At 50.9% G+C, this 51,502-nt stretch overlaps 15 non-coding genes across 15 annotated transcripts; 3 read left to right on the top strand and 12 right to left on the bottom strand.

The window, feature by feature from the left end:
- Window positions 1-2,006: 2,006 nt before the first annotated feature.
- On the bottom strand, window positions 2,007-2,079 carry trnat-ugu (transfer RNA threonine (anticodon UGU)). The gene has a single exon. It is a non-coding gene; the product is annotated as a tRNA-Thr (tRNA).
- A 529-nt stretch (window positions 2,080-2,608) lies between these two features.
- On the bottom strand, window positions 2,609-2,681 carry trnat-agu (transfer RNA threonine (anticodon AGU)). The gene has a single exon. It is a non-coding gene; the product is annotated as a tRNA-Thr (tRNA).
- A 7,840-nt stretch (window positions 2,682-10,521) lies between these two features.
- On the bottom strand, window positions 10,522-10,594 carry trnat-agu (transfer RNA threonine (anticodon AGU)). The gene has a single exon. It is a non-coding gene; the product is annotated as a tRNA-Thr (tRNA).
- A 330-nt stretch (window positions 10,595-10,924) lies between these two features.
- On the bottom strand, window positions 10,925-10,997 carry trnat-agu (transfer RNA threonine (anticodon AGU)). Its single transcript has one exon. It is a non-coding gene; the product is annotated as a tRNA-Thr (tRNA).
- Window positions 10,998-12,481: 1,484 nt separating this feature from the next.
- trnat-ugu (transfer RNA threonine (anticodon UGU)) lies at window positions 12,482-12,554 on the top strand. Its single transcript has one exon. It is a non-coding gene; the product is annotated as a tRNA-Thr (tRNA).
- Window positions 12,555-20,043: 7,489 nt separating this feature from the next.
- On the bottom strand, window positions 20,044-20,116 carry trnat-ugu (transfer RNA threonine (anticodon UGU)). Its single transcript has one exon. It is a non-coding gene; the product is annotated as a tRNA-Thr (tRNA).
- Window positions 20,117-27,700: 7,584 nt separating this feature from the next.
- trnat-ugu (transfer RNA threonine (anticodon UGU)) lies at window positions 27,701-27,773 on the bottom strand. Its single transcript has one exon. It is a non-coding gene; the product is annotated as a tRNA-Thr (tRNA).
- A 520-nt stretch (window positions 27,774-28,293) lies between these two features.
- On the bottom strand, window positions 28,294-28,366 carry trnat-agu (transfer RNA threonine (anticodon AGU)). Its single transcript has one exon. It is a non-coding gene; the product is annotated as a tRNA-Thr (tRNA).
- Window positions 28,367-31,397: 3,031 nt separating this feature from the next.
- trnat-agu (transfer RNA threonine (anticodon AGU)) lies at window positions 31,398-31,470 on the bottom strand. The gene has a single exon. It is a non-coding gene; the product is annotated as a tRNA-Thr (tRNA).
- Window positions 31,471-31,801: 331 nt separating this feature from the next.
- Window positions 31,802-31,874, bottom strand: trnat-agu (transfer RNA threonine (anticodon AGU)). Its single transcript has one exon. It is a non-coding gene; the product is annotated as a tRNA-Thr (tRNA).
- A 1,484-nt stretch (window positions 31,875-33,358) lies between these two features.
- trnat-ugu (transfer RNA threonine (anticodon UGU)) lies at window positions 33,359-33,431 on the top strand. Its single transcript has one exon. It is a non-coding gene; the product is annotated as a tRNA-Thr (tRNA).
- Window positions 33,432-40,972: 7,541 nt separating this feature from the next.
- On the bottom strand, window positions 40,973-41,046 carry trnat-ugu (transfer RNA threonine (anticodon UGU)). Its single transcript has one exon. It is a non-coding gene; the product is annotated as a tRNA-Thr (tRNA).
- Window positions 41,047-45,709: 4,663 nt separating this feature from the next.
- On the top strand, window positions 45,710-45,782 carry trnat-cgu (transfer RNA threonine (anticodon CGU)). Its single transcript has one exon. It is a non-coding gene; the product is annotated as a tRNA-Thr (tRNA).
- A 2,449-nt stretch (window positions 45,783-48,231) lies between these two features.
- trnat-ugu (transfer RNA threonine (anticodon UGU)) lies at window positions 48,232-48,304 on the bottom strand. The gene has a single exon. It is a non-coding gene; the product is annotated as a tRNA-Thr (tRNA).
- A 531-nt stretch (window positions 48,305-48,835) lies between these two features.
- Window positions 48,836-48,908, bottom strand: trnat-agu (transfer RNA threonine (anticodon AGU)). Its single transcript has one exon. It is a non-coding gene; the product is annotated as a tRNA-Thr (tRNA).
- Window positions 48,909-51,502: the final 2,594 nt, after the last annotated feature.

Genomic DNA, 51,502 nt, shown 5'->3' with positions numbered 1-51,502 from the left:
TATGAAGAAGACGTGTAATACTTCCTTACTACACAGTATAAATGCACACGAGGCCCATACTTGAGAGTAGGTCACTCTGTGACCAGTTACCTTTATTACCAACACCTCAAGTGATGGAAGTGGGTGGAGCTTCCCCTTTTATACCTGAAAGTCCAGGTTAGGAGTGACTCCCACAAGTTCACCACCTAGTGGTCATTGTTCTCACGGTGTACAACTTAGATCAGATTATACTTGGGTTACAATGCTGGTTGAATACATGACATCACCTCCCCCCCCCCCCCCCAAAGTCTTATTGGGATCACAGGTTGAGTCTCTCTGGTGGTTTACACTCCCTTGCAGAGCGCCTGAGTTGGGGCTCCGGTTGTTGGGCGCTGGCCTGAGTGTCTGCTGTTTGCGGTGCCTCAGGCCTGTCCGGACTGCCCACAGTGACTGGGCTCTCCTCCCTTTGGTTCCGGTGTTCGGTCACCTGTGGAGGAGTGAACCCTATATCGTGTTCTTCCTCTGCTTCTTCTATGGGGTTGCTGAACCTCCTTTTAGTTTGATCCACGTGTTTGCGGCAGATTTGTCCATTGGTAAGTTTAACGACCAAAACCCTCTTCCCTTCTTTGGCAATCACAGTGCCTGCAAGCCATTTGGGCCCTGCAGCGTAATTAAGGACAAAAACAGGGTCATTGACATCAACACATCGCACCCTCGCATTCCTGTCATGGTAGTTATATTGTGACTGGCGCCTGCTCTCAACAATTTCCTTCATAGTGGGGTGTATAAGGGATAACCGGGTTTTGAGCGTCCTTTTCATTAGCAGCTCTGCGGGTGAAATCCCTGTGAGCGAGTGTGGTCGGGATCTATTGGCCAACAGGAGGCGTGATAAGCGGCTTTGTAGGGAACCCCCTTGGATTCTGAGCATCCCCTGTTTGATTATCTGCACTGCTCGTTCCGCCTGGCCATTTGAGGCCGGCTTGAACGGGTTCGACTGCATGCTGGGACATGTCCAATCGCCCTTGTCTGCCAAGAGAACTGTGTGCCGCGTTAACAATGTTGACTCCCTGGTCGTTTGCCGCATTTGAGCCAAGATTTTTGTCAAACATCATTCTGGTCTCTTCCTCCCCTGAGATAAATGTCTGGGCTATCAGAGCCGCCGCTTCCAAGGTCAAGCCTTTGGTCTCAGTCAGTTTCCTGAAAACCCCAGCGTGCCCGATGCCCTCAGTAAAAAAAAGTCTCGCAGCATCTCCGCTCTGCATGCATCTGGGAACTGACATCGGCTCACCAGTCGCCGGAGATCTGCCACGAAGTCAGGAACGCTTTGCCCTTCTCACCGCCGGTGCGTGTAAAACCGGTGTCTCGCCATGTTCATGCTGCTCGCCGGTTCAAGGTGTTCCCCAATCAACTTACTGAGCTCTTCGAACGTCTTGTCCGCCGGCTTCTCTGGCGGTAAAAGGTCCTTCATCAGGGAGTACGTTCTGGATCCACAAACCGTCAGGAGATGAACCCTGCGTTTGTCGGCCGAATCCTGTCCCAACCATTCCTTAGTGACAAAACTTTGCTGTAGTCTCTCAATAAAGTCGTCCCAATCATCACCAACACAGTACCTCTCGTCTGTGCTGCTAGTGGCCATGCTCGCGAGGTTTAAATCCCAGTTTCTCGTCGCCAATGATATGTCCTTACTCTACAGTACAAATGCACACAAGGCCCCGACTTGAGAGAAGGTCACTCTGTGACCAGTTACCTTCATTACCAAGACCTCAAGTGATGAAGCTTCCCCTTTTATACCTGCAAGTCCAGGTTAGGAGTGTCTCCCACAAGCTCACCCCCTTGTGGTCAATGTTCTCAAGGTGTACACCTTAGAGCAGCTTGCATTGATAGTCGAACACATGACAATGTGGTTACAGACTGGTCATGGAAAGTGAAAGTGCTGTACTTAAACTGTGAAGTGAGTCGGTTCCTGTTGATGGTGTCGGCCTGTCGCTGATTGACGGCAAATTTAGAAACAGAAGCCAAAATTGAGTAGGCCCCAGTGAGATTTGAACTCACGACCGCTGGTTTACAAGACCAGTGCTCGAACCCCTGAGCTATGGAGCCACCTGTAACACCAGCTCATGTTTGCTTCTTACTATTGTTAACAAGGAGGCCATTCAGCCCATCGTGTCTGTGCTGATCGGAAGAACAGTTACCCAGCCTAATCCTCGGTCCGTAGCCCTGTAGCGGGAAGGGTAGAGAGTGAGAGAGGAGGGAGGGGAGAGAGAGGGGAAGAAAGGCAGAGGGAGAGATTGAAAAGGGTAAAGGGAAAGTGAGAGCAACAGGGAAATGGAGAGAGAGAGGGAAAAGGAGAGAGAGAGAGTGGAAGGGGAGCGAGAGATAGGAAGGGGAGAGAGAAAGGGAGAGTCAGAAGGGAAAAGGGAGAGAGTGAGGGGGAAGGTGAGAGAGAAGGAGAGGGGGATGGTGAGAGATAGAGGGGGAAAGGGGGGAAGGGAGAGAGAAAAATGATAGAGAGAGGAGGAAGGGAAGAGAGGAATTGAGAGCCTGTAGTTCCAGGGTCAATCTCAGAGTTTTTTAATATTTATTATTAAAGCTCCTGATAATAACTTTAAATACTGAACTAATGTTGAGTAGGCCCCAGTGAGATTTGAACCCACGACCCCTGGTTTACTAGACCAGTGCTCTAACCCCTGAGCTATGGAACCACCTGCTCTGGGCTGGGGGTCATTCCCCAGTTAGTGCTGTGTGTTTGAAGAATGAGGAGGGGTCAGTGAAACGCTCAGATTGTGTCTCATCCCCCAGACTCCTGCCTCCGTCTCTTCAATATTCACTTCTCAACATCGATATATCGGGTCTTTCACGTAGTAAAACATCCCAAGGCAACTCAGTCACACTCTGGCTCAATCTCTCTGTCTCTCTGTCTCTCTCTGTCTCTCTATCTTTCTCTCCCAGTCTGTCTGTCTCTCCATCTCTCTGTCTCTCACATTCTCTGTCTGATTCATTGTCTCTCTCTCTCTCTCTGTGTCTCTCTCACCTGTAAGTGTACACCTTTTTTCTTGGAATAAGGCACAGGAAGAGACCACAAACAAACTGTTTTAAAGTAAAAACGTTTGGACTACCTGGGAGGGGGAAGGCAAGTGGTAACACATGACCCATTAAAAGCAACGGCTGATGTCAAAGACTGAACTTGGTTATACATACAGACAAAGATGTTGCTACTATGGAGCCACCTGCTCTGTGCTGGCTCTCTGTGTCTCTCGCTCTCTCTCTCTCTCTTTCTCTCTGTTGTTCACTTTCTCGCTGTCTCTTGAGGGGGAAGGGAGGAGAGAGGGAAAAGGAGAGAGAGAGAAGGGGATTGAGGGAGAGAGGAAGGCGAGAGATAGAGGGGGAAGGCGAGAGTGAATGATACGGTGAGAGAGTGGGGGAAAGGGAGAGGGAAGGGAAGAGAGGGGAAGGGGAGATAGACAGAGAGGGAAGTGGAGAGTGAGAAGGGAGAGGGGAAGGGGAGAGTGAGAGGGGGTTGTGAGAGGGGAAGGAGTGAGAGAGAGAGACGGGAAAAGGGAGCGAGGGGGAAGAGAGAGTGAAGGGGAAGGGAGGGAGATAAAATAGCCTAAGGCAACTCAGTCACACTCTAGCTCAATCTCTCTCTGTCCCTCTCTCTCTCTCTGTGTCACTCTCGCTCTGTATCTTTTTTACTTTCTCTCTGTCTCGTGAGTGGGAAAGGTAGAGAGAGAGAGGCGGAGGGGAGAGAGGGGAGAAAGGCAGAGGGAGAGAGTGAAAAGTGTAAAGGGAAAGTGAGAGCGAGTAGGGAAAGGGGAGAGAGAGAGAGGGGAAGGGGAGCAAGAGAGAGGGGAAGGGAAGAGAGAGAGAGAGGGGAAGGGGAGAGAGAGGGGAAGGGGAGAGAGAGGGGAAGGGAGAGAGAGAGAGGGGAAGGGGAGAGAGAGAGAGAGGGGAAGGGGAGAGAGAGGGGAAGGGGAGAGAGATGGGAAGGGAGAGAGAGAGAGAGGGGAAGGGGAGCGAGAGATGGGAAGGGAGAGAGAGAGGGGAAGGGAGAGAGAGAGAGGGGAAGGGGAGAGAGAGAGAGAGGGGAAGGGGAGAGAGAGGGGAAGGGGAGAGAGAGGGGAAGGGAGAGAGAGAGAGAGGGGAAGGGGAGCGAGAGATGGGAAGGGAGAGAGAGAGGGGGAAGGGGAGCGAGAGATGGGAAGGGAGAGAGAGAGAGGGGAAGGGGAACGAGAGATGGGAAGGGAGAGAGAGAGGGGGAAGGGGAGCGAGAGATGGGAAGGGAGAGAGAGAGAGGGGAAGGGGAGCGAGAGATGGGAACGGAGAGAGAGAGAGAGGGGAAGGGGAGAGAGAGAGAGGGGGGAAGGGGAGCTAGAGATGGGAGGGGAGAGAGAGGGGAGAGAGAGAGAGGGGAAGAGGAGAGAGAGAGAGGGGAAGGGGAGCAAGAGATGGGAAGGGGAGTGAGAGATGGGAAGGGAAGAGAGAGATGGGAAGGGGAGAGAGAGAGAGGGGAAGGGGAGCAAGAGATGGGAAGGGGAGTGAGAGATGGGAAGGGGAGTGAGAGATGGGAAGGGAGAGAGAGAGAGGGGAAGGGGAGCGAGAGATGGGAAGGGGAGCGAGAGACGGGAGGGGAGAGAGAGAGAGCAGAAGGGGAGCGAGAGATGGGAAGGGGAGTGAGAGATGGGAAGGGGAGTGAGAGAGAGGGGAAGGGGAGCAAGAGATGGGAAGGGGAGTGAGAGATGGGACAGGAAGAGAGAGATGGGAAGGGGAGTGAGAGAGAGGGGAAGGGGAGCAAGAGATGGGAAGGGGAGTGAGAGATGGGAAGGGAGAGAGAGAGGGGAAGGGAGAGATAGAGAGAGGGGAAGGGGAGCGAGAGATGGGAAGGGAGAGAGAGAGGGGGAAGGGGAGTGAGAGATGGGAAGGGAGAGAGAGAGGGGGAAGGGGAGCGAGAGATGGGAAGGGAGAGAGAGAGAGGGGAAGGGAGAGAGAGAGGGGAAGGGGAGTGAGAGATGGGAAGGAGAGTGAGAGAGGGGAAGGAGAGCGAGAGATGGGAAGGGGAGCGAGAGATGGGAAGGGAGAGAGACAGAGGGGAAGGGGAGCTAGAGATGGGAAGGGAAGAGAGAGATGGGAAGGGGAGCGAGAGATGGGAAGGGAGAGAGATAGAGGGGAAAGGGAGCTACAGATGGGAAGGGAAGAGAGAGATGGGAGGAGAGAGAGGGGAAGGGGAGAGAGAGAGGGGGAAGGGGAGCTAGAGATGGGAGGGGAGAGAGAGAAAGCGGAAGGGGAGCGAGAGAGAGGGGAAGGGGAGAGAGAGATGGGAAGGGAGAGAGAGGGGAAGGGGAGCTAGAGATGGGAAGGGGAGAGAGAGATGGGAGGGGAGAGAGAGAGAGGGGAAGGGGAGAGAGAGAGAGGGGAAGGGGAGCTAGAGATGGGAGGGGAGAGAGAGAGAGGGGAAGTGGAGCGAGAGATGGGAGGGGAGAGAGAGAGAGGGGAAGAGGAGAGAGAGAGGGAAAGGGGAGAGAGAGAGGGGAAGGGAGAGAGAGAGAGGGGGGAAGGGGAGAGAGAGAGAGGGGAAGGGGAGCGAGAGATGGGAGGGGTGAGAGAGAGAGGGGAAGTGGAGCGAGAGATGGGAGGGGAGAGAGAGAGCGGGGAAGAGCATAGAGAGAGAGGGGAAGGGGAGAGAGAGAGTGGAAGGGAGAGAGAGAGAGGGGAAGGGGAACTAGAGATGGGAGGGGTGAGAGAGAGAGGGGAAGTGGAGCGAGAGATGGGAGGGGAGAGAGAGAGGGGAAGTGGAGCTAGAGATTGGAAGGGAAGAGAGAGATGGGAGGGGAGAGAGAGAGAGGGGAAGGGGAGAGAGAGAGGGGAAGGGGAACTAGAGATGGGAGGGGTGAGAGAGAGAGGGGAAGTGGAGCGAGAGATGGGAGGGGAGAGAGAGAGCGGGGAAGAGCAGAGAGAGAGAGGGGAAGGGGAGAGAGAGAGTGGAAGGGAGAGAGAGAGAGGGGAAGGGGAGAGAGAGAGAGGGGAAGGGGAGAGAGAGAGAGGGGAAGGGGAGAGAGAGGGGAAGGGAGAGAGAGAGAGGGGAAGGGGAGAGAGAGAGGGGAAGGGGAGCGAGAGAGAGGGGAAGGGGAGCGAGAGATGGGAGGGGAGAGAGAGAGAGGGGAAGGGGAGCAAGAGATGGGAAGGGAGAGAGAGAGGGGAAGAGGAGCGAGAGATGGGAAGGGAGAGAGAGAGAGGGGAAGAGCAGAGAGAGAGAGGGGAAGGGGAGCTAGAGATGGGAAGGGAAGAGAGAGAGAGGGGAAGAGCAGAGAGAGAGAGGGGAAGGGGAGAGAGAGAGTGGGGAAGGGGAACTAGAGATGGGACGGGAGAGAGAGAGGGGAAGTGGAGCGAGAGATGGGAGGGGAGAGAGAGCGGGGGGAAGAGCAGAGAGAGAGAGGGGAAGGGGAGAGAGAGAGTGGAAGGGAGAGAGAGAGGGGGGAAGGGGAGAGAGAGAGAGGGGAAGGGGAGAGAGAGAGAGAGGGGAAGGGGAGAGAGAGAGAGGGGAAGGGGAGAGAGAGAGGGGAAGGGAGAGAGAGAGAGAGGGGAAGGGGAGAGAGAGAGAGGGGGGAAGGGGAGCTAGAGATGGGAGGGGAGAGAGAGAGAGGGGAAGAGGAGAGAGAGAGAGGGGAAGGGGAGCAAGAGATGGGAAGGGGAGTGAGAGATGGGAAGGGAAGAGAGAGATGGGAAGGGGAGTGAGAGAGAGGGGAAGGGGAGCAAGAGATGGGAAGGGGAGTGAGAGATGGGAAGGGGAGTGAGAGATGGGAAAGGAGAGAGAGAGAGGGGAAGGGGAGCGAGAGATGGGAAGGGGAGCGAGAGACGGGAGGGGAGAGAGAGAGAGCAGAAGGGGAGCGAGAGATGGGAAGGGGAGTGAGAGATGGGAAGTGGATTGAGAGAGAGGGGAAGGGGAGCAAGAGATGGGAAGGGGAGTGAGAGATGGGACGGGAAGAGAGAGATGGGAAGGGGAGTGAGAGAGAGGGGAAGGGGAGCAAGAGATGGGAAGGAGAGTGAGAGATGGGAAGGGGAGTGAGAGATGGGAAGGGAGAGAGAGAGATGGGAAGGGGAGTGAGAGAGGGGGGAAAGGGAGCAAGAGATGGGAAGGGGAGTGAGAGATGGGAAGGGGAGTGAGAGATGGGAAGGGAGAGAGAGAGAGGGGAAGGGGAGCGAGAGATGGGAAGGGGAGCGAAAGATGGGAGGGGAGAGAGAGAGCGGAAGGGGAGCGAGAAATGGGAAGGGGAGCAAGAGATGGGAAGGGAGAGAGAGAGAGGAGAAGGGGAACGAGAGACGGGAGGGGAGAGAGAGAGAGGGGAAGGGGAGCGAGAGAGAGGGGAAGGGGAGAGAGAGATGGGAAGAGAGAGAGAGGGGAAGGGGAGCTAGAGATGGGAAGGGAAGAGAGAGAGAGGGGAAGAGCAGAGAGAGAGAGGGGAAGGGGAGAGAGAGAATGGGGAAGGGGAACTAAAGATGGGACGGGAGAGAGAGAGGGGAAGTGGAGCGAGAGATGGGAGGGGAGAGAGAGAGGGGGGAAGAGCAGAGAGAGAGAGGGGAAGGGGAGAGAGAGAGTGGAAGGGAGAGAGAGAGGGGGGAAGGGGAGAGAGAGAGGGGAAGAGCAGAGAGAGAGAGAGGGGAAGGGGAGAGAGAGAGAGGGGAAGGGGAGAGAGAGAGGGGAAGGGAGAGAGAGAGAGAGGGGAAGGGGAGAGAGAGAGAGGGGGGAAGGGGAGCTAGAGATGGGAGGGGAGAGAGAGAGAGGGGAAGAGGAGAGAGAGAGAGGGGAAGGGGAGCAAGAGATGGGAAGGGGAGTGAGAGATGGGAAGGGAAGAGAGAGATGGGAAGGGGAGTGAGAGAGAGGGGAAGGGGAGCAAGAGATGGGAAGGGGAGTGAGAGATGGGAAGGGAAGAGAGAGATGGGAAGGGGAGTGAGAGAGAGGGGAAGGGGAGCAAGAGATGGGAAGGGGAGTGAGAGATGGGAAGGGGAGTGAGAGATGGGAAGGGAGAGAGAGAGAGGGGAAGGGGAGCGAGAGATGGGAAGGGGAGCGAGAGACGGGAGGGGAGAGAGAGATGGGAAGGGGAGTGAGAGAGAGGGGAAGGGGAGTGAGAGATGGGAAGGGGAGTGAGAGATGGGAAGGGGAGTGAGAGATGGGAAGGGGAGTGAGAGAGAGGGGAAGGGGAGCAAGAGATGGGAAGGGGAGTGAGAGATGGGACGGGAAGAGAGAGATGGGAAGGGGAGTGAGAGAGAGGGGAAGGGGAGCAAGAGATGGGAAGGGGAGTGAGAGATGGGAAGGGGAGTGAGAGATGGGAAGGGAGAGAGAGAGAGGGGAAGGGGAGCGAGAGATGGGAAGGGGAGCGAAAGATGGGAGGGGAGAGAGAGAGCGGAAGGGGAGCGAGAAATGGGAAGGGGAGCAAGAGATGGGAAGGGAGAGAGAGAGAGGAGAAGGGGAACGAGAGACGGGAGGGGAGAGAGAGAGAGGGGAAGGGGAGAGAGAGAGAGGGGAAGGGGAGCTAGAGATGGGAAGGGGAGTGAGAGATGGGAAAGGGAGTGAGAGATAGGGGAAGGGGAGAGAGAGAGAGGGAAAGGGGAGCTAGAGATGGGAAGGGGAGTGAGAGATGGGAAGGGGAGTGAGAGATAGGAGGGGAGAGAGAGGGGAAGGGGAGCGAGAGAGAGGGGAAGGGGAGCTAGAGATGGGAAGGGGAGTGAGAGATGGGAAGGGGAGTGAGAGATGGGAGGGGAGAGAGAGGGGAAGGGGAGCGAGAGATGGGAAAGGAGAGAGAGAGAGGAAGGGGAGCAAGAGACGGGAGGGGAGAAAGATGGAGGGGAAGGGGAGCTAGTGATGGGAAGGGAGAGAGAGATGGGAAGGGAGAGAGAGAGAGGGGAAGGCGAGTGAGAGATGGGAAGGGAAGAGAGAAAGGGAGAGTCAGAAGGGAAAAGGGAGAGAGTGAGGGGGAAGGAAAGGGAGATGAAGGGGAGAGAGAGGAGGGAAGGGGAAGGGGAGAGAAAGGCAGAAGGAGAGTGAGTGGAGGGGAGAGAGAGGGCGGTACACAGGGGAGATAGAGGAGGAAAGAAATGGAGCGGGGGAAAGGGAGAGGACGGGTAGAGAGGGAAGGAAATAGAGAGGGGGAAGGGGAGAGAGAGGGAGTGCAGAGTCTCATCCCCCAGACTCCTGCCTCCGTCTCTTCAATATTCGCCTCTCAACATCGATATATCGGGTCTTTCACGTAGTAAAACATCCCAAGGCAACTCAGTCACACTCTGCCTCAATCTCTCTGTCTCTCTGTCTCTCGCTCTCTCTTTCTGTCTGTCTCTCCATCTCCCTGTCTCTCGCATTCTCTGTCTGTTTCATTGTCTGTTTCATTGTCTCTCACGAGAAAAATGTAGTAACAGGTTGCGTAGATGGGGAGGGCAGAGAAAGATTTGGAGCCTGTTGTTCCAGGGTCAGTTTCGGAGCTGTTTAATATTTATAATTAAACCCCTTGTTAATTTAAATACTGAGCAAATTTTAAGTAGGACCCAGTGAGATTTGAACCCACAACTCTTGAGTTAAGAAACCAGTGCTCTAACCCCTGGGCCATATCCCAGGAGTGAATCTAAATGAATCTAACACCTGTAACACCAGCTCATGTTTGCTTCTTACTATTGTTAACAAGGAGGTGGGGCCCGAATATAATCATTCTCGGTGATTCATCCCTGAGCAATCATTGGCACATAAGAAATAGGAGAAAGGAGAGAGTGACAGAGAGCCAGAGAGACAGAGAGATTGGGCAGAGAGTGACTGAGTTGCTTTGGGAATGACCGACAGCCCAGGGCAGGTGGCTCCATAGCTCAGGGGTTAGGGTCCAGTTAAACCAGGGGTTCAAATCTCACTGGGGCCTACTCAAAATTAGCTTAGTATTTAAATTTACTGTCAATTAACAAGGGCTTTATTTATAAATATTAAACAGCTCCCAGACTGACCCTGGAACAACAGGCTCCTTCTCGTCCATATTAAAAGATTACCACATTTAAAAAGTACTTGGATGTGCACTTAAAGTGCCGTAACCTACAGGGCTCCGGACCGAGAGCTGGGAAGTGGGATTAGGCTGGGTAGCTCTTGGTCGGCCGGCACGGATACACTGGGCCAAGTGGGATTATTTCCTTTCCCAACTCTCTCACTCTCTGTTTCTAACATCATCATCACAGGCAGCCCCTCGGAATCGAGGAAGACTTGCTTCCACTCTTAAAATGAGTTCCCCTTTGTCCACCCTGTTGGTTACATCCTCAAAGAATTCCAACAAATTAGTCAAACATGACTTCATAAATCCATGCTGACTCTGTCTGACCAAATTATGCTTTTCCTGAAGGAGTGTGAGTGAGAGGGGGAAGGGGAGAGAGAGAGAGGAGGAAGGAGAGACTGCGAGGAAGAAAGAGGGAAGGAGTGAGAAATTGAAAGGGGGGAGGGGGAGAGAGAGAATCTGAAAGGAAAGGGCAAAGGCAGAAAGAGTGGGCAAGAATGAGCATTTAAATACTAAACTAAGTTTGAGTAGGCCCCAGTGAGATTTGAACCCACGACCCCTGGTTTACTAGACCAGTGCTCTAACCCCTGAGCTATGGAGCCACCTGCTCGGGAAAGACAGTGGGAAGGAGCAGGAAGGAGAGAGAGAGAGAGGGGAAGGAGTGAGAGAGAGGGGAAAGAGGAGACAGGGAAGAGAGAGTGGAAGGGGGGAAGGGGAAGGGAAAGAGAGAGTGGAAGGGGTGAGACGTGTAAGGAGAGCGGTTGAGACGAGGGAGGGGGAAGGCGGGTGAGGGGAATGAGTGAGAGAGGGGGGAAAAGCGAGATAGTGGGAAAAAAGATGTAGAACGGGTCATGATGGGGAAGGGGAGAAGGAGTGAGAGAGAATCTCTTGTAAAGTGAAAAAGATATTTAAATACTGAGCTAATTTTGAGTAGGCCCCAGTGAGATTTGAACCCACAACCCCTGGTTTACTAGACCAGTGCTCTAACCCCTGAGCTATGGAGCCACCTGCCGTGGTATGTGGGTCATTCCCCAGTTAGTGCTGTGTGTTTGAAGAATGAGGAGGGGTCAGTGAAACACTCAGATTGTGTCTCATCCCCCAGACTCCTGCCTCCGTCTCTTCAATATTCACTTCTCAACATTGATATATCGGGTCTTTCACGTAGTAAAACATCCCAAGGCAACTCAGTCACACTCTGTCCCAATCTCTCTGTCTCTCTCTCTCTGGATTGAGAACTGGTTGTCACTCAGGAAGCAAAGAATCGGAGTAAATGGGTACTTTTCAGAATGGCAGGCAGTGACTAGTGGGGTACCGCAAGGTTCTGTGCTCGGGCCCCAGCTGTTTACACTGTACATTAATGATGTAGACGAGGGAATTAAATGTAGTATCTCCAAATTTGCGGATGACACTAAGTTGGGTGGCAGTGTGAGCTGCGAGGAGGATGCTATGAGGCTGCAGAGTGACTTGGATAGGTTAGGTGAGTGAGCAAATGCATGGCAGATGAAGTATAATGTGGATAAATGTGAGATTATCCACTTTGGTGGTAAAAACAGAGAGACAGACTATTATCTGAATGGTGACAGATTAGGAAAAGGGAAGGTGCAATGAGACCTGGGTGTCATGGTACATCAGTCATTGAAGGTTGGCATGCAGGTACAGCAGGCGGTTAAGAAAGCAAATGGCATGTTGGCCTTCATAGCGAGGGGATTTGAGTACAGGGGCAGGGAGGTGTTGCTACAGTTGTACAGGGCCTTGGTGAGGCCACACCTGGAGTATTGTGTACAGTTTTGGTCTCCTAACTTGAGGAAGGACATTCTTGCTATTGAGGGAGTGCAGCGAAGATTCACCAGACTGATTCCCGGGATGGTGGGATTGACATATCAAGAAAGACTGGATCAACTGGGCTTGTATTCACTGGAGTTCAGAAGAATGAGAGGGGACCTCATAGAAACGTTTAAAATTCAGACGGGTTTAGACAGGTTAGATGCAGGAAGAATGTTCCCAATGTTGGGGAAGTCCAGAACCAGGGGTCACAGTCTGAGGATAAGGGGTAAGCCATTTATGACCGAGATGAGGAGAAACTTCTTCACCCAGAGAGTGGTGAACCTGTGGAATTCTCTACCACAGAAAGTAGTTGAGGCCAATTCACTAAATATATTCAAAAGGGAGTTAGATGAGGTCCTTACTACTCGGGGGATCAAGGGTTATGGCGAGAAAGCAGGAATGGGGTACTGAAGTTTCATGTTCAGCCATGAACTCATTGAATGGTGGTGCAGGCTCGAAGGGCCGAATGGCCTACTCCTGCACCTATTTTCTATGTTTCTATGTTTCTCTCTCTCTCTGTCTCTCTCTCTCACTCTCTAACTTTCTCCCGCTCCTATTTATTATGTTGTTATGATTGTACAGGGATGAATCACCGAGAATGATTATTCAGGCCCCACCTCCTTGTTAACAATAGTAAGAAGCAAACAGGAGCTGGTGTTACACGTGTCTCCATAGCTCAGGGGTTAGAGCACTGGTCTTGTAAACCAGGGGTCATGGGTTCAAATCTCACTGGGGCCTACTCAATTTTGTCTTCTGTTCCTGAACTCGCTGTCAATCGGCGACAGGCCGACACCATCAACAGGAACCGACTTGCATCACAGGTTAAATACAGCCCAGAGCACTTTCACTTTCTGTGACCAGTCTGTGACCAAGTCTTCTTCATATCCAGTCTGAGAGCCACCGATATTTGTTTTAGATTCGTTGCGGGATATGGCCGTCGCTGGCCAGGCCGGCATTTATTGCCCATCCCTAATTGCCCCTGGAGAAGGTCGTGGTGAGCAGCCTTCTTGAACACAACTGAGGGTCTCACTTGACCGTTTCACAGGGGCAGTTAAGATTCAACCATATTGCCGTGGGTCTCAATATTCCTCGCTGCCGTGCTCCACCTCACAGTCAACAAGCTCCCCGCTGGAGTGGAACTAAACTACAGAACCAGTGGGAACCTGTTCAACCTTCGCTGTCTCCAGGCCAGGTCCAAGACCACCCCAACCTCTGTCGTCGAGCTACAGTACGCGGACGACGCCTGCGTCTGCTCACATTCAGAGGCTGATCTCCAAGTCATCGTCAACATCTTCACCGAGGCGGCCGAGAGCTCGGGCCTTACACTAAACATCCGTAAGACAAAGGTCCTCCAGCAGCCTGTCCTCGCCGCACAGCACTGCCCCCCAGTCAGCAAGGTCCACGGCGCGGCCCTGGACACCGGGGACCATTCCCCAAACCTCGGGAGTCTCTTATCAACAAGGGCAGGCATTGACCACCAGATCCAACACCGCCTCCAGTGCGTCAGTGCAGCCTTCGGCCGCCTGAGGAAAAGAGTGTTTGAAGACCAGGCCCTCAAACCTACCACCAAGCTCATGGTCTACAGGGCTGTAGTAATAGCCGCCCTCCTGTATGGCTCAGAGACATAGACCATGTACAGCAGACAGCTCAAGTCGCTGGAGAAATACCACCAACGATGTCTCCGCAAGAGCCTAAAATCCTGGTCAATATTTTCTGCATTCTCTCCAACAGGTTCGAGGGGCCGAATGGCAGAGACGGAGTGACTTCGAGGGCAGAGCGACAGGCAATGAGAGAGGGAGAAAGGGTGAGAGTGAACAAGGTCAAGAGAGGGGAAAGGCAGAAAGAGAAACAAGCTGTTCCAGGGTGGGTCACAGAGCTGTTTAACATTTATAACTAAGATCCCTGTGAATTGACAATGAATTTGAGCAATGATGGGAGCTAATTTTGAGAAGGCTCCAGTGAGATTTGAATTCATGACCGCTGGTTTATTAGACCAGTGCTCTAACCCTGAGCTGTGGAGTTACCTGCCTTGGGCTCTGGGCCATTCCCCAGTTAGTGCTATGCATCAATCTCTGTTTCATTCTGTCTTTCTGTGTCTCTGTCTCTCTCCCTCTCTCTCTCTCCATCTCTCTCTCTCTCTCCATCTCTCTCTCTCTCTCCATCTCTCCATCTCTCTCTCTCTCTCCATCTTTCTCCCTCTCCCCATCTCTCTCTCTCTCCCCATCTCTCTCTCTCTCTCTCCCCATCTCTCTCTCTCTCTCTCCCCATCTCTCTCTCTCTCTCTCCCCATCTCTCTCTCTCTCCCCATCTCTCTCTCTCTCCCCATCTCTCTCTCTAGCTCTATCTCTATCTCCCCATCTCTCTCTCTATCTCTATCTCTATCTCTATCTCTATCTCTATCTCTATCTCTATCTCTATCTCTATCTCTATCTCTATCTCTATCTCTATCTCTATCTCTATCTGTCTCATGATGTTTAATGTTGGATCTGGGGAAGCCAAGCTGTTTGATTAGTGAGCCAAAAGCAATGTGAGCAATGGAGAAACAGTGTTATTCAGGTTAAAGCAGTGTGTTGGGGACTGCTGCCCTGATGTGGGGAGTGTGACAGAACGGTTATGGTCGCGGGTTCGAGGTGTGTTTTCGAGTTTGGGACTCCTGAGGATTGTGAGTTCAAACCCCCATTGGGATAAGCGATAAGTTTAATAAACGTGGGTAATTTACAGAGTGACCCCCAGGGGTCAAACACAGGGCCGGGGGATGCATTATGGGTAAAAACACCAACTGGTTCATTTTATCCTTCATCACATCCTGGGAATAAAGGCAGGACGTGTGAAATATCGGGTTATATACGGGTGGCTCTGAGACTGGGTGTGGAAAAGGTGGGATACAGACTGGGGATGTGAAGGGAAAATGCCGTGGGCAGTTTGTAAAGTATGAGCGAGTGGGTCGTGTTGACGGAGTCAGCATGTTGCCGATTGACGGAGAGCTCAGAAACAGGAGCCAAGATTGAGCATCAGAGAAATCTACGGCACAGCAGGAGGCCATTCGGTTCATCAGGCCCTTCCTATCCTCTCAAGTCCCGGAGCAGGTCATATTTACATTGAAGGAAGAGGTCACGCTTCGGGCAATGACATCATTAAAACATGGCCGCCCAGGATGGTGACATCATTAGACCATGGCTGCCCAGGGTAGTGAGATCATTAAAACATGGCCACCCAGGGTGGTGAGATCATTAAAACATGGCCGCCCAGGATGGTGACATCATTAGACCACGCCTGCCCAGGGTAGTGAGATCATTACAACATGGCCACCCAGGGTGGTGACATCATTAGACCATGGCTGCACAGGGTGGTGAGATCATTAAAACATGGCCACCCAGGGTGGTGACATCATTAAAACATGGCCACCCAGGGTGGTGAGATCATTAAAACATGGCCACCCAGGGTGGTGACAACATTAAAACATGGCCACCCAGGGTGGTGACTTCATTAAAACATGGCCACCCAGGGTGGTGACATCATTAAAACATGGCCACCCAGAGTGGTGACATCAATAAAACATGGCCACCCAGGGTGATGACATCATTAAAACATGGCTATCCAGGGTGGTGACATCATTAAAACATGGCCGCCCAGGGTGGTGACATCATTAGACCATGGCCGCCCAGAATGGTGAGATCATTAAAACATGGCCGCCCAGGGTAGTGACATCATTAGACCATGGCTGCCCAGAATGGTGAGATCATTAAAACATGGCCGCTCAGGGTGATGACATCATTAAAACATGGCCACCCAGGGTGGTGAGATCATTAAAACATGGCCACCCAGGGTGGTGACATCATTAAAACATGGCCACCCAGGGTGGTGACAACATTAAAACATGGCCACCCAGGGTGGTGACATCATTAAAACATGGCCGCCCATGGTGATGACATCATTAAAACATGGCCACCCAGGGTGGTGACATCATTAAAACATGGCCACCCAGGGTGATGACATCATTAAAACATGGCCATCCAGGGTGGTGACATCATTAAAACATGGCCGCCCAGGTTGGTGACATAATTAAAACATTTCCGCCCTGGGTGATGACATCATTAAAACATGGCCGCCCACGGTGATGACATCATTAAAACATGGCTTCCCAGGGTGCTCTTCCCAGTGACATCACCGATCACAAGAGCTTCCGTTAGAAGAGCAGGGAGATAGAAAGAGAGAGAGTGATAGAGGGCGACAGAGCGAGAGAGGGAGAGACAGAGTGAGAGAGAGAGTGAGTCAGAGCGATGGAGAGAGTGAGACAGAGTGAGCGAGAGATAGAGGTAGAGAGAGAGAGAGAGAGTGTGATCGAGACAATGATTGAGGCGGAGAAGTGGCGAGAGATTGAGAATCAGAGAAATCTACGGCACGGAAGGCCATTCGGCCCATCGTATCCGTGCCGGCCGACCAAGAGTTACCCAGCCTAATCCCACTTTCTAGCTCTCCGTCCGCAGCCCTGCAGGTTACGGCACTTCAAGTACTTTTTAAATGTGATGTGGGTTTCTGCCTCTACCACCCTTTCAGGCAGTGAGTTCCAGAACCCCACCACCCTCTTACTTGCTTGCTGTATCTGCCTGTTAAATTTGAAGGGGAACAATTTGCTGAGCTATGGGGCAAAGAGCAGCGGGGGGAGTGGGATTAATTGCATCGCTCTGTCACAGACCCAGCACGCACTCAATGGGCAGAACGGCCTCCTTCTGTGCATTATCATTCCAGGAATGTTCAGTGTTTTAAATGGAGAAAGATTGCAAAGTGCCGCAGTGTCGGTGGGGATGTTGCGCTTTATCAGGGAGGCTTTGAGGATGTCTGTAGTGCAGAATTTAAAGTAAGCAGTCAACACCAGCTCTGGGTTCGAAGACTCAAAGAGTTTTTAATTTGTTGCAAGAGTGTGTCATGGCTGCAATCAACCTGTTGCTGAGCTGTCCTGACTTGCTCTCCCTGAACAAAGAAAACACAGGGTTTTTATGCAGTTCCTCGGCCTATAATGGCCGGACATTCAATACATGAGATATACATTGATTTGAATAGTCAAAACCCTGGTCACTCAAAATAAAGGTACGAAACCATGTCTGTCCCCGGTAGAAATATGGAAACATAGAAAACATAGAAAATAGGTGCAGGAGTAGGCCATTCGGCCCTTCGAGCCTGCACCACCATTCAATGAGTTCATGGCTGAACATGCAACTTCAGTACCCCATTCCTGCTTTCCCACAAACCTCACTGTGTTCCACGAGTGCATCAGCACATTGGAATGTTACCTTATCCCTCTCGCCTTGACCCGACGGAGTGTTTCCACTGTGTCACTTTTGACCTCTTGGCCTGTTTAGCTGCCCCTCTGGGCTCCCTGTGGTTCAACAGTTGGGCCTCCTGTAATTGTCTTCAGGTTACACAGCTTGCAATAATTAATCATTCTGATATGTTACTGCCCTTTAAACACCCTTCGCAAGTTGACCACGACAAAAGCCAATGTCAGCTCCTTTTAATTCTCAGATCCATTCTTAAACCCCTTTAATTATAACAGAGCTCGATAGCCCCACTTTGGTGTCCCTTGTAACGTTTCCTCTGCCCACCTTGGGCTCGTTTGCCCGTGAAGGAGTTCCGAGTCGAGCGCTTGCTTTGGGGAGTCTCGTGTCTGGGGGCCATGCGGGACAATGTGGCCCTGCCCAGCGGAGCTGGTCGAGTGTGGTCAGTGCTTCGATGCTGGGGATGTTGGGCCTGGTCGAGGACGCTAACGTTGGTGCGTCTGTCCTCCCAGGGGATTTGCAGGATCTTGCGGAGACATCGTTGGTGGTATTTCTCCAGCGACTTGAGGTGTCTGCTGTACATGGTTCCCGTCTCTGAGCCATACAGGAGGGCGGCTATTACTACAGCCCTGTAGACCATGAGCTGGGTGGTGGATTTGAGGGCCTGGTCTTCAAACACTCTCTTCCTCAGGCGGCCGAAGGCTGCACTGGCGCACTGGAGGCGGTGTTGGATCTCGTCGCCAATTGATCGTGGACAGTGAGGAAGAGAGGGACAGACTTCAGGAAAACATAGAGAGGCCGGCGAAATGGGCAGGCTCGTGGCAGATGAAATTTAACTCAGGAAATTTGGCAGATGGAGCATAACGTGGGAAAATGTGAGGTGATCCACTTTGGCAGAAATAATAGAAAAGCAAATTATAATTCAAACGGAGAAAGATTGCAAAGTGCCGCAGTACAGCGGGACCTGGGGGTTACTTGTGCGTGAAACACAAAAGGTTAGTATGCAGGTACAGCAAGTGATCAGGCAGGGCCAATGGAATGTTAGCCTTTATTGCAAAGGGGATGGAGTATAAAAGCAGGGAAGTCCTGTGTAAGGGGTAGAGAGTTGTAGCAGGCAAAGAGCAGACAGATTAAGAGGGCTCATCAGTATTAGGATGGTCTGAGGAATCGGTGCAGTTCCTCTACCTTACGATGTGGATTATTGTCTATTGTGGGCAACAGTTGCTTATGTGGGTAACGAATTAAGCCTGATGGTTAATTCATCATTAACCTTAGTAACACAGAACAAAGACAGCAGAGTTCAGCAGTTACAATACATAACATTTTGGCTAGAAGTCTCTGGGGAAGAGATAGGAAAGCTAATATTTTGGGAACAGAGCGACTTAGAGACTAAGGCAAAGATCACAGCACTGAACAACATGATTCACAATTGCATGTAGCACTCAGAGCCAGTCTGATAAGAGACGACAAATAAGAACATAAGAAATAGGAGCAGGAGAAGGCCATACGGCCCCTCGAGCCGGCTCCGCCATTTAATACGATCATGGCTGATCCGATCATGGACTCAGCTCCACTTCCCTGCCCGCCCCCTTACCCCTTATCGGTTAAGAAACTGTCTATCTCTGTCTTAAATGTATTCAATGTCCCAGCTTCCACAGCTCTCTGAGGCAGAGAATTCCACAGATTTACAACCCTCTGAGAGAAGAAGTTCCTCCTCATCTCAGTTTTAAATGGGTGGCCCCTTATTCTAAGATCATGCCCCCTAGTTCTAGTCTCCCCCATCAGTGGAAACATCCTCTCTGCATCCACCTTGTCGAGCCCCCTCATAATCTTATATGTTTCGATAAGATCACCTCTCATTCTTCTGAATTCCAATGAGTAGAGGCCCAACCTCCTCAACCTTTCCTCATAAGTCAACCCCCTCATCCCCGGAATCAACCGAGTGAACCTTCTCTGAACTGCCTCCAAAGCAAGTGTATCCTTTCGCAAATATGGAAACCAAAACTGCACGCAGTACTCCAGGTGTGGCCTCACCAATACCCTGTATAACTGTAGCAAGACTTCCCTGCTTTTATACTCCATCCCCTTTGCAATAAAGGCCAAGATACCATTGGCCTTCCTGATCACTTGCTGCACTGCATACTAACCTTTTGTGTTTCATGCACAAGTAACCCCCAGGTCCCGCTGTACTGCAGCACTTTGCAATCTTTCTCCATTTAAATAGTAACTTGCTCTTTGATTTTTTTTCTGCCAAAGTGCATGACCTCACACTTTCCAACATTATACTACATCTGTCAAATTCTTGCCGACTCACTTAGCCCGTCCATGTCCCCTTGCAGATCCTGTGTGTCCTCCTCACACTTTGTCCCTCCTCCCATCTTTGTATCATTGGCAAACTTGGCTACGTTACACTCAGTCCCTTCCTCCCAGTCGTTAATACAGATTGTAAATAGTTGGGGTCCCGGCACTGATCCCTGCGGCAGCCCACTAGTTCCTGATTGCCAACCCGAGAATGAACCATTTATCCCGACTCTCTGTTTCCTGTCAGTCAGCCAATCCTCTAGCCATGCTAATATACCACCCCCAACCCCGTGAGCTTTTATTCTCTCCCTCTCCTCCACCGAAGATGCTGACTCTGGCTGGGTTCAGTTCTGCACTCACTGGTTCCCCTCCACTGTCAGTGCTGACTCTGGCTGGGTTCAGTTCCACAGACATTGACATTGCTCACTTTGTTTCTGGACCAAGATGGCAGGCACATGCACTGTGCTACTCACTTTGGCTTGATGGGAACGCACACATTTTTTCAGGGTTTCATGCACCTCGGGGGCCTGCTTCAGTCAAGAAAATCGTCCATTTTCATTATACATCAGGAGTTCACTGGGTGGTGCTTGATCACAGGAAACCTGTTTTTTAATTGACGGTGAATTTAAATTTCCATTTTAATTTTGAGGAGACCCCAGTGAGATTTGAACTCACGACCCCTGGTTTACAAGACCAGTGCTCTAACCCCTGAGCTATGGAGCCACCTGCCTTGGTTTGTGAGTCACTCCCCAGTTATAAACATAGAAACTTCCAGCGCAGAAGGAGGCCATTTCGGCCCATTGTGTCCACGCTGGCCGACAAAGAAGACAAGAATTAGGAACAGGAGTAGGCCATCTAGCCCCTCGAGCCTGCTCCGCCATTCAATAAGATCACGGCTGATCTGGCCGTGGACTCAGCTCCACTTACCCGCCCGCTCCCCGTAACCCTTAATTCCCTTATTGGTTAAAAATCTATCTATCTGTGACTTTGAATACATTCAATGAGCTAGCCTCAACTGCTTCCTTGGGCAGAGAATTCCACAGATTCACAACCCTCTGGGAGAAGAAATTCCTTCTCAACTCGGTTTTAAATTGGCTCCCCCGTATTTTGAGGCTGTGCCCCCTAGTTCTACTCTCCCCGACCAGTGGAAACAACCTCTCCGCCTCTATCTTGTCTATCCCTCTCATTATTTTAAATGTTTCTATAAGATCACCCCTCATCCTTCTGAACTCCAACGTGTAAAGACCCAGTCTACTCAATCTATCATCATAAGGTAACCCCCTCATCTCCGGAATCAGCCTAGTGAATCGTCTCTGTACCCCCTCCAAAGCTAGTATATCCTTCCTTAAGGTGACCAAAACTGCACGCAGTACTCCAGGTGCGGCCTCACCAATACCCTATACAGTTGCAGCAGGACCTCCCTGCTTTTGTACTCCATCCCTCTCGCAATGAAGGCCAACATTCAATTCTCCTTCCTGATTGCCTGCTGCACCTGCAAACTAACTTTTTGGGTTTCATGCACAAGGACCCCCAGGTCCCTCTGCACCTCAGCATGTTGTAATTTCTCCCCATTCAAATAATATTCCCTTTTACTGTTTTTTTTCCCAAGGTGGATGACCTCACACTTTCCGACATTGTATTCCATCTGCCAAACCTTAGCCCATTTGCTTAATCTACCCAAATCTCTTTGCAGCCTCTCTGTGTCCTCTACACAACCCGCTTTCCCACTAATCTTTGTGTCATCTGCAAATATTGTTACACTACACTCTGTCCCCTCTTCCAGGTCATCTATGTATATTGTAAACAGTTGTGGTCCCAGCACCGATCCCTGTGGCACACCACTAACCACCGATTTCCAACCAGAAAAGGACCCATTTATCCCGACTCTCTGCTTTCTGTTCGCCAGCCAATTCTCGATCCATGCTAATACATTTCCTCTGACTCCGCGTACCTTTATCTTCTGCAGTAACCTTTTGTGTGGCATCGAATGCCTTTTGAAAATCTAAATACACCACATCCATCGGTACACCTCTATCCACCATGTTCGTTATATCCTCAAAGAATTCCAGTAAATTAGTTAAACATGATTTCCCCTTCATGAATCCATGCTGCATCTGCTTGATTGCACTATTCCTATCTAGATGTCCCGCTATTTCTTCCTTAATGATAGTTCCAAGCATTTTCCCCACTACAGATGTTAAACTAACCGGCCTATAGTTACCTGCCTTTTGTCTGCCCCCTTTTTTAAACAGAGGCGTTACATTAGCTGCTCTCCAATCCACTGGTACCTCCCCAGAGTCCAGAGAATTTTGGTAGATTATAACGAATGTATCTGCTATAACTTCCGCCATCTCTTTTAATACCCTGGGATGCATTTCATCAGAGCCACATGGCCCTCGGTCAGTAGCCCTGAAGGTTACATATAAACCTATGAACAATGGCGGACAGGTATAGAGCACCCAGCCCAACCAGTCCACCTGACACAACTGTGACACCCCTTACACTGAAACATCCTACACTCCACCCCAACCGGAGCCCTGTGACCTCCTAGGACAGGCAAAAAACAGATAAAAACCCAGGCCAATTTAGGGAGAAAAAATCTGGGAAAATTCCTCTCCGACCCATCCAGGCGATCGACACTAGTCCAGCAGATCACACCCGGGCTGTATTCGATTCCCTGCAGTACTTACCATCGTATCTGCTCCGTCCAACAAAAGGTCATCCAGTCTAATCCCAATTACCAGCTCTGGGTCCGTAACCCTGCAGGTTACTGAAGGTGAAGTGCCCATCCAACCATCTCTTAAAAGTGCTGAGGATTTCTGCATCCACCACTCTTCCAGGCAGCGAGTTCCAGATCCCCACAACCTTCTGCGTAAAGAAGCCCCCACCCCCAAATCCCCTCTAAACCTTCCAGCAACCACCTTAAAACTATGCCCCCTCGTAATCGACCCCTCCACCAATGGAAATAGACCCGAACTATCCACTATGTCCAGGCCCCTCAATATTCTGTACACCTCAATGAGGTCTCCTCTGTTCCAAGTTAGTGCTGTGTGTTTGAAGAATGAGGAGGGGTCAGTGAAACGCTCAGATTGTGTCTCATCCCCCAGACTCCTGCCTCCGTCTCTTCAATATTCGCCTCTCAACATCGATATATCGGGTCTTTCACGTAGTAAAAGTATTGTGTACAGTTTTGGTCTGCTAACCTGAGGAAGGACATTCTTGCTATTGAGGGAGTGCAGCGAAGGTTCACCAGACTGATTCCCGGGATGGCGGGACTGACCTATCAAGAAAGACTGGATCAACTGGGCTTGTATTCACTGGAGTTCAGAAGAATGAGAGGGGACCTCATAGAAACATTTAAAATTCTGACGGGGTTAGACAGGTTAGATGCAGGAAGAATGTTCCCAATGTTGGGGAAGTCCAGAACCAGGGGTCACAGTCTAAGGATAAGGGGGAAGCCATTTAGGACCGAGATGAGGAGGAACTTCTTCACCCAGAGAGTGGTGAACCTGTGGAATTCTCTACCACAGAAAGTTGTTGAGGCCAATTCACTAAATATATTCAAAAAGGAGTTAGATGAGGTCCTTACTACTCGGGGGATCAAGGGGTATGGCGAGAAAGCAGGAATGGGGTACTGAAGTTGAATGTTCAGCCATGAACTCATTGAATGGCGGTGCAGGCTAGAAGGGCCGAATGGCCTACTCCTGCACCTATTTTCTATGTTTCTATCCCAAGGCAACTCAGTCACACTCTGCCTCAATCTCTCTCCTTCTCACTCAAAGGGGTTGGGTAGAGCAAGGGAAGGGAAGTGGGAGATGAAGGTGAGGGGATCGAGAGAGAGAGAGAGGAATGAGTGAGAGACGGGAAAAGCAAGATAGTGGCCGGTTGTTCCAGGGTCAGTCTCAGTGCTGTTTAATATCTATAATTAAACCCCTTGTGAATTGACAGTGAATTTAAATACTGAGCTAATTTGGGTTGTCAATTGACAGTGAATTTAAATACTGAGCTAATTTTGAGTAGGCCCCAGTGAGATTTGAACTCACAACTTCTGGTTAATTGAGATCAGTGCTCCAACCCCTGAGCTATGGAGTCACCTGCCCTGAGAAAGACAGGGGAAGGAGCAGGAAAGAGAGGGGAAGAGAAAAGAGAGTGTGGAAGGAGTGAGAGAGAGGGGGAAGGGGAAAGAGAGGAGGAAGGAGAGAGAGCGGAAGAAGTGGGGAGAGAATGAAAGTAGAGAAGGAAGAGGAGAGAGGGGGAGTGAAAGGGGATGGAGTGAGAGACGGGGAAAGCGAGATAGCGGGAAAGGGAGAGAGGGCTAAAAAGATGTAGAGAGGGAAGGAGAGAGTGAGAGGGGGAAGGGGAGAGAGAGAGAGAGAGAGAGAGATGGAGAGAGAGAGGAATGTGTCAGTAGTTGTTATTACATCCATAGTCCACTAGGTGGGGCTCTATTAGAGGAAGAGAGAGGGAAGGGGAGAGTGAGGGGAAGGAGTGAGAGAGAGGGAAGGGGAGAGTGAGGGGAAGGAGTGAGAGAGAGGGAAGGGGAGAGTGAGGGGAAGGAGTGAGAGAGAGGGAAGGGGAGAGTGAGGGGAAGGAGTGAGAGAGAGGGAAGGGGAGAGTGAGGGGAAGGAGTGAGAGAGAGGGAAGGGGAGAGTGAGGGGAAGGAGTGAGAGAGAGGGAAGGGGAGAGTGAGGGGAAGGAGTGAGAGAGAGGGAATGGGAGAGTGAGGGGAAGGAGTGAGAGAGAGGGAAGGGGAGAGTGAGGGGAAGGAGTGAGAGAGAGGGAAGGGGAGAGTGAGGGGAAGGAGTGAGAGAGAGGGAAGGGGAGAGTGAGGGGAAGGAGTGAGAGAGAGGGAAGGGGAGAGTGAGGGGAAGGAGTGAGAGAGAGGGAAGGGGAGAGTGAGGGGAAGGAGTGAGAGAGAGGGAAGGGGAGAGTGAGGGGAAGGAGTGAGAGAGAGAGAAGGGGAGAGTGAGGGGAAGGAGTGAGAGAGAGGGAAGGGGAGAGTGAGGGGAAGGAGTGAGAGAGAGGGAAGGGGAGAGTGAGGGGAAGGAGTGAGAGAGAGGGAAGGGGAGAGTGAGGGGAAGGAGTGAGAGAGAGGGAAGGGGAGAGTGAGGGGAAGGAATGAGAGAGAGGGAAGGGGAGAGTGAGGGGAACGAGTGAGAGAGAGGGAAGGGGAGAGTGAGGGGAAGGAGTGAGAGAGAGGGAAGGGGAGAGTGAGGGGAAGGAGTGAGAGAGAGGGAAGGAGTGAGAGAGAGGGAAGGGGAGAGTGAGGGGAAGGAGTGAGAGAGAGGGAATGGGAGAGTGAGTGGAAGGAGTGAGAGAGAGGGAAGGGGAGAGTGAGGGGAAGGAGTGAGAGAGAGGGAAGGGGAGAGTGAGGGGAAGGAGTGAGAGAGAGGGAAGGGGAGAGTGAGGGGAACGAGTGAGAGAGAGGGAAGGGGAGAGTGAGGGGAAGGAGTGAGAGAGAGGGAAGGGGAGAGTGAGGGGAAGGAGTGAGAGAGAGGGAAGGAGTGAGAGAGAGGGAAGGGGAGAGTGAGGGGAAGGAGTGAGAGAGAGGGAAGGGGAGAGTGAGGGGAAGGAGTGAGAGAGAGGGAAGGGGAGAGTGAGGGGAACGAGTGAGAGAGAGGGAAGGGGAGAGTGAGGGGAAGGAGTGAGAGAGAGGGAAGGAGTGAGAGAGAGACGGGGAAGAGGAGAGACAGAGGGAACACCAACAATAATGTATATTTATATAGCGCCTTTAACGTAGTGAAACGTCCCAAGGTGCTCCACAGGAGGATTATGGGATAGAAATTTGACACCGAGTGCTACAGGTGGCTCCATAGCTCAGGGGTTAGAGCACTGGTCTCGTAAACCAGGGGTTGTGGGTTCAAATCTCACTGGTCCTACTCAAAATTAGCTCAGTATTTAAATTCAACGTCAATTAACCAGGGGTTTAATTTTTAATAGTAAACAGCTCTGAGACCGACCCTGGAATGACAGACTCCCCTGTTCTAATTTCTCCCCTCTCTCTTCCTCAAATAGAGCCCCACCTAGTGGACTATTGATGTAATAACTACTGACATGCTCCCCTCTCCTTTCCCCCTGCCCCTTCTGGCTCCAGAGAGTGAGAGATTGAGCTATGGAGCCAGCTGCTCTGGGAAAGACAGGAGGGGAAGGAAAAAGGGAGAGGGGAGAGAGTGAGGAGGGAGAAGAGTAGAGTCAAAAAGGAATGGGAAAAGAGAGGAGAGGAGGAAGGGAGAGTGGGAGCAGAGAGCGATGGCCACATTCCAGGAATGAATCTAAAACAAATATTTGTGCTCAGACTGGATATGAAGAAGACGTGTAATACGTCCTTACTACACAGTATAAATGCACACGAGGCCCATACTTGAGAGTAGGTCACTCTGTGACCAGTTACCTTTATTACCAACACCTCAAGTGATGGAAGTGGGTGGAGCTTCCCCTTTTATACCTGAAAGTCCAGGTTAGGAGTGACTCGCACAAGTTCACCACCTAGTGGTCATTGTTCTCACGGTGTACAACTTAGATCAGATTATACTTGGGTTACAATGCTGGTTGAATACATGACATCACCTCCCCCCCAAAGTCTTATTGGGATCACAGGTTGAGTCTCTCTGGTGGTTTACGCTCCCTTGTAGAGCGCCTGAGTTGGGGCTCCGGTTGTTGGGCGCTGACCTGAGTGTCTGCTGTTTGCGGTGCCTCAGGCCTGTCCGGACTGCCCACAGTGACTGGGCTCTCCTCCACTTGGTTCCGGTGTTCGGTCACCTGTGGAGGAGTGAACCCTATATCGTGTTCTTCCTCTGCTTCTTCTATGGGGTTGCTGAACCTCCTTTTAGCTTGATCCACGTGTTTGCGGCAGATTTGTCCATTGGTAAGTTTAACGACCAAAACCCTCTTCCCCTCTTTGGCAATCACAGTGCCTGCGAGCCATTTGGGCCCTGCAGCGTAATTAAGGACAAAAACAGGGTCATTGACATCAATACATCGCGCCCTCGCATTCCTGTCATGGTAGTTATATTGTGACTGACGCCTGCTCTCAACAATTTCCTTCATAGTGGGGTGTATGAGGGATAACCGGGTTTTGAGCGTCCTTTTCATTAGCAGCTCTGCGGGTGAAATCCCTGTGAGCGAGTGTGGTCGGGATCTATTGGCCAACAGGAGGCGTGATAAGCGGCTTTGTAGGGAACCCCCTTGGATTCTGAGCATCCCCTGTTTGATTATCTGCACTGCTCGTTCCGCCTGGCCGTTTGAGGCCGGCTTGAACGGGTTCGACTGCATGCTGGGACATGTCCAATCGCCCTTGTCTGCCAAGAGAACTGTGTGCCGCGTTAACAATGTTGACTCCCTGGTCGTTTGCCGCATTTGAGCCAAGATTTTTGTCAAACATCATTCTGGTCTCTTCCTCCCCTGAGATAAATGTCTGGGCTATCAGAGCCGCCGCTTCCAAGGTCAAGTCTTTGGTCTCAGTCAGTTTCCTGAAAACCCCAGCGTGCCGGATGCCCTCAATAAAAAAGTCTCGCAGCATCTCCGCTCTGCGTGCATCTGGGAACTTACATAGGCTCACCAGTCGCCGGAGATCTGCCACGAAGTCTGGAACGCTTTGCCCTTCTCACCGCCGGTGCGTGTAAAACCAGTGTCTCGCCATGTTCATGCTGCTCACCGGTTCAAGGTGTTCCCCGATCAACTTACTGAGCTCTTCGAACGTCTTGTCCGCCGGCTTCTCTGGCGCTAGAAGGTCCTTCATCAGGGAGTACGTTCTGGATCCACAAACCGTCAGGAGATGAGCCCTGCGTTTGTCGGCCGAATCCTGTCCCAACCATTCCTTAGTGACAAAACTTTGCTGTAGTCTCTCAATAAAGTCGTCCCAATCATCACCAACACAGTACCCCTCGTCTGTGCTGCTAGTGGCCATGCTCGCGAGGTTTAAATCCCAGTTTATCGTCGCCAATGATATGTCCTTACTCTACAGTACAAATGCACACAAGGCCCCGACCTGAGAGAAGGTCACTCTGTGACCAGTTACCTTTATTACCAAGACCTCAAGTGATGAAGGTGGGTGGAGCTTCCCCTTTTATACCTGCAAGTCCAGGTTAGGAGTGTCTCCCACAAGTTCACCCCCTTGTGGTCAATGTTCTCAAGGTGCACACCTTAGAGCAGCTTGCATTGATAGTCGAACACATGACAATGTGGTTACAGACTGGTCATGGAAAGTGAAAGTGCTGTACTTAAACTGTGAAGCGAGTCGGTTCCTATTGATGGTGTCGGCCTGTCGCTGATTGACAGCGAATTTAGAAACAGAAGCCAAAATTGAGCAGGCCCCAGTGAGATTTGAACTCACGACCCCTGGTTTACAAGACCAGTGCTCTAACCCCTGAGCTATGGAGCCACCTATGACATGTGCTCCTGTTTGCAATTTACTATTGTTAACAAGGAGGCCATTCAGCCCATCGTGTCTGTGCTGATCGGAAGAACAGTTACCCAGCCTAATCCTCGGTCCGTAGCCCTAGGCGGGAAGGGTAGAGAGTGAGAGAGGAGGGAGGGGAGAGAGAGGGGAAGAAATGCAGAGGGAGAGATTGAAAAGGGTAAAGGGAAACTGAGAGCAACAGGGAAATGGAGAGAGAGAGGGAAAAGGAGAGAGAGAGAGTGGAAGGGGAGCGAGAGATAGGAAGGGGAGAGAGAAAGGGAGAGTCAGAAGGGAAAAGGGAGAGAGTGAGGGGGAAGGCGAGAGAGAAGGAGAGGGGGATGGTGAGAGATAGAGGGGGAAAGGGGGGAAGGGAGAGAGAAAAATGATAGAGAGAGGAGGAAGGGAAGAGAGAGCCTGTAGTTCCAGGGTTAATCTCAGAGCTTTTTAATATTTATTATTAAAGTTCCTGATAATAACTTTAAATATTGAGCTAATGTTGAGTAGGCCCCAGTGAGATTTGAACCCACAACCCCTGGTTTACTAGACCAGTGCTCTAACCCCTGAACTATGGAACCACCTGCCCTGGGCTGTGGGTCATACCCCAGTTAGTGCTGTGTGTTTGAAGAATGAGGAGGGGTCAGTGAAACGCTCAGATTGTGTCTCATCCCCCAGACTCCTGCCTCCGTCTCTTCAATATTCACTTCTCAACATCGATATATCGGGTCTTTCACATAGTAAAACATCGCAAGGCAACTCAGTCACACTCTGTCCCAATCTCTCAGTCTATCTGTCTCTCTATCTCTCTCTCTCTTTCTCTCCCAGTCTGTCTGTCTCTCCATCTCTCTGTCTCTCACATTCTCTGTTTGATTCATTGTCTCTCTCTCTCTCTCTGTGTCTCTCTCACCTGTAAGTGTACACCTTTTTTCTTGGAATAAGGCACAGGAAGAGACCACAAACAAACTGTTTTAAAGTAAAAACGTTTGGACTACCTGGGAGGGGGAAGGCAAGTGGTAACACATCACCCATTAAAAGCAACGGCTGATGTCAAAGACTGAACTTGGTTATACATACAGACAAAGATGTTGCTACTATGGAGCCACCTGCTCTGTGCTGGCTCTCTGTGTCTCTCGCTCTCTCTCTCTCTCTTTCTCTCTGTTGTTCACTTTCTCGCTGTCTCTTGAGGGGGAAGGGGAGAGAGAGGGAAAAGGAGAGAGAGAGAAGGGGATTGAGGGAGAGAGGAAGGCGAGAGATAGAGGGGGAAGGCGAGAGTGAATGATACGGTGAGAGAGTGGGGGAAAGGGAGAGGGAAGGGAAGAGAGGGGAAGGGGAGATAGACAGAGAGGGAAGTGGAGAGTGAGAAGGGAGAGGGGAAGGGGAGAGTGAGAGGGGGTTGTGAGAGGGGAAGGAGTGAGAGAGAGAGACGGGAAAAGGGAGCGAGGGGGAAGAGAGAGTGAAGGGGAAGGGAGGGAGATAAAATAGCCTAAGGCAACTCAGTCACACTCTAGCTCAATCTCTCTCTGTCCCTCTCTCTCTCTCTGTGTCACTCTCGCTCTGTATCTTTTTTACTTTCTCTCTGTCTCGTGAGTGGGAAAGGTAGAGAGAGAGAGGCGGAGGGGAGAGAGGGGAGAAAGGCAGAGGGAGAGAGTGAAAAGTGTAAAGGGAAAGTGAGAGCGAGTAGGGAAAGGGGAGAGAGAGAGAGGGGAAGGGGAGCAAGAGAGAGGGGAAGGGAAGAGAGAGAGAGAGGGGAAGGGGAGAGAGAGAGAGGGGAAGGGGAGCTAGAGATGGGAAGGGGAGTGAGAGATGGGAAGGGGAGTGAGAGATGGGAGGGGAGAGAGAGGGGAAGGGGAGCGAGAGATGGGAAAGGAGAGAGAGAGAGGAAGGGGAGCAAGAGACGGGAGGGGAGAAAGATGGAGGGGAAGGGGAGCTAGTGATGGGAAGGGAGAGAGAGATGGGAAGGGAGAGAGAGAGAGGGGAAGGCGAGTGAGAGATTGGAAGGGAAGAGAGAAAGGGAGAGTCAGAAGGGAAAAGGGAGAGAGTGAGGGGGAAGGAAAGGGAGAGGAAGGGGAGAGAGAGGAGGGAAGGGGAAGGGGAGAGAAAGGCAGAAGGAGAGTGAGTGGAGGGGAGAGAGAGGGCGGTACACAGGGGAGATAGAGGAGGAAAGAAATGGAGCGGGGGAAAGGGAGTGGACGGGTAGAGAGGGAAGGAAATAGAGAGGGGGAAGGGGAGAGAGAGGGAGTGCAGAGTCTCATCCCCCAGACTCCTGCCTCCGTCTCTTCAATATTCGCCTCTCAACATCGATATATCGGGTCTTTCACGTCGTAAAACATCCCGAGGCAACTCAGTCACACTCTGCCTCAATCTCTCTGTCTCTCTGTCTCTCGCTCTCTCTTTCTGTCTGTCTCTCCATCTCCCTGTCTCTCGCATTCTCTGTCTGTTTCATTGTCTCTCACGAGAAAAATGTAGTAACAGGTTGTGTCGATGGGGAGGGCAGAGAAAGATTTGGAGCCTGTTGTTCCAGGGTCAGTTTCGGAGCTGTTTAATATTTATAATTAAACCCCTTGTTAATTTAAATACTGAGCAAATTTTAAGTAGGACCCAGTGAGATTTGAACCCACAACTCTTGAGTTAAGAAACCAGTGCTCTAACCCCTGGGCCATATCCCAGGAGTGAGTCTAAATGAATCTAACACCTGTAACACCAGCTCCTGTTTGCTTCTTACTATTGTTAACAAGGAGGTGGGGCCCGAATATAATTATTCTCGGTGATTCATCCCTGAGCAATCATTGGCACATACGAAATAGGAGAAAGGAGAGAGTGACAGAGAGCCAGAGAGACAGAGAGATTGGGCAGAGAGTGACTGAGTTGCCTTGGGAATGACCGACAGCCCAGGGCAGGTGGCTCCATAGCTCAGGGGTTAGGGTCCAGTTAAACCAGGGGTTCAAATCTCACTGGGGCCTACTCAAAATTAGCTTAGTATTTAAATTTACTGTCAATTAACAAGGGCTTTATTTATAAATATTAAACAGCTCCCAGACTGACTCTGGAACAACAGGCTCCTTCTCGTCCATTTTAAAAGATTACCACATTTAAAAAGTACTTGGATGTGCACTTAAAGTGCCGTAACCTACAGGGCTCCGGACCGAGAGCTGGAAAGTGGGATTAGGCTGGGTAGCTCTTGGTCGGCCGGCACGGATACACTGGGCCAAGTGGGATTATTTCCTTTCCCAACTCTCTCACTCTCTGTTTCTAACATCATCATCACAGGCAGCCCCTCGGAATCGAGGAAGACTTGCTTCCACTCTTAAAATGAGTTCCCCTTTGTCCACCCTGTTAGTTACATCCTCAAAGAATTCCAACAAATTAGTCAAACATGACTTCATAAATCCATGCTGACTCTGTCTGACCAAATTATGCTTTTCCTGAAGGAGTGTGAGTGAGAGGGGGAAGGGGAGAGAGAGAGAGGAGGAAGGAGAGACTGCGAGGAAGAAAGAGGGAAGGAGTGAGAAATTGAAAGGGGGGAGGGGGAGAGAGAGAATCTGAAAGGAAAGGGCAAAGGCAGAAAGAGTGGGCAAGAATGAGCATTTAAATACTAAACTAAGTTTGAGTAGGCCCCAGTGAGATTTGAACCCACGACCCCTGGTTTACTAGACCAGTGCTCTAACCCCTGAGCTATGGAGCCACCTGCTCGGGAAAGACAGTGGGAAGGAGCAGGAAGGAGAGAGAGAGAGAGGGGAAGGAGTGAGAGAGAGGGGAAAGAGGAGACAGGGAAGAGAGAGTGGAAGGGGGGAAGGGGAAGGGAAAGAGAGAGTGGAAGGGGTGAGACGTGTAAGGAGAGCGGTTGAGACGAGGGAGGGGGGAAGGCGGGTGAGGGGAATGAGTGAGAGAGGGGGGAAAAGCGAGATAGTGGGAAAAAAGATGTAGAACGGGTCATGATGGGGAAGGGGAGAAGGAGTGAGAGAGAATCTCTTGTAAAGTGAAAAAGATATTTAAATACTGAGCTAATTTTGAGTAGGCCCCAGTGAGATTTGAACCCACGACCCCTGGTTTACTAGACCAGTGCTCTAACCCCTGAGCTATGGAGCCACCTGCCGTGGTATGTGGGTCATTCCCCAGTTAGTGCTGTGTGTTTGAAGAATGAGGAGGGGTCAGTGAAACACTCAGATTGTGTCTCATCCCCCAGACTCCTGCCTCCGTCTCTTCAATATTCGCCTCTCAACATTGATATATCGGGTCTTTCACGTAGTAAAACATCCCAAGGCAACTCAGTCACACTCTGTCCCAATCTCTCTGTCTCTCTCTCTCTGGATTGAGAACTGGTTGTCACTCAGGAAGCAAAGAATCGGAGTAAATGGGTACTTTTCAGAATGGCAGGCAGTGACTAGTGGGGTACCGCAAGGTTCTGTGCTCGGGCCCCAGCTGTTTACACTGTACATTAATGATGTAGACGAGGGAATTAAATGTAGTATCTCCAAATTTGCGGATGACACTAAGTTGGGTGGCAGTGTGAGCTGCGAGGAGGATGCTATGAGGCTGCAGAGCGACTTGGATAGGTTAGGTGAGTGAGCAAATGCATGGCAGATGAAGTATAATGTGGATAAATGTGAGATTATCCACTTTGGTGGTAAAAACAGAGAGACAGACTATTATCTGAATGGTGACAGATTAGGAAAAGGGAAGGTGCAATGAGACCTGGGTGTCATGGTACATCAGTCATTGAAGGTTGGCATGCAGGTACAGCAGGCGGTTAAGAAAGCAAATGGCATGTTGGCCTTCATAGCGAGGGGATTTGAGTACAGGGGCAGGGAGGTGTTGCTACAGTTGTACAGGGCCTTGGTGAGGCCACACCTGGAGTATTGTGTACAGTTTTGGTCTCCTAACTTGAGGAAGGACATTCTTGCTATTGAGGGAGTGCAGCGAAGATTCACCAGACTGATTCCCGGGATGGTGGGATTGACATATCAAGAAAGACTGGATCAACTGGGCTTGTATTCACTGGAGTTCAGAAGAATGAGAGGGGACCTCATAGAAACGTTTAAAATTCAGACGGGTTTAGACAGGTTAGATGCAGGAAGAATGTTCCCAATGTTGGGGAAGTCCAGAACCAGGGGTCACAGTCTGAGGATAAGGGGTAAGCCATTTATGACCGAGATGAGGAGAAACTTCTTCACCCAGAGAGTGGTGAACCTGTGGAATTCTCTACCACAGAAAGTAGTTGAGGCCAATTCACTAAATATATTCAAAAGGGAGTTAGATGAGGTCCTTACTACTCGGGGGATCAAGGGTTATGGCGAGAAAGCAGGAATGGGGTACTGAAGTTTCATGTTCAGCCATGAACTCATTGAATGGTGGTGCAGGCTCGAAGGGCCGAATGGCCTACTCCTGCACCTATTTTCTATGTTTCTATGTTTCTCTCTCTCTCTGTCTCTCTCTCTCACTCTCTAACTTTCTCCCGCTCCTATTTATTATGTTGTTATGATTGTACAGGGATGAATCACCGAGAATGATTATTCAGGCCCCACCTCCTTGTTAACAATAGTAAGAAGCAAACAGGAGCTGGTGTTACAGGTGGCTCCATAGCTCAGGGGTTAGAGCACTGGTCTTGTAAGCCAGGGGTCATGGGTTCAAATCTCACTGGGGCCTACTCAATTTTGTCTTCTGTTCCTGAACTCGCTGTCAATCGGCGACAGGCCGACACCATCAACAGGAACCGACTTGCATCACAGGTTAAATACAGCCCAGAGCACTTTCACTTTCTGTGACCAGTCTGTGACCAAGTCTTCTTCATATCCAGTCTGAGAGCCACCGATATTTGTTTTAGATTCGTTGCGGGATATGGCCGTCGCTGGCCAGGCCGGCATTTATTGCCCATCCCTAATTGCCCCTGGAGAAGGTCGTGGTGAGCAGCCTTCTTGAACACAACTGAGGGTCTCACTTGACCGTTTCACAGGGGCAGTTAAGATTCAACCATATTGCCGTGGGTCTCAATATTCCTCGCTGCCGTGCTCCACCTCACAGTCGACAAGCTCCCCGCTGGAGTGGAACTAAACTACAGAACCAGTGGGAACCTGTTCAACCTTCGCTGTCTCCAGGCCAGGTCCAAGACCACCCCAACCTCTGTCGTCGAGCTACAGTACGCGGACGACGCCTGCGTCTGCTCACATTCAGAGGCTGATCTCCAAGTCATCGTCAACATCTTCACCGAGGCGGCCGAGAGCTCGGGCCTTACACTAAACATCCGTAAGACAAAGGTCCTCCAGCAGCCTGTCCTCGCCGCACAGCACTGCCCCCCAGTCAGCAAGGTCCACGGCGCGGCCCTGGACACCGGGGACCATTCCCCAAACCTCGGGAGTCTCTTATCAACAAGGGCAGGCATTGACCACCAGATCCAACACCGCCTCCAGTGCGTCAGTGCAGCCTTCGGCCGCCTGAGGAAAAGAGTGTTTGAAGACCAGGCCCTCAAACCTACCACCGAGCTCATGGTCTACAGGGCTGTAGTAATAGCCGCCCTCCTGTATGGCTCAGAGACATAGACCATGTACAGCAGACAGCTCAAGTCGCTGGAGAAATACCACCAACGATGTCTCCGCAAGATCCTGCAAATCCTGGTCAATATTTTCTGCATTCTCTCCAACAGGTTCGAGGGGCCGAATGGCAGAGACGGAGTGACTTCGAGGGCAGAGCGACAGGGAGAAAGGGTGAGAGTGAACAAGGTCAAGAGAGGGGAAAGGCAGAAAGAGAAACAAGCTGTTCCAGGGTGGGTCACAGAGCTGTTTAACATTTATAACTAAGATCCCTGTGAATTGACAATGAATTTGAGCAATGATGGGAGCTAATTTTGAGAAGGCTCCAGTGAGATTTGAATTCATGACCGCTGGTTTATTAGACCAGTGCTCTAACCCTGAGCTGTGGAGTTACCTGCCTTGGGCTCTGGGCCATTCCCCAGTTAGTGCTATGCATCAATCTCTGTTTCATTCTGTCTTTCTGTGTCTCTGTCTCTCTCCCTCTCTCTCTCTCCCTCTCTCTCTCTCCATCTCTCTCTCTCTCTCCATCTCTCCATCTCTCTCCATTTCTCTCCATCTCTCTCTCTCTCTCCATTTCTCTCCATCTCTCTCTCTCTCTCCATCTCTCCATCTCTCTCTCTCTCTCCATCTCTCTCTCTCTCTCCATCTCTCCATCTCTCTCTCTCTCTCCATCTTTCTCCCTCTCCCCATCTCTCTCTCTCTCCCCATCTCTCTCTCTCTCTCTCCCCATCTCTCTCTCTCTCTCTCCCCATCTCTCTCTCTCTCCCCATCTCTCTCTCTCTCCCCATCTCTCTCTCTAGCTCTATCTCTATCTCCCCATCTCTCTCTCTATCTCTATCTCTATCTCTATCTCTATCTCTATCTCTATCTCTATCTCTATCTCTATCTCTATCTGTCTCATGATGTTTAATGTTAGATCTGGGGAAGCCAAGCTGTTTGATTAGTGAGCCAAAAGCAATGTGAGCAATGGAGAAACAGTGTTATTCAGGTTAAAGCATGTGTTGGGGACTGCTGCCCTGATGTGGGAAGTGTGACAGAACGGTTATGGTCGCGGGTTCGAGGTGTGTTTTCGAGTTTGGGACTCCTGAGGATTGTGAGTTCAAACCCCCATTGGGATAAGCGATAAGTTTAATAAACGTGGGTAATTTACAGAGTGACCCCCAGGGGTCAAACACAGGGCCGGGGGATGCATTATGGGTAAAAACACCAACTGGTTCATTTTATCCTTCATCACATCCTGGGAATAAAGGCAGGACGTGTGAAATATCGGGTTATATACGGGTGGCTCTGAGACTGGGTGTGGAAAAGGTGGGATACAGACTGGGGATGTGAAGGGAAAATGCCGTGGGCAGTTTGTAAAGTATGAGCGAGTGGGTCGTGTTGACGGAGTCAGCATGTTGCCGATTGACGGAGAGCTCAGAAACAGGAGCCAAGATTGAGCATCAGAGAAATCTACGGCACAGCAGGAGGCCATTCGGTTCATCAGGCCCTTCCTATCCTCTCAAGTCCCGGAGCAGGTCATATTTACATTGAAGGAAGAGGTCACGCTTCGGGCAATGACATCATTAAAACATGGCCGCCCAGGATGGTGACATCATTAAAACATGGCCACCCAGGGTGGTGAGATCATTAAAACATGGCCGCCCAGGATGGTGACATCATTAGACCACGCCTGCCCAGGGTAGTGAGATCATTACAACATGGCCACCCAGGGTGGTGACATCATTAGACCATGGCTGCCCAGGGTGGTGAGATCATTAAAACATGGCCACCCAGGGTGGTGACATCATTAAAACATGGCCACCCAGGGTGGTGAGATCATTAAAACATGGCCACCCAGGGTGGTGACAACATTAAAACATGGCCACCCAGGGTGGTGACTTCATTAAAACATGGCCACCCAGGGTGGTGACATCATTAAAGCATGGCCACCCAGGGTGGTGACATCAATAAAACATGGCCACCCAGGGTGATGACATCATTAAAACATGGCTATCCAGGGTGGTGACATCATTAAAACATGGCCGCCCAGGGTGGTGACATCATTAGACCATGGCCGCCCAGAATGGTGAGATCATTAAAACATGGCCGCCCAGGGTAGTGACATCATTAGACCATGGCTGCCCAGAATGGTGAGATCATTAAAACATGGCCGCTCAGGGTGATGACATCATTAAAACATGGCCACCCAGGGTGGTGAGATCATTAAAACATGGCCACCCAGGGTGGTGACATCATTAAAACATGGCCACCCAGGGTGGTGACAACATTAAAACATGGCTATCCAGGGTGGTGACATCATTAAAACATGGCCGCCCAGGGTGGTGACATCATTAGACCATGGCCGCCCAGAATGGTGAGATCATTAAAACATGGCCGCCCAGGGTAGTGACATCATTAGACAATGGCTGCCCAGAATGGTGAGATCATTAAAACATGGCCGCCCAGGGTGATGACATCATTAAAACATGGCCACCCAGGGTGGTGACATCATTAAAACATGGCTGCCCAGGTTGGTGACATAATTAAAACATTTCCGCCCTGGGTGATGACATCATTAAAACATGGCTTCCCAGGGTGCTCTTCCCAGTGACATCACCGATCACAAGAGCTTCCGTTAGAAGAGCAGGGAGATAGAAAGAGAGAGAGTGATGGAGGGCGACAGAGCGAGAGAGGGAGAGACAGAGTGAGAGAGAGAGTGAGTCAGAGCGATGGAGAGAGTGAGACAGAGTGAGCGAGAGATAGAGGTAGAGAGAGAGAGAGAGAGAGTGTGATCGAGACAATGATTGAGGCGGAGAAGTGGCGAGAGATTGAGAATCAGAGAAATCTACGGCACGGAAGGCCATTCGGCCCATCGTATCCGTGCCGGCCGACCAAGAGTTACCCAGCCTAATCCCACTTTCTAGCTCTCGGTCCGCAGCCCTGCAGGTTACGGCACTTCAAGTACTTTTTAAATGTGATGAGGGTTTCTGCCTCTACCACCCTTTCAGGCAGTGAGTTCCAGAACCACACCACCCTCTTACTTGCTTGCTGTATCTGCCTGTTAAAGTTGAAGGGGAACAATTTGCTGAGCTACGGGGCAAAGAGCAGCGGGGGGAGTGGGATTAATTGCATCGCTCTGTCACAGACCCAGCACGCACTCAATGGGCAGAACGGCCTCCTTCTGTGCATTATCATTCCAGGAATGTTCAGTGTTTTAAATGGAGAAAGATTGCAAAGTGCCGCAGTGTCGGTGGGGATGTTGCGCTTTATCAGGGAGGCTTTGAGGATGTCTGTAGTGCAGAATTTAAAGTAAACAGTCAACACCAGCTCTGGGTTCGAAGACTCAAAGAGTTTTTAATTTGTTGCAAGGGTGTGTCATGGCTGCAATCAACCTGTTGCTGAGCTGTCCTGACTTGCTCTCCCTGAACAAAGAAAACACAGGGTTTTTATGCAGTTCCTCGGCCTATAATGGCCGGACATTCAATACATGAGATATACATTGATTTGAATAGTCAAAACCCTGGTCACTCAAAATAAAGGTACGAAACTATGTCTGTCCCCGGTAGAAATATGGAAACATAGAAAACATAGAAAATAGGTGCAGGAGTAGGCCATTCGGCCCTTCGAGCCTGCACCACCATTCAATGAGTTCATGGCTGAACATGCAACTTCAGTACCCCATTCCTGCTTTCCCACAAACCTCACTGTGTTCCACGAGTGCATCAGCACATTGGAATGTTACCTTATCCCTCTCGCCTTGACCCGACGGAGTGTTTCCACTGTGTCACTTTTGACCTCTTGGCCTGTTTAGCTGCCCCTCTGGGCTTCCTGTGGTTCAACAGTTGGGCCTCCTGTAATTGTCTTCAGGTTACACAGCTTGCAATAATTAATCATGCTGATATGTTACTGCCCTTTAAACACCCTTCGCAAGTTGACCACGACAAAAGCCAATGTCAGCTCCTTTTAATTCTCAGATCCATTCTTAAAACCCTTTAATTATAACAGAGCTCGATAGCCCCACTTTGGTGTCCCTTGTAACGTTTCCTCTGCCCACCTTTGGCTCGTTTGCCCGTGAAGGAGTTCCGAGTAGAGCGCTTGCTTCGGGGAGTCTCATGTCTGGGGGCCTTGCGGACAATGTGGCCCCGCCCAGCGGGGCTGGTCGAGTGTGGTCAGTGCTTCGATGCTGGGGATGTTGGGCCTGGCCGAGGACGCTAACGTTGGTGCGTCTGTCCTCCCGGGGGATTTGCAGGATCTTGCGGAGACATCGTTGGTGGTATCTCTCCAGCGGCTTGAGCTGTCTGCTGTACATGGTCCATGTCTCTGAGCCATACAGGAGGGCGGGTATCACTGCAGCCCTGTAGACCATGAGCTGGGTGGTGGATTTGAGGGCCTGGTCTTCAAACACTCTCTTCCTCAGGCGGCCGAAGGCTGCACTGGCGCACTGGAGGCGGTGTTGGATCTCGTCGCCAATTGATCGTGGACAGTGAGGAAGAGAGGGACAGACTTCAGGAAAACATAGAGAGGCCGGCGAAATGGGCAGGCTCGTGGCAGATGAAATTTAACTCAGGAAATTTGGCAGATGGAGCATAACGTGGGAAAATGTGAGGTGATCCACTTTGGCAGAAATAATAGAAAAGCAAATTATAATTCAAACGGAGAAAGATTGCAAAGTGCCGCAGTACAGCGGGACCTGGGGGTTACTTGTGCGTGAAACACAAAAGGTTAGTATGCAGGTACAGCAAGTGATCAGGCAGGGCCAATGGAATGTTAGCCTTTATTGCAAAGGGGATGGAGTATAAAAGCAGGGAAGTCCTGTGTAAGGGGTAGAGAGTTGTAGCAGGCAAAGAGCAGACAGATTAAGAGGGCTCATCAGTATTAGGATGGTCTGAGGAATCGGTGCAGTTCCTCTACCTTACGATGTGGATTATTGTCTATTGTGGGCAACAGTTGCTTATGTGGGTAACGAATTAAGCCTGATGGTTAATTCATCCTTAACCTTAGTAACACAGAACAAAGACAGCAGAGTTCAGCAGTTACAATACATAACATTTTGGCTAGAAGTCTCTGGGGAAGAGATAGGAAAGCTAATATTTTGGGAACAGAGCGACTTAGAGACTAAGGCAAAGATCACAGCACTGAACAACATGATTCACAATTGCATGTAGCACTCAGAGCCAGTCTGATAAGAGACGACAAATAAGAACATAAGAAATAGGAGCAGGAGAAGGCCATACGGCCCCTCGAGCCGGCTCCGCCATTTAATACGATCATGGCTGATCCGATCATGGACTCAGCTCCACTTTCCTGCCCGCCCCCTTATCCCCTTATCGGTTAAGAAACTGTCTATCTCTGTCTTAAATGTATTCAATGTCCCAGCTTCCACAGCTCTCTGAGGCAGAGAATTCCACAGATTTACAACCCTCTGAGAGAAGAAGTTCCTCCTCATCTCAGTTTTAAATGGGTGGCCCCTTATTCTAAGATCATGCCCCATAGTTCTAGTCTCCCCCATCAGTGGAAACATCCTCTCTGCATCCACCTTGTCGAGCCCCCTCATAATCTTATATGTTTCGATAAGATCACCTCTCATTCTTCTGAATTCCAATGAGTAGAGGCCCAACCTCCTCAACCTTTCCTCATAAGTCAACCCCCTCATCCCCGGAATCAACCGAGTGAACCTTCTCTGAACTGCCTCCAAAGCAAGTGTATCCTTTCGCAAATATGGAAACCAAAACTGCACGCAGTACTCCAGGTGTGGCCTCACCAATACCCTGTATAACTGTAGCAAGACTTCCCTGCTTTTATACTCCATCCCCTTTGCAATAAAGGCCAAGATACCATTGGCCTTCCTGATCACTTGCTGCACTGCATACTAACCTTTTGTGTTTCATGCACAAGTAACCCCCAGGTCCCGCTGTACTGCAGCACTGTGCAATCGTTCTGTATTTAAATAGTAACTTGCTCTTTGATTTTTTTTCTGCCAAAGTGCATGACCTCACACTTTCCAACATTATACTACATCTGTCAAATTCTTGCCGACTCACTTAGCCCGTCCATGTCCCCTTGCAGATCCTGTGTGTCCTCCTCACACTTTGCCCCTCCTCCCATCTTTGTATCATTGGCAAACTTGGCTACGTTACACTCAGTCCCTTCCTCCCAGTCGTTAATACAGATTGTAAATAGTTGGGGTCCCGGCACTGATCCCTGCGGCAGCCCACTAGTTCCTGATTGCCAACCCGAGAATGAACCATTTATCCCGGCTCTCTGTTTCCTGTCAGTTAGCCAATCCTCTAGCCATGCTAATATACCACCCCCAACCCCGTGAGCTTTTATTCTCTCCCTCTCCTCCACCGAAGATGCTGACTCTGGCTGGGTTCAGTTCTGCACTCACTGGTTCCCCTCCACTGTCGGTGCTGACTCTGGCTGGGTTCAGTTCCACAGACATTGACATTGCTCACTTTGTTTCTGGACCAAGATGGCAGGCACATGCACTGTGCTACTCACTTTGGCTTGATGGGAACGCACACATTTTTTCAGGGTTTCATGCACCTCGGGGTCCTGCTTCAGTCAAGAAAATCGTCCATTTTCATTATACATCAGGAGTTCACTGGGTGGTGCTTGATCACAGGAAACCTGTTTTTTAATTGACGGTGAATTTAAAATTCCATTTTAATTTTGAGGAGGCCCCAGTGAGATTTGAACTCACGACCCCCTGGTTTACAAGACCAGTGCTCTAACCCCTGAGCTATGGAGCCACCTGCCTTGGTTTGTGAGTCACTCCCCAGTTATAAACATAGAAACTTCCAGCGCAGAAGGAGGCCATTTCGGCCCATTGTGTCCACGCTGGCCGACAAAGAAGACAAGAATTAGGAACAGGAGTAGGCCATCTAGCCCCTCGAGCCTGCTCCGCCATTCAATAAGATCACGGCTGATCTGGCCGTGGACTCAGCTCCACTTACCCGCCCGCTCCCCGTAACCCTTAATTCCCTTATTGGTTAAAAATCTATCTATCTGTGACTTTGAATACATTCAATGAGCTAGCCTCAACTGCTTCCTTGGGCAGAGAATTCCACAGATTCACAACCCTCTGGGAGAAGAAATTCCTTCTCAACTCGGTTTTAAATTGGCTCCCCCGTATTTTGAGGCTGTGCCCCCTAGTTCTACTCTCCCCGACCAGTGGAAACAACCTCTCCGCCTCTATCTTGTCTATCCCTCTCATTATTTTAAATGTTTCTATAAGATCACCCCTCATCCTTCTGAACTCCAACGTGTAAAGACCCAGTCTACTCAATCTATCATCATAAGGTAACCCCCTCATCTCCGGAATCAGCCTAGTGAATCGTCTCTGTACCCCCTCCAAAGCTAGTATATCCTTCCTTAAGGTGACCAAAACTGCACGCAGTACTCCAGGTGCGGCCTCACCCATACCCTATACAGTTGCAGCAGGACCTCCCTGCTTTTGTACTCCATCCCTCTCGCAATGAAGGCCAACATTCAATTCTCCTTCCTGATTCCCTGCTGCACCTGCAAACTAACTTTTTGGGTTTCATGCACAAGGACCCCCAGGTCCCTCTGCACCTCAGCATGTTGTAATTTCTCCCCATTCAAATAATATTCCCTTTTACTGTTTTTTTTCCCAAGGTGGATGACCTCACACTTTCCGACATTGTATTCCATCTGCCAAACCTTAGCCCATTCGCTTAATCTACCCAAATCTCTTTACAGCCTCTCTGTGTCCTCTACACAACCCGCTTTCCCACTAATCTTTGTGTCATCTGCAAATATTGTTACACTACACTCTGTCCCCTCTTCCAGGTCATCTATGTATATTGTAAACAGTTGTGGTCCCAGCACCGATCCCTGTGGCACACCACTAACCACCGATTTCCAACCCAAAAAGGACCCAATTATCCCGACTCTCTGCTTTCTGTTCGCCAGCCAATTTTCGATCCATGCTAATACATTTCCTCTGACTCCGCGTACCTCTATCTTCTGCAGTAACCTTTTGTGTGGCACCTTATCGAATGCCTTTTGAAAATCTAAATACACCACATCCATCGGTACACCTCTATCCACCATGCTCGTTATATCCTCAAAGAATTCCAGTAAATTAGTTAAACATGATTTCCCCTTCATGAATCCATGCTGCATCTGCTTGATTGCACTATTCCTATCTAGATGTCCCGCTATTTCTTCCTTCATGATAGTTCCAAGCATTTTCCCATGACAGATGTTAAACTAACCGGCCTATAGTTACCTGCCTTTTGTCTGCCCCCTTTTTTAAACAGAGGCGTTACATTAGCTGCTTTCCAATCCGCTGGTACCTCCCCAGAGTCTAGAGAATTTTGGTAGATTATAACGAATGTATCTGCTATAACTTCCGCCATCTCTTTTAATACCCTGGGATGCATTTCATCAGAGCCACATGGCCCTCGGTCAGTAGCCCTGAAGGTTACATATAAACCTATGAACAATGGCGGACAGGTATAGAGCACCCAGCCCAACCAGTCCGCCTCACACAACTGTGACACCCCTTACACTGAAACATCCTACACTCCACCCCAACCGGAGCCCTGTGATCTCCTAGGACAGGCAAAAACCAGATAAAAACCCAGGCCAATTTAGGGAGAAAAAATCTGGGAAAATTCCTCTCCGACCCATCCAGGCGATCGACACTAGTCCAGGAGATCACACCCGGGCTGTATTCGATTCCCTGCAGTACTTACCATCGTATTTGCTCCGTCCAACAAAAGGTCATCCAGTCTAATCCCCAATTACCAGCTCTGGGTCCGTAACCCTGCAGGTTACTGAAGGTGAAGTGCCCATCCAACCATCTCTTAAAAGTGCTGAGGATTTCTGCATCCACCACTCTTCCAGGCAGCGAGTTCCAGATCCCCACAACCCTCTGCGTAAAGAAGCCCCCCCCACTCAAATCCCCTCTAAACCTTCCAGCAACCACCTTAAAACTATGCCCCCTCGTAATCGACCCCTCCACCAATGGAAATAGACCCGAACTATCCACTATGTCCAGGCCCCTCAATATTCTGTACACCTCAATGAGGTCTCCTCTGTTCCAAGTTAGTGCTGTGTGTTTGAAGAATGAGGAGGGGTCAGTGAAACGCTCAGATTGTGTCTCATCCCCCAGACTCCTGCCTCCGTCTCTTCAATATTCGCCTCTCAACATCGATATATCGGGTCTTTCACGTAGTAAAAGTATTGTGTACAGTTTTGGTCTCCTAACCTGAGGAAGGACATTCTTGCTATTGAGGGAGTGCAGCGAAGGTTCACCAGACTGATTCCCGGGATGGCGGGACTGACCTATCAAGAAAGACTGGATCAACTGGGCTTGTATTCACTGGAGTTCAGAAGAATGAGAGGGGACCTCATAGAAACATTTAAAATTCTGACGGGGTTAGACAGGTTAGATGCAGGAAGAATGTTCCCAATGTTGGGGAAGTCCAGAACCAGGGGTCACAGTCTAAGGATAAGGGGGAAGCCATTTAGGACCGAGATGAGGAGGAACTTCTTCACCCAGAGAGTAGTGAACCTGTGGAATTCTCTACCACAGAAAGTTGTTGAGGCCAATTCACTAAATATATTCAAAAAGGAGTTAGATGAGGTCCTTACTACGAGGGGGATCAAGGGGTATGGCGAGAAAGCAGGAAGGGGGTACTGAAGTTGCATGTTCAGCCATGAACTCATTGAATGGCGGTGCAGGCTCGAAGGGCCGAATGGCCTACTCCTGCACCTATTTTCTATGTTTCTATGTTTCTATCCCAAGGCAACTCAGTCACACTCTGCCTCAATCTCTCTCCTTCTCACTCAAAGCGGTTGGGTAGAGCAAGGGAAGGGAAGTGGGAGATGAAGGTGAGGGGATAGAGAGAGAGAGAGAGGAATGAGTGAGAGACGGGAAAAGCAAGATAGTGGCCGGTTGTTCCAGGGTCAGTCTCAGTGCTGTTTAATATCTATAATTAAAGCCCTTGTCAATTGACAGTGAATTTAAATACTGAGCTAATTTTGAGTAGGCCCCAGTGAGATTTGAACTCACAACTTCTGGTTAATTGAGATCAGTGCTCTAACCCCTGAGCTATGGAGCCACCTGCCCTGAGAAAGACAGGGGAAGGAGCAGGAAAGAGAGGGGAAGGGAAAAGAGAGTGTGGAAGGAGTGAGAGAGAGGGGGAAGGGGAAAGAGAGGGGGAAGGGGAGAGAGGGGGAAGATAGAGGAGGAAGGAGAGAGAGCGGAAGAAGTGGGGAGAGAATGAAAGTAGAGAGGGAAGAGGAGAGAGGGGGAGTGAAAGGGGAAGGAGTGAGAGACGGGGAAAGCGAGATAGCGGGAAAGGGAGAGAGGGCTAAAAAGATGTAGAGAGGGAAGGAGAGAGTGAGAGGGGGAAGGGGAGAGAGAGAGAGAGAGATGGAGAGAGAGAGGAATGTGTCAGTAGTTGTTATTACATCCATAGTCCACTAGGTGGGGCTCTATTAGAGGAAGAGAGAGGGAAGGGGAGAGTGAGGGGAAGGAGTGAGAGAGAGGGAAGGGGAGAGTGAGGGGAAGGAGTGAGAGAGAGAGAAGGGGAGAGTGAGGGGAAGGAGTGAGAGAGAGGGAAGGGGAGAGTGAGGGGAGGGAGTGAGAGAGAGGGAAGGGGAGAGTGAGAGAGAGGGAAGGGGAGAGTGAGGGGAAGGAGTGAGAGAGAGGGAAGGGGAGAGTGAGGGGAAGGAGTGAGAGAGAGGGAAGGAGTGAGAGAGAGGGAAGGGGAGAGTGAGGGGAAGGAGTGAGAGAGAGGGAATGGGAGAGTGAGTGGAAGGAGTGAGAGAGAGGGAAGGGGAGAGTGAGGGGAAGGAGTGAGAGAGAGGGAAGGGGAGAGTGAGGGGAAGGAGTGAGAGAGAGGGAAGGGGAGAGTGAGGGGAAGGAGTGAGAGAGAGGGAAGGGGAGAGTGAGGGGAAGGAGTGAGAGAGAGAGAAGGGGAGAGTGAGGGGAAAGAGTGAGAGAGAGGGAAGGGGAGAGTGAGGGGAAGGAGTGAGAGAGAGGGAAGGGGAGAGTGAGGGGAAGGAATGAGAGAGAGGGAAGGGGAGAGTGAGGGGAAGGAGTGAGAGAGAGGGAAGGGGAGAGTGAGGGGAAGGAATGAGAGAGAGGGAAGGGGAGAGTGAGGGGAAGGAGTGAGAGAGAGGGAAGGGGAGAGTGAGGGGAAGGAATGAGAGAGAGGGAAGGGGAGAGTGAGGGGAAGGAATGAGAGAGAGGGAAGGGGAGAGTGAGGGGAAGGAGTGAGAGAGAGGGAAGGAGTGAGAGAGAGACGGGGAAGAGGAGAGACAGAGGGAACACCAACAATAATGTATATTTATATAGCGCCTTTAACGTAGTGAAACGTCCCAAGGTGCTCCACAGGAGGATTATGGGATAGAAATTTGACATTGAGTGTTACAGGTGGCTCCATAGCTCAGGGGTTAGAGCACTGGTCTCGTAAACCAGGGGTCGTGAGTTCAAATCTCACTGGGGCCTACTCAAAATTAGCTCAGTATTTAAATTCACCGTCAATTAACCAGGGGTTTAATTTTTAATCGTAAACAGCTCTGAGACCGACCCTGGAATGACAGACTCCCCTGTTCTAATTTCTCCCCTCTCTCTTCCTCAAATAGAGCCCCACCTCGTGGACTATTGATGTAATAACTACTGACATGCTCCCCTCGCCTTTCCCCCCTGCCCCTTCTGGCTCCAGAGAGTGAGAGATTGAGCTATGGAGCCAGCTGCTCTGGGAAAGACAGGAGGGGAAGGAAAAAGGGAGAGGGGAGAGAGTGAGGAAGGAGAAAGAGAGGGAGAAGAGTAGAGTCAAAAAGGAATGGGAAAAGAGAGGAGAGGAGGAAGGTGGAAGGGAGAGTGGGAGCAGAGAGCGATGGCCACATTCCAGGAATGAATCTAAAACAAATATTTGTGCTCAGACTGGATATGAAGAAGACGTGTAATACGTCCTTACTACACAGTATAAATGCACACGAGGCCCATACTTGAGAGTAGGTCATTCTGTGACCAGTTACCTTTATTACCAACACCTCAAGTGATGGAAGTGGGTGGAGCTTCCCCTTTTATACCTGAAAGTCCAGGTTAGGAGTGACTCCCACAAGTTCACCACCTAGTGGTCAGTGTTCTCACGGTGTACAACTTAGGTCAGTTTATACATGGGTTACAATGCTGGTTGAATACATGACATCACCTCCCCCCCAAAGTCTTATTGGGATCACAGGTTAAGTCTCTCTGGTGGTTTACGCTCTCTTGTAGAGCGCCTGAGTTGGGGCTCCGGTTGTTGGGCGCTGGCCTGAGTGTCTGCTGTTTGCGGTGCCTCAGGCCTGTCCATACTGCCCACAGTGACTGGGCTCTCCTCCACTTGGTTCCGGTGTTCGGTCACCTGTGGTGGAGTGAACCCTATATCGTGTTCTTCCTCTGCTTCTTCTATGGGGTTGCTGAACCTCCTTTTAGTTTGATCCACGTGTTTGCGGCAGATTTGTCCATTGGTAAGTTTAACGACCAAAACCCTCTTCCCCTCTTTGGCAATCACAGTGCCTGCAAGCCATTTGGGCCCTGCAGTGTAATTAAGGACAAAAACAGGGTCATTGACATCAACACATCGCACCCTCGCATTCCTGTCATGGTAGTTATATTGTGACTGGCGCCTGCTCTCAACAATTTCCTTCATAGTGGGGTGTATAAGGGATAACCGGGTTTTGAGCGTCCTTTTCATTAGCAGCTCTGCGGGTGGAACCCCTGTGAGCGAGTGTGGTCGGGATCTATAGGCCAACAGGAGGCGTGATAAGCGGCTTTGTAGGGAACCCCCTTGGAATCTGAGCATCCCCTGTTTGATTATCCGCACTGCTCGTTCTGCCTGGCCGTTTGAGGCCGGCTTGAACGGGTTCGACTATATGCTGGGGCATGTCCAATCGCCCTTGTCTGCCAAGAGAACTGTGTGCCGCGTTAACAATGTTGACTCCCTGGTCGTTTGCCGCATTTGAGCCAAGACTTTTGTCAAACATCATTCTGGTCTCTTCCTCCCCTGAGATAAATGTCTGGGCTATCAGAGCCGCCGCTTCCAAGGTCAAGCCTTTGGTCTCAGTCAGTTTCCTGAAAACCCCAGCGTGCCCGATGCCCTCAATAAAAAAGTCTCGCAGCATCTCCGCTCTGCATGCATCTGGGAACTGACATCGGCTCACCAGTCGCCGGAGATCTGCCACGAAGTCAGGAACGCTTTGCCCTTCTCACCGCCGGTGCGTGTAAAACCAGTGTCTCGCCATGTTCATGCTGCTCGCCGGTTCAAGGTGTTCCCCAATCAACTTACTGAGCTCTTCGAACGTCTTGTCTGCCAGCTTCTCTGGCGCTAGAAGGTCCTTCATCAGGGAGTACGTCCTGGATCCACAAACCGTCAGGAGATGAGCCCTGCGTTTGTCGGCCGAATCCTGTCCCAGCCATTCCTTAGTGACAAAACTTTGCTGTAGTCTCTCAATAAAGTCGTCCCAATCATCACCAACACAGTACCTCTCTTCTGTGCTGCTAGTGGCCATGCTCGCGAGGTTTAAATCCCAGTTTATCGTCGCCAATGATATGTCCTTACTCTACAGTACAAATGCACACAAGGCCCCGACCTGAGAGAAGGTCACTCTGTGACCAGTTACCTTTATTACCAAGACCTCAAGTGATGAAGGTGGGTGGAGCTTCCCCTTTTATACCTGCAAGTCCAGGTTAGGAGTGTCTCCCACAAGCTCACCCCCTTGTGGTCAATGTTCTCAAGGTGCACACCTTAGAGCAGCTTGCATTGATAGTCGAACACATGACAATGTGGTTACAGACTGGTCATGGAAAGTGAAAGTGCTGTACTTAAACTGTGAAACGAGTCGGTTCCTGTTGATGGTGTCGGCCTGTCGCTGATTGACGGCAAATTTAGAAACAGAAGCCAAAATTGAGCAGGCCCCAGTGAGATTTGAACCCACGACCCCTGGTTTACAAGACCAGTGCTCTAACCCCTGAGCTATGGAGCCACCTACGACACGTGCTCCTGTTTGCAATTTACTATTGTTAACAAGGAGGCCATTCAGCCCATCGTGTCTGTGCTGATCGGAAGAACAGTTACCCAGCCTAATCCTCGGTCCGTAGCCCTGTAGCGGGAAGGGTAGAGAGTGAGAGAGGAGGGAGGGGAGAGAGAGGGGAAGAAAGGCAGAGGGAGAGATTGAAAAGGGTAAAGGGAAAGTGAGAGCAACAGGGAAATGGAGAGAGAGAGGGAAAAGGAGAGAGAGAGAGAGTGGAAGGGGAGCGAGAGATAGGAAGGGGAGAGAGAAAGGGAGAGTCAGAAGGGAAAAGGGAGAGAGTGAGGGGGAAGGCGAGAGAGAAGGAGAGGGGGATGGTGAGAGATAGAGGGGGAAAGGGGGGAAGGGAGAGAGAAAAATGATAGAGAGAGGAGGAAGGGAAGAGAGGAATTGAGTGCCTGTAGTTCCAGGGTCAATCTCAGAGCTTTTTAATATTTATTATTAAAGCTCCTGATAATAACTTTAAATACTGAACTAATTTTGAGCAGGCCCCAGTGAGATTTGAACCCACGACCCCTGGTTTACTAGACCAGTGCTCTAACCCCTGAGCTATGGAGCCACCTGCCCTGGGCTGTGGGTCATTCCCCAGTTAGTGCTGTGTGTTTGAAGAATGAGGAGGGGTCAGTGAAACGCTCAGATTGTGTCTCATCCCCCAGACTCCTGCCTCCGTCTCTTCAATATTCGCCTCTCAACATCGATATATCGGGTCTTTCACGTAGTAAAACATCCCAAGGCAACTCAGTCACACTCTGCCTCAATCTCTCTGTCTCTCTCTGTCTCTCTCTGTCTCTCTATCTTTCTCTCCCAGTCTGTCTGTCTCTCCATCTCTCTGTCTCTCACATTCTCTGTCTGATTCATTGTCTCTCTCTCTCTCTCTGTGTCTCTCTCACCTGTAAGTGTACACCTTTTTTCTTGGAATAAGGCACAGGAAGAGACCACAAACAAACTGTTTTAAAGTAAAAACGTTTGGACTACCTGGGAGGGGGAAGGCAAGTGGTAACACATGACCCATTAAAAGCAACGGCTGATGTCAAAGACTGAACTTGGTTATACATACAGACAAAGATGTTGCTACTATGGAGCCACCTGCTCTGTGCTGGCTCTCTGTGTCTCTCGCTCTCTCTCTCTCTCTTTCTCTCTGTTGTTCACTTTCTCGCTGTCTCTTGAGGGGGAAGGGGAGAGAGAGGGAAAAGGAGAGAGAGAGAAGGGGATTGAGGGAGAGAGGAAGGCGAGAGATAGAGGGGGAAGGCGAGAGTGAATGATACGGTGAGAGAGTGGGGGAAAGGGAGAGGGAAGGGAAGAGAGGGGAAGGGGAGATAGACAGAGAGGGAAGTGGAGAGTGAGAAGGGAGAGGGGAAGGGGAGAGTGAGAGGGGGTTGTGAGAGGGGAAGGAGTGAGAGAGAGAGACGGGAAAAGGGAGCGAGGGGGAAGAGAGAGTGAAGGGGAAGGGAGGGAGATAAAATAGCCTAAGGCAACTCAGTCACACTCTAGCTCAATCTCTCTCTGTCCCTCTCTCTCTCTCTGTGTCACTCTCGCTCTGTATCTTTTTTACTTTCTCTCTGTCTCGTGAGTGGGAAAGGTAGAGAGAGAGAGGCGGAGGGGAGAGAGGGGAGAAAGGCAGAGGGAGAGAGTGAAAAGTGTAAAGGGAAAGTGAGAGCGAGTAGGGAAAGGGGAGAGAGAGAGAGGGGGAGGGGAGAGAGGGGAGAAAGGCAGAGGGAGAGAGTGAAAAGTGTAAAGGGAAAGTGAGAGCGAGTAGGGAAAGGGGAGAGAGAGAGAGGGGAAGGGGAGCAAGAGAGAGGGGAAGGGAAGCGAGAGATGGGAAGGGAGAGAGAGAGAGGGGAAGGGAAGAGAGAGAGAGAGGGGAAGGGGAGAGAGAGGGGAAGGGGAGAGAGAGGGGAAGGGAGAGAGAGAGAGGGGAAGGGGAGAGAGAGAGAGAGGGGAAGGGGAGAGAGAGGGGAAGGGGAGAGAGAGGGGAAGGGAGAGAGAGAGGTGGAAGGGGAGCGAGAGATGGGAAGGGGAGTGAGAGAGAGGGGAAGGGGAGAGAGAGATGGGAAGGAGAGTGAGAGAGAGGGGAAGGGGAGCGAGAGAGAGGGGAAGGGGAGCGAGAGATGAGAAGGGAGAGAGACAGAGGGGAAGGGGAGCTAGAGATGGGAAGGGAAGAGAGAGATGGGAGGGGAGAGAGAGAGAGGGGAAGGGGAGAGAGAGAGAGGGGAAGGGGAGAGAGAGATGGGAGGGGAGAGAGAGAGAGGGGAAGGGGAGAGAGAGAGAGGGGAAGGGGAGTGAGAGAGAGGGGAAGTGGAGCGAGAGATGGGAGGGGAGAGAGAGAGGGGAAGGGAGAGAGAGAGAGGGGAAGGGGAGAGAGAGAGAGGGGAAGGGGAGCGAGAGATGGGAAGGGAGAGAGAGAGAGGGGAAGAGGAGCGAGAGATGGGAAGGGAGAGAGAGAGAGGGGAAGGGGAGCTAGAGATGGGAAGGGAAGAGAGAGATGGGAGGAGAGAGAGAGAGGGGAAGGGGAGAGAGAGAGGGGAAGGGGAGCTAGAGATGGGAGGGGAGAGAGAGAAAGCAGAAGGGGAGCGAGAGAGAGGGGAAGGGGAGAGAGAGAGAGGGGAAGAGGAGAGAGAGAGAGGGGAAGGGGAGAGAGAGAGAGGGGAAGGGAGAGAGAGAGAGGGGAAGGGAGAGAGAGAGGGGGGAAGGGGAGAGAGAGAGGGGGGAAGGGGAGCGAGAGATGGGAAGGGAGAGAGAGAGAGGGGAAGTGGAGCTAGAGATGGGAAGGGAAGAGAGAGATGGGAGGGGAGAGAGAGAGGGGAAGGGGAGAGAGAGAGAGGGGAAGGGGAACTAGAGATGGGAGGGGAGAGAGAGAGAGGGGAAGTGGAGCGAGAGATGGGAGGGGAGAGAGAGGGGAAGTGCAGAGAGAGAGGGGAAGGGGAGAGAGAGAGTGGAAGGGAGAGAGAGAGAGGGGAAGGGGAGAGAGAGAGAAGGGAAGGGGAGAAAGAGAGAGGGGAAGGGGAGAGAGAGAGAGGGGAAGGGGAGAGAGAGAGGGGAAGGGGAAGGGGAGAGAAAGGCAGAAGGAGAGTGAGTGGAGGGGAGAGAGAGGGCGGTACACAGGGGAGATAGAGGAGGAAAGAAATGGAGCGGGGGAAAGGGAGAGGACGGGAA

Source organism: Pristiophorus japonicus, unplaced genomic scaffold (assembly GCF_044704955.1).
Source record: "Pristiophorus japonicus isolate sPriJap1 unplaced genomic scaffold, sPriJap1.hap1 HAP1_SCAFFOLD_1237, whole genome shotgun sequence".
Lineage (NCBI taxonomy): Eukaryota > Metazoa > Chordata > Chondrichthyes > Pristiophoridae > Pristiophorus > Pristiophorus japonicus.
The sequence above is the reverse complement of the archived record's forward strand: the minus strand, read 5'-3'. Positions and strand labels throughout refer to the sequence as shown.